Source organism: Hoplias malabaricus, chromosome 14, assembly GCF_029633855.1.
Source record: "Hoplias malabaricus isolate fHopMal1 chromosome 14, fHopMal1.hap1, whole genome shotgun sequence".
In the NCBI taxonomy this organism is placed as follows: domain Eukaryota; kingdom Metazoa; phylum Chordata; class Actinopteri; order Characiformes; family Erythrinidae; genus Hoplias; species Hoplias malabaricus.
Window position 1 is genome coordinate 2,100,902 of NC_089813.1, and position 72,089 is coordinate 2,172,990.

At 41.6% G+C, this 72,089-nt stretch overlaps 3 protein-coding genes, 1 non-coding gene and 1 pseudogene across 7 annotated transcripts in view; 4 read left to right on the forward strand and 1 right to left on the reverse strand.

The window, feature by feature from the left end:
* Positions 1 to 10,265: 10,265 nt before the first annotated feature.
* Positions 10,266 to 13,822, forward strand: LOC136665643 (H-2 class II histocompatibility antigen, A-Q alpha chain-like). The gene is made up of 4 exons (XM_066643287.1): positions 10,266 to 10,394; positions 12,386 to 12,640; positions 12,892 to 13,176; positions 13,395 to 13,822. The coding sequence occupies exons 1-4, from the start codon at positions 10,340 to 10,342 to the stop codon at positions 13,514 to 13,516; spliced, it is 717 nt and encodes a 238-aa protein (XP_066499384.1). The 5' UTR covers positions 10,266 to 10,339; the 3' UTR covers positions 13,517 to 13,822.
* A 3,145-nt stretch (positions 13,823 to 16,967) lies between these two features.
* On the forward strand, positions 16,968 to 27,660 carry LOC136665642 (H-2 class II histocompatibility antigen, E-S beta chain-like). Of its 3 annotated transcripts, none has more exons than XR_010795294.1 (6): positions 16,968 to 17,100; positions 17,402 to 17,668; positions 24,950 to 25,231; positions 26,946 to 27,075; positions 27,171 to 27,193; positions 27,311 to 27,660. XR_010795294.1 is itself a non-coding variant. In XM_066643284.1 (6 exons), the coding sequence occupies exons 1-5, from the start codon at positions 17,049 to 17,051 to the stop codon at positions 27,179 to 27,181; spliced, it is 726 nt and encodes a 241-aa protein (XP_066499381.1). In that variant the 5' UTR covers positions 16,968 to 17,048; the 3' UTR covers positions 27,182 to 27,193; positions 27,311 to 27,660. The 3 variants fall into 3 exon arrangements, 2 of the variants coding, with proteins under 2 accessions (XP_066499381.1, XP_066499382.1); XM_066643284.1 differs by having other exon boundaries at positions 26,962 to 27,075; XM_066643285.1 differs by having other exon boundaries at positions 25,043 to 25,231; positions 26,962 to 27,075.
* Positions 27,661 to 34,978: 7,318 nt separating this feature from the next.
* Positions 34,979 to 35,138, forward strand: LOC136666649 (U1 spliceosomal RNA). The gene has a single exon (XR_010795408.1). It is a non-coding gene; the product is annotated as a U1 spliceosomal RNA (small nuclear RNA).
* An 8,908-nt stretch (positions 35,139 to 44,046) lies between these two features.
* LOC136666214 (uncharacterized) lies at positions 44,047 to 48,708 on the reverse strand (annotated as a pseudogene).
* An 18,729-nt stretch (positions 48,709 to 67,437) lies between these two features.
* Positions 67,438 to 72,089, forward strand: part of LOC136665714 (H-2 class II histocompatibility antigen, A-U alpha chain-like) — a 14,532-nt gene continuing 9,880 nt past the window's right edge. Inside the window, exon 1 of one of the 2 annotated variants that reach the window (XM_066643398.1) lies at positions 67,438 to 67,558. In XM_066643398.1, coding sequence (XP_066499495.1) covers positions 67,504 to 67,558 — 55 coding nt within the window. In that variant the 5' untranslated portion in view covers positions 67,438 to 67,503. Of the gene's footprint in view, positions 67,559 to 68,456; positions 68,555 to 72,089 lie in introns of those variants that run through there. The other variant, XM_066643399.1, reaches the window with a different exon arrangement.

Sequence of the window (72,089 nt, forward strand, 5' to 3'; positions counted from 1 at the left end):
ATTACACCGGGCCTCTCAGGACTTACCCAAACTGGTTTTACCTGAGTGTGCTCAGTTTACCGACCACACCACACACACACACACACACATTTTTCAACTCAAGTTCCTCATTGTTTTCATTTCATTTGAATAGTTGTCAGAGCTGAAGTCTGTAAACAGAGCTGTGTAATAACTTCCAGCTGATCAGCTGCTGACTGATGAAATTTATGATATGCAGCACATGACCCACCAGTTTTCATTTTAGATAAAACAGAGCTACACACACAGAGGCCTGCATCTGTAACTGAGCTCCAGATTAACTTCACAAACCTCAGGAATGGTTCAGCCCTCATCTTTAGCTGCAGGTTGTAATGTTAACATCTGAATGTTCACTGAATGGGGGTCACTCTGCTGCGGGGGTGTCACTGCTGAACAGCTCTGGGGTCTCAGCGGGGACTTGGGTACAACCCTCTCCTCAGGTCACTGTGTGTGAAGAGGTTGTTGTGTGATGGTGTGATGCCCTGTGACGGACAGGCGACCAGTCTGGGGTGTGTATCTGCCTCAACGTTCCCGTGTCCAGTGTAAAGCCATCACAGACGAGTAGAGACTGTTACTGTTTATTGATAACCTTCATTTCAGACAATGTACTGGATGAGCAAGTGTCCATTATGTTTGACACAATACTGTAACTCAAACAGCTACACTTCATTTACACTGATACATTTATAGAGTTCTTCAAAATGAGTGAATAGATATATTCAGCGATAGAAATAAAAGTTTAACATCTGTACTGTTACAAATTAATAAAGCACTTTTCAGGTGTGTGTGTGTGTGTGTGTGTGTGTACATACTGTAACTTGTCTTTAATGCTGGATATTGTCAGGTGTTGTTCTGTATATATTTTAGTGACTGAATAAACAGAACAGTGTCTTTAAAACATCTGCAGAAGAAGAAAAAAGAGGAAATGTGCCTCTGAATCTTAGTTAAAGCTGTTTATTGATCCATTTATTCCTCACTCAGAGCTGAGGACTTCCATCAACTGAGGAGTTTTAAAAAATCCAAATTAAATCTTTTATTTTATTAAAGCAAATTCTTGCATTTTTTTTTTATTTAAACAAGTTTTATAAACATGAACATACTGGTTTATAGCAGTGCCAGAGTATTTATGACAGCAGCTGGGTGAACACATGGAGAACACACAGAACAGCACCCTCCCATCCAACACCTCTATGTGGGGTAAAAATAAGCCCAGAGGGGTATCAACATGTTTGTCCATGAGTTAAAAGTTGTCTCCACATATTAAAGCCCTCCAGGGTCAGTGATGTTAATGGGATGAGGATGGGATAAATGTACAGGGCCTATCTGTGAAGTACAACACATAATCACCTGACATAAGAAGCCCACCAGGGTGTCACTAACAGAGCTTGTACAAACCCACCCAGGGTCCATGCCTTCTCTGACCCCAGTGATCAACCCGTGTGGACTCACTATGAAGTGCTAACTGGGCAGAGAGTGACCCACATGAGGACTAACCCTCTACATTAAAGAGAACAAGTTCATAAAACACAGTCCTATTCACTGCATCTGTTTTCTGCCCCAGGAGCACAACCTTCCTCTGATTGGCTGTCAGTACCATGCTGAGGGAAACTGGGGGAAACTAATAGCACGGGGAAAACCTGGAGAATTAAAGAGGGAATGAGGAGAACCCCAATAACCCAGCGTCTCCCTCTGTCCTCTGTGGTGTTCCCTTCCTCATCTGCAGACTGTTAACTGAACTCTGTTACAATATCCATTCAGATCTCATCTCAGTGGAGAGTGGTTTCCCAGGCAGGGGTTTGACTCTCAGCTCGGGCAGGAGGACCATCCTACACCAGTAAGAATCACTTCAGGTCAAAGGTAAACCTCTAACATTATTACAATTATAAGTCTGTGAACCTCCATAAATATAAATGTATTATAAATGTAATGTAAATGTAATGAAAATGTAATTCCACTCCTCAGGGGTCAGGGTCTGGCTCCATTCACTGATCTCTGCTCAAACACACATCTAAACCAACAAGTAAATAAACACTGTTATTATGTACAAATGCACTATTTATTCTCAGTGTTAGGATTCACAGCCTTATCGAGTTTATAACTGTTATACAACACTGCCACCCAGTGTTCACACTGAACATTACACTGGCTCAACTTTGTTTTTTCTTTTCTAGTTTACGATCAAAGCTTTAGCAGCCCACATGCCTTAAATAAACAAATAAATAAATAAATTTGACTTTAATTAAAAGGCTTTAATTAACACAGAAAGACACGGAAAGATACGATTCACAAAACATTTACCACAAGAAGGTGACTTCAATAGAACAGAGCTCCATCTAAAAGACTGTTCCTCTAAACCTCTGCACTATAGAAAATACCATTTATCTTGAAATATTGACTTTATTTTTAAGAAAATATTAAAGACAATTTCCCCAAGACACCGTTGTAGCTGATACCAAAATATATAATTATTAATTGTATACTTATAAAGTGTGTTATTAAAACCATACACTCACTATGTTCAGGACTCTGCTGATAGTGCTTTTACTTGTTCTAAAACATCAGCTCATATCTCCCCTGTTGTTCTTCAGTTTCACTGGGGACCCGTCTCTCGCTCTGTGTTCAGTTTAAAGCTCCCCCTGCTCACATACACAGCTCTGTACGGTCGCACCAACTGACCTTTCTGACCTTTCAAATTAAAACCACAAAATCTGTAATTGATTGTAGATTGTCATGTGCTACACCCAACCTGGCCACCAGAGGTCCTCATCACCAGAGTATTAGAAGTTGCCCCTAGCCACTGCCTCACAATACACACCTGTTTTCCATTACCTCATCAGCTCCTCTACTGACTCTGCTCTTTTGGAGTTGTGTGTTAATGAAGACTGCATATGGACCCTACAAACACGTCTGCCTCAGCATTGTTACAGAGTGCTTCGTCTAACACGGATCCAGCGGGTTACAGCAGCTACAAACCTCTGTAGCGAATCAAGTCAGACTCCTCGGCTCCAGCAGTTGCGTGGATGAGCTGCTTGTTGCTCTGTGAAATCTTACTCCTGCAACCACACCGGCTTCTATCACGCCTTCTCCCCCTGTACCACCCTCACCAGCTCTTTTAGAGACAGTTTCAGTTTCATTACTGATTTACCAGTGTCACAAGGCAATTCCTCTCCCTAAGCTGTCCAGAAGATATTGTGACAGATCAAGGCCCAGTTCACCTCAAGAGTTTGGAAGGCATTCTGCTGCCTCCTGAACATCTCTGAGAGTCTGGATGTCACCCACAGTCTATTGGGCAAGTTGAGAGACTCGAGAGGTGGGTTGATTTTTACGTTCGTATTGTGGTGACTCCCAATACGACTGGAGCTGTTTTTTGCCTTGGGCTGAGTATACACAACATTCATTGACCAATGCCTCCACAGGACTCACCCCTTTAGACAACTGGATGTGACACAGTGAACAAACCTGGGAGTCTGCTCATGTACGCCTTCAAGGGCCTCTCCACAGATAGAAAGTTCAGGCTGATCGTCACTGGAGGGTTCATCCCACTGACCTCCCTGGGCAGGAGGTATCTGTCTGCCATGTAAGAAGCTCAGACCATGGTATAGGACCTTTTAAAGTAGACAAGTTAGAAAACTCAGTTTCCTGCACCCTCCAGCTACCGCCCTCCTGTCGTGTTTCTCCCACTTTCCATGTCTCCTTCCTGAAACCTTTATTTCTCCCAGGCCAGGTTCCCCAACCTCAGTTAGCGCAGCCGCCACCACCCTTTGTTGTTGATGGTAGCCTGGACTAAGCTGTCAGTTCCCTGCTAGACTCAGGGTGACGGCCAGCTTGTTGTTTTATCTATGGTCCTCTTGTTGCAGACTTTCATCATGCTTTTCCTGACCGGACTGCTCCCAGACCTCGGGGTCTACCCTGCTGTAGAGTTCCTTTGGCTTCTGGAGAAGCCTCTGGGAGTGATTCTGTCATGTGCAACACCTAACCTTCATTAACCTCATCAAATCCTCTACTTAAACTTCAACTCACACACACAGCGAAGCATTGCTTGAATATTATTTCGCTCCTTGGCCTTCACGAGATGTACCATGTTGACTTTAGCACAAGGAGTGTTTACGCTACCACCATTTTCAGACCCTCTCTCTTATCCCAGAGCATATGAGAGGAGTGTTGTTAGAATGGACATCTGCAAAGACCGTTTGAAGAGTTACGCAGCAGGACACAGTAAACCTGAGCCACGGGGTAAGACTAATATCACCTCATTACACAGTTAGTCTCAAAATAATTCAGCACAGTAGTTACTGTATAATTTTTTAGACAGTATCAGTAAAGATGAGGTTTTTAAACTAAAGTGGCCGAAGATACAAACCAGTTCTCCTTCATTAGAAATAATTTGATTCATGGGGGGTTTTCAGGTATTGTTCTGGTTCTAATGTGGGTAAAGGATCTCTTGGGGTAATTTCCAGGGTTTTTTACTGATCTCATCTGGGTAACTTCCTTAAGGTTAAACAGGTCCCATCTCAGTCATTTACAGTGTGTTTCACTGGGTCTCGTGTCTGGAGTTTGTTTAGTGACAATGTTATATAATTTAATTAATAAAGAAATCATTAACTAAAGAGCATTCATTAATTACATTTATTTAATTATTACTTTTTGAAAAAAAAAGCTTAAATAAATTTGTGATGTATGTGCATATTAAATATTTCATTAATTGTACTATTTTAGCTATTTAATTAATTAACTATTGGGGCGGAATGCAGCAGGTAGTGTCTCAGTCACAGCTCCAGGGTCCTGGAGGTTGTGGGTTTCTAGTCCCACTCCAGGTGACTGTCTGCGAGGAGTGTGGTGTGTTCTCCCTGTGTCTGCGTGGGTTTCCTCCGGGTGACTGTCTGCGAGGAGTGTGGTGTGTTCTCCCTGTGTCTGCGTGGGTTTCCTCCGGGTGACTGTCTGTGAGGAGTGTGGTGTGTTCTCCCTGTGTCTGCGTGGGTTTCCTCCGGGTGACTGTCTGCGAGGAGTGTGGTGTTTTCTCCGTGTGTCTGCGTGGGTTTCCTCCGGGTGACTGTCTGCGAGGAGTGTGGTGTGTTCTCTCTGTGTCTGCGTGGGTTTCCTCCGGGTGACTGTCTGCGAGCAGTGTGGTGTGTTCTCTCTGTGTCTGCGTGGGTTTCCCCCGGGTGACTGTCTGAGAGGAGTGTGGTGTGTTCTCCCTGTGTCTGCGTGGGTTTCCTCCGGGTGACTGTCTGCGAGCAGTGTGGTGTGTTCTCTCTGTGTCTGCGTGGGTTTCCTCTGGGTGACTGTCTGTGAGGAGTGTGGTGTGTTCTCTCTGTGTCTGCGTGGGTTTCCTCCGGGTGACTGTCTTCGAGGAGTGTGGTGTGTTCTCCCTGTGTCTCTGTGGGTTTCCTCTGGGTGACTGTCTGTGAGGAGTGTGGTGTGTTCTCCCTGTGTCTGCGTGGGTTTCCTCTGGGTGACTGTCTGTGAGGAGTGTGTTGTGTTCTCCCTGTGTCTGCGTGGGTTTCCTCCGGGTGACTGTCTGCGAGCAGTGTGGTGTGTTCTCTCTGTGTCTGCATGGGTTTCCTCCGGGTGACTGTCTTCGAGGAGTGTGGTGTGTTCTCCCTGTGTCTGCGTGGGTTTCCTCCGGGTGACTGTCTGTGAGGAGTGTGGTGTGTTCTCCCTGTGTCTGCATGGGTTTCCTCCGGGTGACTGTCTGTGAGGAGTGTGTTGTGTTCTCCCTGTGTCTGCGTGGGTTTCCTCCAGGTGACTGTCTGTGAGGAGTGTGTTGTGTTCTCCCTGTGTCTGCGTGGGTTTCCTCTGGGTGACTGTCTGTGAGGAGTGTGGTGTGTTCTTTCTGTTTCTGCATGGGTTTCCTCCAGGTGAATGTCTGTGAGGAGTGTGGTGTGTTCTTTCTGTGTCTGCATGGGTTTCCTCCAGGTGAATGTCTGTGAGGAGTGTGGTGTGTTCTCTATCATTCATCAATGGGCGGGGCTAGCTTATATCCAGTCAGATGATTTGCTAAATTGCGCAGTAAGGTAAGATAGATCAATCACATGGGTTTGATTCATATTTCCATCCACTAATGATTGTTTTAAGGGCAAACTGTTGTAAAGCTGACAGACCGCCTGTACAATGTAAGTTAGTTAGTGTTAGCTGACCGCAGGCTATTGGCACTTCACTCATGCAAACTGAGTTTATATGTGTATTAAATCATTCCATCTTGATAGCAGACCAAGCCAATCAATTTGACTGGATCAGAGTTAGCCCCGCCCACTGACAGATGATAGATGATCACAAGCAGGTTTAATTATTTCATAGTGCAAGGCACAATGTCACAAGCTTTTATTCATTGTCTGTAACCCTTAGCAAGTTCAGGGTCCCGGTGGGCCAGGAGCCTACCCAGAATCACTGGGCGCAAGGTGGGAACACACCCTGGAGGGGGCCAGTCCTCACTCACACACACACTCATAGCTACAGACACTTGAGTCACCAATCCTTTTGGAGTGTCGGAGGAAACCGGAGCGCCTGGAGGAAACACAGACAGTTGTTACGCTGTGTACGTGTATGTTTTCTCTATCTCTCTCCCTCTCTGTCTCTTTAAAAATTCTAGGTCCTGCCGTCTGTTCCAGTCCGTGTGCTTGTTCATTCGTCTAGAGTTCATTCCAGATTCCAGTTCATGTGTTTGTTCAGCGTTGTGTGTACGCCGTGTTTGTGTTTTGTGCTCGGTGATTGTGTTGTGTATATTGAATTGTGTGCTTGCCTGATTTTGACTTTGTGACATTCTTACTTCAACTATGAGTTTGTTTTTGCCCCTTTTGGTTACTGACATTAGATTTATATTTGTAAAGTATTGTAAACACTGTGTATATATTTCACCAGAGTAGGGTCGGCTGCCGTTTGGTTTGGGAGTGGGTTTTGTGTGTGTTTTTGTATATATCTAGGGAGTGAGGTAAGACATTGTCTTTTGTTTCTATTTGTTTTCACTTAGGTAAGTTAGAGCTGTCTGTGGGTCAGTTAGGAGGGGTGTTTGTTTGTTATTTTTGTCGGCATAAGGCCATCCTGAAGTTCACTGGTGCTTGTGTCATTGTAAATATCACATCTACAATATATATTCTATTCATTATCCATTCTGTGTTTCCGTTTGTGTCCTTTTCGTCCACATTTTTGTCCACATTCACATCTCTGTTACAGTTATTCCTTTCCCATACATTAATTAATAACAAACACCTCATTCTGTTACGGCTCAACCCTAGACTGGGTCGTAACACAGTAACTGGAGCTGTGTAACTGTGACTCTACCTGCTGCTACACTACGCACCAAAGCTTTTATTTAAAAATGTAATAATTAAATGAAACATTTAATATATTAATTATTCTTTAAATTAATGATTTCTTTAATCATTTAATTATGTAACATTGCCACAATATTTTATTTTTATTGGGTCTCATTTGGGTAATTTTCTGGGTATTACACTGGTGTTTGGGCATTTCCCAAGGTATTGTAATATATGTATAGTACAGGTATAGTACAGCTGTGCCACCTTTACCGATATGTTGCAGCATGTGCTTAAACTTTACTTTGTTCTACACTTCAAACTCTTTTTAGTTCTGTTATGAATATATTTATTTATTTATTTATTTATTTAAGTCCCAACAAATTCTTCTTACGATGTGGAACAAATCCCCAGTGATTTACACTTTTTAATGATGTTAAAGAGGCAATGTCATGGCTGCCTCATTCAGTTCTCCACAAGAGGTCACCCTCCTCAGAGGGCATTTGTGGAAGTTTTTATCTTTGTTCTACTTAATCCTGGTTGTTTTTTAGTCTGATCTGAAATATTGTCATATCTTTGCTGTATTTTCGATTGTTTGTAATTAACCTCACCCTTTTTTGCTTTATGGGTTCAGGCTCTGTTTTCTGATATCATCACCGCTGCCTCTGTGTTTGTGACTCCATGCCAAAACATTAGAAACAGCAGGAGGCTGCTTATGTGCTGCGAGTGTGCACACACCAGAAGAAAAATGAGCTATCATCAAAATCAGAAAAAAAACGTACACATTCTTACATACAGTACACACTAAACAAACAATCCAGATTAGCAGGAGGTAGGTGACATAAGTGAATTGCTGTAATTACAGATGATGTTGCTGGTTTAATTGCTGGTTTACAGCTGAAAACCAAAGTAAGCGTGATGTCTACATTTGCATGCAATCAGACAGAAACTGTTTTAGAGCTTGGCATCTTTTGCAGAACTTTGACTCATACATATATACACACAAGGACATATAGTACGACTATCTTTAGTATAGTATGACTATCTGTACATGTTCAGTTTCTATTTATCTTTATTTATGCCAGATGTTTTTGTTGATTTTGCTTGTTTAGATTTTTTTCATTTTTTTCCCCAATAAACTGTGATAAGACTTCTGCCTCTGGTCTCTTCTCTTTTCACAGCTGTGGGGGGATGACAGGTAATGGGCCATTACCTTGACAGTGGGAAGGGGACCTCTCACCTGAGTTTTCGCACCTATCTCTATTTCAATGTAGGAACCAGTGACTGAGAAAAACAGTGTCACCTCACATTTGTTATGCTCTAAGAATAAAACCACATACAGTTTATAAAAAACAGAATCAGCGGTGTGTTGGCAACACCCGCGTTCACAAAATTCTGACCTCAAAAGTCTTGGCGAGAAATGTTTAGAATGTGTTTTTTCACACTATATCAGCACTTCTGAAAATAGGTTTTTGGAAACTCTAAGTTTAGAGTAAATTTAATCTATATATAAATATATATATGACACTCTTACTGATTCAACATTGATGTTGCAGAGATTCTTCTGAAGAAAAGCATGTGTAACACTTTGAGATGGGTGTAATTTGTAAGAAAGTCAAGGCATGTCACACTACACCAGAGTGTCTGAAAACTCCATGGGGTTAAGCCAGTGATGACATGAGGATAAAAACTGTTTCCATGTCTGGTAGTATATAGGTACATGGCTCTGTAGCACCTGCCGCAGGGCAAGAGATAAATCAGATTGTATCCAGGGTGAGAGGGATCTAATGATTTTCTCTGTCTGTTTTCTGATTCTTGAGCAGTACTGGTTCTGGAAGGTGGGCAGGGGAACACAGGTGTTTGTTTTTCTGCTGTATTCTGCTGTTTACTGTTCGCTGCGCTGTGTTTCCTGGCTGTTCTGAACCACACCGTGATGGTTGTACATTTGATGGATTCAGTGACTGCTGTTAAACTGCACCAGCAGCTCCTGGGGCTTGGTCTTGGGATTGATGAGTCCCCAGTCCTTGAAGGACTCCACAGGGCTGTTGGACATTGTAAACAGAACCAGCGCTGAGGGTGTTCTCTTAAAGTCCACTGCCATCTACACAGTCTTGAGCGTTTACGACTCTAAGGTGTTCTGACTGCACCAGCCTTCCAGGCTCCTGTTGATACGCAGACTCATCCCCCTCTTGGACGAGTCAGAGTTGTCATCTCATCTGCGAACAGCTGGGTCTTTGGAAGTGCAGTCGCTGGTGTAGAGAGAGAGAGAGAGAAGAGCAGTAGGGAGACCACACACCTTTGGGGAGCGACTGTGCTTACTGTCAGTGTACTGGAAGTGACCTCCCCCAGCTGCTCAGGAAGCTGGCGATCACCCATTAGATGGTGGGAGAAACTGAGCTGGGAGAGTTTGGAGGAGATGGTTTCTGGGACGTTAGTGTTGAGTGCTGAGCAGAAATCCACAAACACAACCCTTGTGCATGTCTCAGGGCTGTAAGGGTGATGTAGTGCAGTCCCATCATCAACTGACCTGTAGACTTTATTGGGTCCAGCATGTGTCCTGTGGGTGGGTTGTTCAAATGATGACAATGATCATGAGAAAAACAAATTTAGACCTTGAGAAAACAACTTCTGTTTTTACTAGGGAACAGCATCTGTTATCTTGAATTCATGAGAATAATTATTAGCAATCCTAAGAAAACAAAAACACTTTATTCTAATTATGTCAATCAATTCCTCATGCAAAGTTCAATGTTAATAGCAGTAGACATCAAACAATGTATATAAATGAAAAGTGAAGTTTGTGGTAATACTTAAGAAAATACGGTGATGTAATACTAAAAAAGGAGAACGATAATGTGAGTAAACGTTCTGTGCAGCCGTCCTGCTGAGAGTAGGGGGTCAGAGAAGCTGATAACTAACTTCACCCGGAGACTGCAGAGTCAGAGTGAAAGTAAATCTCCTATTGGCTGATGATCCTGAGCTGTGTGAGTTAGAGAGAGAGACACAGAGAGACTGTGTTCAGTTTGGACTCTCTCCTGTGTGAGTGTGTGTCCTCTGTGCTGATCACAATGAAGCTGTGTTTAATCCTCGTCTGCGCAGCTCTGCTTCCTGCTGAAGCTAAAGGTGAGAACATGTGGATGTTACTGAAATTCTGGAATATTATTACAGTACTTCTGACTGATTTGGATGCCTGTATCTTTTACAATACATTTTTAAGTGATTTTTCTTGGCATTTAAAGCAATAAATGGTCTTGCTACTGTTAATCTTACATTATCTCTCTGTGTTCCAGAGTGCAGTCACAATTATAGATTCAGATATTAGATATATATAATTGAATCTATGGATTGATCTTCAGTACTGATTAATTAAGTTCTTATTAGGTACTTATTTTTAATTATTTAAAGGACATCCTGTCTGTAAAGCATTTTGAGCTGCTTAATGTTTGAAAAGTACTCTATAAATAATTATTTTAATTATTTTATTATTAAAATCATTAGGTTTAAGGGTGATAAATAATTAAAGCATGAATTACATGAACATTCAATGTTTTTCTCTCTGTTCTTTACTGTGTATTCGCTGACCATATTTAATATGTGATATTATACAGGGGTTGGACAATGAAAGTGAAACACCTGTCATTGTAGTGTGGGAGGTTTCATGGCTAAATTGGAGCAGACTGGTGGACGATCTTCATTAACTCCACATTGCACCAGTAAGACCATGTGCATCCAATGGTTCAAACACTGTGTCCTGAAGGCGGTGCCGTGTATCAGGACGACAATGCACCAATAAACACAGCAAGACTGGTGAAAGACTGGTTTGATGAACATGAAAGTGAAGTTGAACATCTCCCATGGCCTGCACAGTCACCAGATCTAAATATTATTGAGCCACTTTGGGGTGTTTTGGAGGAGCGAGTCAGGAAACGTTTTCCTCCACCAGCATCACGTAGAGACCTGGCCACTATCCTGCAAGAAGAATGGCTTCAAATCCCTCTGACCACTGTGCAGGACTTGTATATGTCATTCCCAAGACGAACTGACGCTGTATCGGCCGCAAAAGGAGGCCCTACACCGTACTAATAAATTACTGTGGTCTAAAACCAGGTGCTTCACTTTCATTGTCCAACCCCTGTACATATATACATATAAAAGAAAGATGTGTATAGACAGAAGAATGAACTCAGTTGTTGGAAAAGTTGGGACATTGTATAAATGTATTCAATGACTAAAGAAGAAAGAACGTTGTTGGTAAATATAAACACATTTAGAATTTATATAAAGTTGGGATGGATGCGAGTTCCCCACTGTGTTCAATCACCTTTCCTTTTACTGATATTCTGTTTGGAAACCGAGGAGATTTTTTTCCCATTTTCACTTGATACAAGACTTTAGCAGCTTGACAGTCTGTGGTCACCGCCGCCTGATTGTCCTCTTCATGATGACCGTAGACGGACAGATACGGGCTGCAGGTCTTGTTTCCTCGGTCGACTGTGTTCAGTGACGATGGGTTCTGAAGTCCTCCTGAACCTGTGTGGTTATATTTATCAGATTCTCCATTTTTATGCAGTGCACAAAGCTCATTCAGCCGTGGTGTCTGGCCTTGTCCGACACGGACTGAGATCCCTCTGGAGTTCCTGAATCTTCCGCAGTGTTGTGGACGGTAGACGGTGAAACACTTAAACTTTGTGAGATCTCTCACTGAGAAATGTTCTCTTAACGTGTCTCTTAAACTTCAGGCCAAAGACTTATTTCCTGTCTGGAATAAACATAGTCTAAAATAAAATAGAATATTCAGCTGTGTATGGCAGGTAAAAATTAATTATAGATGAAGAGTAGCTAAAACAAATAGCGTTGTGTAGTCCAGGAGAAAGTGCAGTGTCTCTCACCCACTGTCTGCTCTCTCTCTCTCTGTATCCTTCTCAGACACTCCCTCTCTTTCAAACACACACACACACAACAAAAACGTCAGTGTGGGTTAAAACCCTTTTGTGATATAAGTATAAATTGCAATATTGAAAGAGAAAACACTGACAGGTTTCTTGGTATTTCTTATCTGTCCAATAATTTTTTTTGTGTGTGAAACATATTGATCTCTTTCCTTTTCTCATTAGTTGTGCACAGGAACACCAAATTAACCCTATGCTCTGACACACCCCTGGTTAAAGAGGATATCTTTGGACTCGATGGAGAAGAAGTGTGGCACGCTGATTTCAGTTTGGGGAAAGGAGTGATGACTCTGCCGCAGTTCGCAGATCTGTTCTCCTATGAAAAAGGAACCTATGGGCAGGCTGTTAATGATATAGAAGTCTGCAGAGCCACCTTGGGTCATTGTGCAAAAGCTTATAATTACCCTGCAGAACCAAAAGGTAAAATCTCACTGTAATATGTTTAATGCCAAGTAAAAGAAACATTCATGTTATCATTGGGTCATGAGTCAGTTCAAAATGAAAAGCAAATTTACTTTAATGATTTATAGACTGTATATTAGTTGCTGTCTCTGGCTATTTTCATTATGTGCTTTTTAAAACCCATTTCTAAATTCTTCTGAAAGGAACTAATTAACTTTATGAAATTTCAGTAATTTATGATGACTTATGTACAAATGTGTTTTTCACAGATGCTCCTCAGAGCTCCATTTATTCCAAGGAGGATGTGGAGCTGGGCTCTAAAAACACCCTCATCTGTTACATCACTGGGTTCTACCCCTCACAAATTGAAGTGTCCTGGACCAGGAACAATGTGAATGTGACGGATGGAGTTAGTCTCAGTAGATATTACCCAAACCCTGAGGATGGAACGTTTAAACTGGTCTCTACCCTGAGCTTCACTCCAGAGGAGGGGGACATCTACTCCTGCAGTGTGCAGCACACAGCCCTGGACAGAGCACTGACCAAAACATGGGGTGAGAGTTACACCTGATTATTAACTGATTATTAAGTCTGTTAATGGATTTCAGTTAGGATTCTTCAAGTATAACAATGAATGCTGCTCATGGCTGTAAACAAACTATATACAAAAAGACTGTAAACACTGAACCGTTTTTAGTAGTAGATATATTTATTATATTGAACTGATGTGTCTGTGTGTGTGTGTGTGTGTGTGTGTGTGTGTGTGTCACAGAAGTTGATGTAGAGCTGCCCGGTGTTGGAGCGTCTGTGTTCTGTGGAGTGGGGTTGGCTGGAGGACTGCTGGGAGTCGCTGTGGGAGCTTTCTTCCTCATCAAAGGAAACCACTGTAACTGAGAATCAGACTCTAAACTTTACAGAAAACTCAAAAGATTGCTAGAGATTAAAGACTAAAGACTAAAGATTAAAGCTCATTTATGATTTTACTTTTATTATTCTTTTTGTCATAATCCAGGATTTTATTTGTTTGTCTTCACGTTCTCTCCTGCCTCATGAGGCCTGGTTTAATCCACAGTTATGAATTTCCAGAAATCTGCCTGATGAATATTTTTCAGATGATAATTTAAGAGAAGCCTTGTGTATTGAAATGAAAAACATTACCCATACATTTCCATTAAAAAGTTTCAATTCAATTGTCTTATAAATATTTAGTATTATATGAAATAATTTTCATTATGTAGATCTAAATATTAAGAATATATATTGAGTATGTTAATATCAGTCAAATTAAATATTAAGTCAGTTATTTAATGCCTTCTATACACTGTTACTACATATACATTTTTGTAAATCAATGTACAAACAGTAGAAATGCACACTCACAGGCACAAGAACCCTCCATTTCAGTAGCTTTATGTTATAATGCTTGCACTTTTCACGGTGACAGGTTGCTATATTTACCTTTTCAAAAAATAACTTGAATATTTAAATTAAATAATTATTTCTAAAAGCCTGGAACGAAGACATGGAATCAGTGCAACATGCTGTTAGATTCAGTATGTTGTGCGTAGTCTTTTCATTAAGAATTTTCAGTGTTCTACAGATTCATTTTGGAATTTTCTGCAGCTCATTTCCATCAATCAAACATTTCAATCCATTCATTGATTCATTGTCTGTAGCCCTTATCTAGTTCAGGGCGGCGGTGGGTCTGGAGTCTTCCCGGATTCACTGGGCGCAAGGTGGAAATCACTCACACCTACGAACACTTTTGAGTCTCCAATCCACCTACCAACGCATATTTTTGGAGCGTGGGAAGAAACCGGAGCACCCGGAGGAAACCCACGCAGACACAGGGAGAACACACCACACTCATTACAGACAGTCACCCGGAGGAAACACACACAGACACAGGGAGAACACACCACACTCCTCACAGACAGTCACCCGGAGCGGGACTCGAACCCACAACCTCCAGGACCCTGGAGCTGTGACAGAGACACTACCTGCTGCACCACTGTGCCGCCCCATTTATTATTCATTCATTCATTATCTGTAACCCTTATCCAATTCAGGGTCGCAGTGGGTCCAGAGCCTACTTGGAATCATTGGGCGGAAGGCGGGAATACACCCTGGAGGGGGCGCCAGTCCTTCACAGGGCAACACAGACACACACACACACACACATACATATATACACACACACTACGGACACTTTTTGATTCACCAATCCACCTACCAACGTGTGTTTTTGGACTGTGGGAAGAAAACGGAGCACCCGGAGGAAACCCACGCAGACACAGGGAGAACACACCACACTCCTCACAGACAGTCACCCGGAGGAAACCCACGCAGACACAGAGAGAACACACCACACTCCTCACAGTCACCCAGAGGAAACCCATGCAGACACAGGGAGAACACACCACACTCCTCACAGACAGTCACCTGGAGGAAACCCACGCGGACACAGAGAGAACACACCACACTCCTCACAGACAGTCACCCGGAGCGGGAATTGAACCCACAACCTCCAGGTCCCTGGAGCTGTGTGACTGCGACACACTACCTGCTGCGCATATAACACATCTACATTTTATTTACAGCTTCATAAAAAAATCATATAATTCACAAAATGCTATTATAATAAAGTGTATACTTTTTTTCTGCAACGAAGTGGTTCCAAACTTTTTAAGTGATTCCAAACTTCTGAAGTGTAGTTTGTTAGTGTTGTGTAGAATTTTCACAATAAAAAGGTTATGTTATGGCAGTGGAATTTTCAGGCTGAAAACTTGGTATGGGCTGTTGTTTACATCCCAGTGATGCAGAGATACTGGTCTGAGGTGTGCCATCTCTCAACTCACCTCAGTTGCTCGCTGGGTGTCCAGGTGGCTGCCTGCTGGTCCAGGTGTTTTGTGATCACTGCCCCTAATCACTAGTGTTTTCACTGCCATGGATGGGTTAAATGCTGTGCTCAAATAACAGCTGTGCAATGACAATAAAAACAGGATTCAGATTTATTGGTAAAAAGTCCACTGGAGCAGCCATAACAATCTTGAGCTGAACACAGCTAAAACAGTGGAGTTGATAGTGGACTTTAGGAGAAGCCCTTCATCCCTGCCAGCACTCACCATCTTTGACAGAACAGTGATGACTCTGGAGTCCTGCAAGTTCCTGAGAACAGTGATCACCAGGGACCTGAAGTGGGACAGCAACATCAGCTCCATTGTCAAGCGAGCTCAGCAGAGGATGTACTTCCTGTATCAGCTGGGGAAGTTCAACCTGCCCCAGGAGCTGATGGTGCAGCTCTACACAGTCATCATAGAGTGTGTCATCACCATGTCCATCACAGTGCGGGGCAGCGGAGCCACCAAACATGACATTCACAGAGTGCAGGGCATCATCAGGTCTGCGGAGAAGACCATTGGTGTTAAGCTGTCCACACTGCTGGATCTGCACAGCACCAGAACCAGGAAGTGTGCAGAGAAAATCATCACTGATCCCTCACACCATGAACACCAGGTGTTCCAGCACCTTCCCTCAGGCTGGTGCTTTAGCCAAATGAATATCAGGAAAATGAGGCTACAGAGAAGCGTCTTCCTACATGCCATCACACTCCTGAACGGTTGACATTACTGTTACACAAAACACTATATCTTTATTCATTCATTCATTATCTGTAACCGCTTATCCAATACAGGGTCGCGGACACTATATCTTCTGGTCTCTTATTTATTTTTTCTGCAGTTTAAAATGATTTATGTATAACACAATACAAACTATACACTCCATCCTCTGAACTTAAACTCTCCAAATACTGCATCTTCAGGATCTTTTCTCACTTGCCCTTGTCACTTTGCCACTACTGCAGATAAATGCTGCACCCAGTACTTTAATATAAAACATGTACAATGCAAAGTTTACAGGTATGACTGTTTGAGTGTATGTGTGTGTGTAAGTGATAGTATTTTTTTAGTATTTTTAGTTTTTGGTATTTTGGTTTTTGAGGTGTATTCTCGCCTTGCGCCCAATGATTCCAGGTAGGCTCTGGACCCACCGCGACCCTGAACTGGATAAGGGTTACAGATAATGAATGAATGAATGAATGAATAAATAAATGAAACAAATGAATGGTCATTATTGCACTGGCAAAATTCAAAACTCTTTTTATCAACAGGAACAAACACCAGAAAAGAGTTCAGAAAAGTGCAGCAGTGAGCCACAGGAGCAGGACATTAGTCTAGCAGGCTTTAAATAAATTATGTGTTCAAAGACTTAACATCTTTTAACTAGAGATGCATTTCTGCCTCTGCCTAGTAACAGGTGATGGAGGGGTTTATCAGTCTGTGATTGATTGGTGAACCGAACTGTGTGTATGAACTCTCTCAGTCACTGAAACTCTCTCAGTTGTCAGATACAGATTGAGACAGAAATGATCCTGAATGTGCAGCTGCTCCTTCTCCTGACTCTGACGGTCAGAACAGGTGTGTTTAGGTTTTCCAATGGATTTAAAAAGATTTTCTCTTGTCTTGGTTTCAGTCTGTAATTATACAGTAGAAGTTGGAGCACATATTATTTCACACACTAAGTATTAACCTCTTGTTACTTGACGTGTAAGTCAAAGATGACACACAAACTGCTCCAAAATTAATTTTAATGTTAAATTAAATTAATGTTAATACCAATTAAAGTTTGATGTTGAAGGCATTTCTAATGTATTTATTATTATATTTGACACTGTTAGACACTAAAAACTATGTTTTTTCTTTTTTTTTTAATGTCCAGACGGCTATGACATGTACAGAGTAGGAGAATGCATCTGGAGTTCATCGGATCTGACTGATGTGGAATCCATTGATACATTTTATTTCAATATGGGTTTATGGGTGCAGTTTAACAGCACTGTGGGGAAGTTTGTAGGCTTCACTGAGTATGGAGTGAGGATTGCGGAGAACTGGAACAGCCTCCACTTAGAGCAGGAGAGAGCTGGACTGGAGAGATACTGCAAAGGCAACATACCAATATTAACCTCTACTATTCTGGATAAAACAGGTACGTGACACAGCAGTCTGTTCAGATCAAAAGAAAATTTCTCTGTGGTTTTAAAAGTACAGATATAAAGTGTTTATACAATGCATTACCAACACTTTCTACAAATGTGAAATATAAGCTAATTCATCACAAACTTATATTTGCATCAGTATTAATAATGAAACCAATGTTCAGTAAGGAAGACAAAATTGGTGCATATATATAACAAAACAATCTGAAGAAAGCAAATTTATTCACTTTTAAAGGTTAACTGTAAACACTACTATTATTATTTACAGATCAGTGGTATATTTTATTCAGCTCTGATCGGTTCTGCTGAATGTTGTATTTTATACTTGGTTATAGGGTTAAAGTGCTGACAAAATAAAAGTATGTGGTACAAATTTGATTGGATTTTTAACCTGAATAAACTAATATGTTACTAATATATTAATATAATTTACTGATTTAATGAACAGGGAATACATGAAAATGTGAAACATGATTTTATTGTCATTGCACTGCAGTATAAGGAAAGTTCACGACCCATGGCAGTGAACACACAAACACACACACTAGGTCAACATAATTCATTACAATACAATGAACACAAAGAACACAAAGAAAGAGCTTATAAAGGGAACAAGTAAGGGGTTGCCTCACACTGAGGGCTCACAGGTGAGGGGGCATGGCTAAAGAGACAAAAGGAGCAGGAAACCTAATCAAATCACAAGAGAACAAGGAGAAAATGAGGCAAAAAAACAAGAGAACAGGGACATCCGTGTCCGGGTCCGGGTCGCGGGGGAAGCAGTTGGAGCAAAGAAACCCAGACCTCCCTCTCCCCAGCCACTGCTTCCAGCTCCTCCGGGGGGATACTGAGGCGTTCCCAGGCCAGTCGAGACATGTAGTCTCTCCAGCATGTTCTTAGTCTGCCCTGGGGCCTCCTCCCCGTTGGACATGCCCGGAACACCTCACCAGGAAGGCGTCCAGGAGGCATCCGAACCAGACCTCAACTGGCTCCTCTGGCTTCGAGTCTCTCCTGGATGTCCGAGCTCCTAACCCTGTCTCTAAGGGAGAGTCCAGACACCCTGCGGAGAAAACTCATTTCAGCCGCTTGTACCCATGATCTCGTTCTTTTAGTCACTACCCAAAGCTCGTGACCTTAGGTGAGGGTTTGGACGTAGATTGAATGGTAAATCGAGAACTTTGCTTTTCTGCTCAGCTCTCTCTTCAACACAACGGACCGGTACAGAGCCCGCATTACTGCTGATGCTGCACCGATCCCTCTTCATCTTTCCCTCACTCATGTACAAGACCCCGAGATACTTGAACTCCTCCACTTGAGGCAAGATCTCACTTCCAACCTGGAGAGAGCACTTCACCCTTTTCCGACTGAGTACCATGGACTCAGATGTGGAGGTTCTGATTCTCATCCCTACCGCTTCACACTCGGCTGCAAACTGGTCCAGCAAGAGCTGGAGGTCCCGGCTCGATGAAGCCAACAAGACCACATCATCTGCAAAAAGCAGACATGGGATCCTGAGACCACCAAACCGGACACCTTCCGCCACTTGGCTATGCCGAGAAATTTTGTCCATAAAAATTATGGACAGAACTGGTGACAACGGGCATCCCTGACAGAGTCCAACTCCAACTGGAAACCAGTCAGACTTACTGCCAACAATACGAACCAGACTCCTGCTCAGTTTATACAAGGACTGGATGGCTCGTAGCAAAGAGCCCAGTACCCTATACTCCCAGAGCACCCCCCACAGAATATCTCGAGGGACACGGTTGAATGCCTTCTCCAGATTCACAAAACACATGTAGACTGGCTGAGCAAACTCCTATGTACCCTGTAGTAATCCGGGTCTGGAGCAATGTGGATCGGGTGGCAGCCGAGGACGGGGACCCTGGCGTTCTGATCCTCGGTTACTAAAACTGGCTCTTGGAACATGGAATATAAGCTCTTTGGTGGGAAAAGAGCCTGAGCTGGTGAGTGAGGTTGAGAGGTACCAACTAGATATAGTTGGGCTCACCTCAACAGACAGTATGGGCTCTGGAACCAATCTCCTTGAGAGGGGCTGGATGCTTTTTCACTTCGGACTTGCCCAGGATGAGAGGCGTAAGGCAGGAGTGGGCTTACTCATAGCCCTCCTGTTTAGCTCCTGTACAATGGGGTTTACCTCAGTGGACAAGAGGGTAATCTCCATGCGCCTTCGGGCTGAGGAAAAGGCGCTGACTGTTGCTTTTGCTTATACACTGAACAGCAGTTCAGAGTACCAGGCCTTCTTGGGGACCCTAGATGGGGTGCTGCAGAGTAATCATTCTGGTGACTCCATTGTTCTGCTGGGGGACTTCAATGCTCACATGGGTAATGACAGTGAGACCTGGAGGGGCGTGATTGGGAGGAATAACCCCGCTGATCTGAACCCGAATGGTGTTCAGTTATTGGATTTCTGTGCCCGTCACAGTTTGTCCATTATGAACACCATGTTTGAGCATAAGGGTGTCCACCTGGCAACAGGATACTCTAGGCCGCATTTCGATGATTGACTTTATAGTCATATCATCGGACCTGCGGCCATATGTTCTGGAAGAGAGCTGCTGAGCTGTCAACTGATCACCACCTAGTGGTGAGTTGGATCAGATGGCGGGGGAGGATGCCAGACCGACCTGGCAGGCCTAAATGTGTGCTGAGGGTTTGCTGGGAACTTTTGGCAGAGGAACCTGTCAGAAAGATCTTCAACTCCTAAATCTGGCAGAGCTTCGACTGCATCCCAGGGGAGGCCTGTGACATTGAGTCCGAATGGGCCATGTTCTGGACCTCTATGGTTGAAGCGGCTAACTGGAGCTGTGCCTGCAAGGTTGTCGGTGCCTGTCGTGGTGGCAACCATCGCACTCTGTGATGGACACACCGGGTGAGGGAGGCTGTCAAGCTGAAGAAAGAGTCCTATTGAGCCTGGCTGGCTCAAGGGACTCCGGAGGCAGCTGACAGGTACCGAAGAGCCAAGCGGCTCGTGGCTTTGGCTGTCACTGATGCAAAAACTCGGGTGTGGGAGGAGTTCGGTGAGGACATGGAAAACGATTCTGACAAACCATCAGGCGACTCAGGAGGGCAAAAAGGTTTTCCACCAACACTGTATATGGTGGGGGTGGGGAGTTGTTGACCTCAACTGGGGACCTCATTAGGCGGTGAAAGGAATACTTCGAGGATCTTCTCAATCCCACCAGCATGTCTTCCACAGAGGAAGTAGAGTTTGGGGATCCTGGGGAGGGCTCATCTATCACCCGGGCCGAGGTGGCTGAGGTGGTCAGAAAACTCTTTGGAGGTAGGGCCCCGGGGGTGGATGATGTCCGCCCTGAGCTCCTCAAGGCTCTGGATGTTGTGGGGCTGTCCTGACTGACACGTCTCTACAACATCGCGTGGACATCAGGGGCAGTGCCTCTGGACTGGCAGACTGGGGTGGTGGTTCCCCTTTTTAAGAAGGGGGACCGGAGGGTGTGCTCCAACTATAGGGGGATCACACTCCTCAGCCTCCCCGGTAATGTCTATGCGGGGGGTACTGGAGAAGAGAGTCAGACTGATAGTTGAACATCAGATTCAGGAGGAACAATGCGGATTCCGCACCGGTCGTGGAACACAGGACCAGCTCTTTACCCTCGCTAGAATTTTTTTTACAAACCTTTATTTTGAAAATGCGCCACAGAGATTAACGCGTTTTGGCAGTGAGTCAGACAAGGTCGGTCTTCTTAGGTCCCTGTACATATAATTAGTTTGATTCTTAGACTGAATGTAGAATGAGAAAAACGAAAAAATGGCTTGTTTATTAATTTTCCATTTGAACACACGAAGACATTCGTTTCTGTCTCCAAAATGAATATATTATTCATTATTTTGATTTTGAAGTGTGGGCAGGCTTAAAGCACTACTTTCACTTCATTGGTCCGTCTGAACGATGACCTGTTCTTGAGCAGTTAAAATAAAAGTTGGTAGGTAGATTGGTGACTCAAAAAATGTGTCTGCAGGTGTGAGTGTGTGAGAGAATGTGTGTGTGTGTGTTGCCCTGTGAAGGACTGGCGCCCCCTCCAGGGTTTGTTCCCACCTTGCACCCTGTGATTCTGGGTAGACTCTGGACCCACCGCGACCCTGAACTGGATAAGGGTTACAGACAATAAATGAATTGGTTTTATTTTTGTCTTATCATTTTTCTTTCTTATCTACAATTTTATTGAAATATATGAGGTGTTTTTATTCTTGATTTTGTATATTTTGGATTTACATTACTGTCTGTTCTAATTATCCTTGTGAGTGCAGCATGGATGTTAGACTTAGTCATTCTTTCATTGTGTACACTGACCTTTCTTTCAGCCTTGGTTAAGGCGCGTGTTCAAATATAATTCTGCTCTAATCATCGGCTTCACTGTTTATAAAATTGGTTTTTACCAGCTCTTGGCTTGAGGTCAGTAAGGAGAGCACAACAGGAAGCGGCTTATTTAGAACTGTTAGGTTTTTTAAATTATTTATTACAATTTGTTTATTAATAATTTTGTATTCTACTTTTATATAAGTCAAGATTATTGATTGTTCTGAGGTGTGAAAATTTGCTGATCTAATGTTCTTCTAGCATTCGTTAGCAGTGGTGGACAGAGATGAAGTAAATTTAATTTGTTACTGTACTTAAGTACTTTTTTGTGTATCTGTACTTTACTGAAGTATTTCTATTTTGAGTGACTTTTTACTTTAACTCCGCTACATTTCAAATTAAAATATCTTACTTTTTAGTCCACTACATTATTAAAATCTTTGGTTTATGTGTGAATAAAACCGTAACGCACCTGAACAAATCTCCCTGCTCCACACAGCTCTCCGCGCGACACACAGCAGCTCCGTTGCTAGGAGATGAACAGTATCAAGTGTTGTGCGAATTTGACACAGTAAGTAATCACTTGCAGTTCTTAGAACCGTTATTAATTAACAAAATTATCTTTACGGATCTGTAGATGTCACAAATCATTCACAGAGGGCGAGAGTCAGCTGGAGGTTTATTAGGTCAAAACCAAAAGAAATATTCCAAAACCCCAAAATCAGTATAGTACATGTTCAAAAGACAAAAACAGTTATCAGGCAAAAAGTCAGAAAATCAGAACCGCAGCCTGCTTAAGAAACAGATGTCTCAGAATTGCAGAAATAGCACAAACTATACTTAGAAGTTGATGTCACTTAAATAAACTTGCATGTATATTTTATTACCATGTTTTTGGGGCGCTATGGTACAAGTGGGGCGTGGAAATTCCCCTTCGTCTGAGGTGGGGAATGATAGAAAACGTTTGAGAACCACTGCCGTAAAACATGGGGTGTGTACCAAAATCAAGTGAGCTGTCTAACTAGAGAGCAATTTACGTCACAGTGTGCGCGCTCCCGACACGTAGGCTGTCCCAATTCTTAGACACCTCTTTATGCTGTCTACTAAGACATCTGAATTTTTTACACATGCCCCCCACCACCAACACATACCACACACAGTATAGTCCAACTGCAAGGAAAGGTGTTTCTGTAAATTAAGAATGCCCATAACAGGAAAGCCCGCTTATCTTTCATTGGCAGATATGTCGGAAAATGGCTTCTCATTGGTGGAGAAAACTTAAAGGTGAAACTGTGTCAGACTAGTGACTACACAATGCAGACATTACTCATTCTAAACTAGCAATGTTTCCATATTTAATGTTACCCAATGATCATTTCACGTTGATTGTAAGTGCTGTATATGGTTATAACTCCAGGTGTGTGTGCTCACCGTCAGTGTTTAATTTGAGCCAGATCCTGCCTGAAACAAGATCCGGCACCTCTCAGATTTGTAGTGCATGTGTTCCAGAACCTATTCACCTGGATCCGGCACTGTTCCCAGGTGTATAATTGAGTTCAGCCGCTTATTAAAAGCAGGCTCTGATTAAAAGGAACCCACTGTCCCTTAAACTGTGTGAACTGGAGAGTCACACTCCTCAGCACAACCAATCAGAAACTTCTTTTCAGCTCGGGGCGGGGACAGTGGTTCTTCTCCCAGTGAGTTCAGGTTCAGTGAGAACGGATGCAGCTCATTAATCCGCTAAAAGCTCTTACTGAGAGGTATGGGTGTTCCACAGTGTGACAGTGTGGACTTTATCAAACGTCAGTCAGTGTTGTTTTTTGTTTTTGTTTTTTTTACTGCTACCACAATAAGGTCTGAACTAATTTTATTAAATAAATACTAAAAAAAAAAAAAAACAACAACTTTGAATTAACTTTCTGATTTTTTGCATTCTGGATCCTTTCACACTTCATGTGCACTCCCTGGTTCAGCCCAGTCTCCGTGTGCCCTTACCTCGTGATTTACAAATTAAGCACTGCTCACCGCCTCTAGTGCATTAATGTGTGTTCACTGCCATAGTTGAGTTACATGCAGAAGACATATTTTGCACAATAATAAATGAATTAAAGTAAAATTCTAATGTTTTTTTTAACTAATCCCCAGACATCTGTCTCTGTAAATAAAGCATTGAAAACCCCCGAACTTTCTTCGTATATTTAGCAACGTTACTGTCCCTTTAAAACCCAAGCCCACCAGCTACAGTCTCAATAATCTGCCTCATGAGGACAGACGACCGTTAAAGCGCTGTTTACATAAACAGCTGTCTATGGAGTCAGTGCCTACCTAGTCAGCTCACTAGGGTTTTTGACACACCCATAGTCTGCAGATTTCACCCACACAAGTACTCATCACTGCAGACCCAGAAAAAGTCCGACAACATCCAACTTCACCCACGTAGGAGGTTAGCGTTAGGTTGTGTCTCCCACTGGGAGGAGTCATTTTTAGTTTAATCCAATGAAAACATGATGATGGATCAGATCCTATGGATGTTTGGTTCTGCAGTGCAGGCCTTCTCGGTTTTCCTGCAAAACTTCAGATTTTAAAGAAATTATAGAGAAAAACTGTTTCATATTCAGTGACTTTATCTGTTTGTTCAATTATGTGTTGTTAAGAACATGAAAAACCTAATGTTTTGCCAATTGGTGCTTGCCCCCTCTAGTTTTTTTTGCCTGAGTGTATACACATAATAAGGGTCTTTGGTAAATTGAATCTTTCATCAGTATTAGTTGTGTGATGCAATGGGTTATTATTATTATTAATTATTATTATTATTATTATTATTATTATTATTATTATTATTATTATTGTTGTTGTTATTATTATTATTATTATTATTATTATTATTATTATTATTCATGAATGCAGTAATAAAATATTAAAATTCTCACTGTAGTGGAACCCAAGATCCGTCTCAGGTCAGAAAAGCAGTTCAGTGGTGGACACACGGCCATGTTGATGTGCAGTGCGTATGACTTCTACCCTGCAGCCATCGATGTGTACTGGCTGAGAGACGGGAAAAAAGTGACCTCTGAGGTGATCTCCACTGAGGAGCTGGCTGATGGAGACTGGTACTACCAGGTCCACTCTCACCTGGAGTACACCCCAAGATCTGGAGAGAAGATCTCCTGTGTGGTGGAGCACGCCAGCTTCTCAAAACCTATGACCTACAACTGGGGTGAGGATAAGGCACCAGATAATTCTGATAATTCAGATGCTATGTGAGTTACATATAGTTTAGCTCTGATGTATGAGAAATTACAGTCCTGGATCATCAGTAGTGTTTACTACGATTATGAGTTTAGGACTATTTTCAAGAGGCTACTCTTGACTTTAGGGATGCTACATTAATTAACCCATTTCTTAAATTACCTACACCCAAATACAGTACAATAATAGAAAAAATGACAATAAAAAACACACATTTGTATTACTGTTTAACAAAAATATCTCTAAATTTGTTCCCCATGTGTCATATAGTATCATTCATATGTTACTTTCAAAAATAAAACTTAAAAAAAAATGAAAAAATGGATACAGAGAATTATTTCTAATTAAAATTGTGCATAAACCCACAGCATACTCATAAACTCATATTGAAATGTAACATTTTCTGAATCAGGTGGTACTGTTTCCTCTACTATCTTAGTTCTAGTCTGGTTTCCATTTTACACATCTACCTTGTTAGAAATTGTAGCTAATTTTTCCCCATGCTAAATTTGTGTCAGTCATCCACTAACCCACAGATTCCCTATTCTGGTAATGAGCTGGTTGGACCAGGTGTGTGTTCAAAACAGGGAAAACAGTTAAAAGTGCAGGGCAGAGGGACCAGGGACGGGAACCACTGATATAAACCTTCATAAACTATCAGTGTTTTAAAAGTATCACTGCCATGCTGAGAACTGTCCATCAGCCAAATAATATTTGGTGTATAACAATGACAAGAGCGCCATTTCAGACAATTTTTTTTCAGATTGTTCTTGACTTTAGAAGTGCTACTGAAAGCCATGCTAGTGAAAAAAAATGCTTAATCAATAACTTATGATGCCAACCACAGTTAAGATGTAATTATACATTTCTGTGACAGTGGCTGCTGTCCTGTGTACAACTTCATTAATATCCAGCCGGCTGCAGGTTATAAGCAACCAAAAGGCTTTTATGTTCAGGGAATTTACAGAGCAAAAATTAGTAAACATTCCAAGGTCATAGCACAAGAAAAAAAGTAGCAAGTGTAAATCCTGAAGGCAAAGACAAAACGAGAAAATCCAGGTTCACGAGAAAACAAACATCAACATAGACCTCTCAGTAAGCATAACCAAAAAGCCTAAAACACATGGTAAATGTATTAGTAGTCCTGTGAAAAGAGATGTAAGTTATGTAATTAGGGTAATTAATGAGGCCAGAAGCACCCCTATCATCTGGTGACATCATGAAAATAGTTCCAAAACTCTTAAGCATAATGATCTTACTGACTGCTGATGACCCAGGACCGTCATTTTTCTACATCAGTGCAAAAATAAATGTACACAAAAAACACACATAGCATTCATAAAGATCCTTCATTATGCAAAGAATATTAATTAATTCTTCAAGTCAAAGTGTTAAATAAAAAGAATGAATTGACTGGATGTTGTTACTTAAAGTTTACCATTATTAATATCGATTTAATAATAGACGAGTTTGGTCATTAATGTATATGCTTCATTATTTCCTACTACTTCCAGATGTAATTTAGTTATGAATTCACTATGTAGAAGTCATTAATTATGTATTAATATATGCTTATTTGTGCACCAGTTTTATAGTGTTACCATTTTTTTTTTATAATAAAACCACATTTTTCATTGTAGGTTCTTAATATTACTAAAACAAAGCTTTTCTTTAAAAAAAAGTCCCTCTGTCTCTCAGATCCTTCTCTCCCTGAGTCTGAGAGGAGTAAGGTCATTATCGGAGCGTCAGGGCTGGTGCTGGGGATCATCCTCTCAGCTGCTGGATTCATCTACTACAAAAAGAAATCCTCAGGTGAGTGGAGATCACAGAGTTTAACTGATATTCATTAATCTGGAGGGTTCATGTGTTCATTTAATTTACCATATGATTATTGATTTTTTCCACAGGGGTCCTGTAAAACTAAGAGATGGTATGTTGCACAGTGGTATACTATTTCTTTTTGAATCCATGAGCTGGCTTCCTGTCGCATTAAATGTTGTGTTCCTTCTGTTAAATATGGTCTTATGCATTTTTTGAATACCTGCAGGTTCTCTGGCTGATGTGGAGGAATAAATTTACCTGAAGATGTGAAGTAGTGGAATCTATTACCGGTATCGGGTTTACAGAACTAATTTTGAAGATGTCTTATTTTTAAAAATCCTTCAAAATGTAAAAGAATGAGCTCAATATTTTTCTGTTTGTTTTTTATGTACGATTCTATGTACGACTGAGTGAACATGTTAGATTTGTGTCAGTATAATTCATATAGCTAGATATTTATGTAATAGCTGTGGTGGAAGACTTTCACTGAAGCCTCCTATATGCTTTGTAAAAGAGACCATGAATAATATACAATGTGATAAGTGTGATGACATCAAAGAAATACATTTAAATTAAAGTCAGAATTGGTTTAACATTACAGTTCTTCTCTTGGTCTTGATTTCTGAATAATTTTACCTTTTCCTTCTTAATGGGCCTAAAGATTTTTTGTTTGTTTGTTTTTGTTTTATTTTGGTTGTTTTATTGTTGTAACATTAATTAGTTATACATCAATATACTACTGCATTTCAGAAAATTTGAATATGGTGAAAATATTATGGTAACACTTTACAAAAATTAATTATTCATTATTTTCCTACACTTTACTGTTCATTGAGCATTAACTATTATTTAGTTATTAGTAAGTTAGGATAAATCAGTAATAAAATATATTAATTGATAGTTTAGAATTTCATTGGTTCATAGCTTATTTACTCACTAACTGTTAATTAACATATCTATTGGTACTTATTAAAATAATTAATGAGATTACTCACTAGTGCTTATATTCATTCCAAAAATGATCTGTTAATTAACTTGCCATTACCTCCAAATATTAAACTGCCACACTTTCTTCACAGTGGGCCATATTCATTAAAGTTGTTTGTTTAATAAATATTTTAGTTCACATCTGTATAAAAATGAGCACATGTACATTTTGCCATTTTTGTCATCACTTTCATTTTTGTCTGTACAATCAAACTAATGTCTGGTATGTCTGCATTTCAGCAATTAGTTTATTATATTGCATATTTATATGACTTTGTGTGATTATTTTTGTTTTTTTTTTGATAATGTCAGACTAATTTTTCCCCACTGAGCAAGCATGTCATTTTGTATTTTGAAGGTTACAAAGAAACTGGATGAAAAAAGCTGGAAATAATTTCATATTTTCCTCTTTTTTGTTTTATAAAAATTTGATTCCCCCAAATTCCTGTTTAGTTTATTTAGTAAAATCATTTCTAATAAACTTTACTTGAGGGGACACAACAACAAGTAAAAAGTCATTAAGATACACTGAAAAAATGAAATTTTGCTTTGTGAATAAAATGAAGATTATTATAGTAAATTCTGCAATAATATACTATTACAGTCTTGATACCAGGGGCGGTTCATTGATTAGGGCGAAGGGGAGACACACCACCACAAGAAAAAGAGAGGAAATTTTTAAACTCTTATTCTACCACAGTATTAACCAATGGCTCTGTATTAACCAAGCTCTGCCAGACGGTTTGTCCCTCCTCTGAGTATCACCATCCACTCAGTGTTAGGTTGTTCCATACAGTCCCGCCTCTTTTTGGGCGATTTTAAGATGGAGGAATATCGCCATGACTCCTCTTATAGATTCTCAGGTTAAGGCTCTTTTTTTCGAGCTGCAGAGCCTTCAGTACATTCTCAGTGGGTTCCAGGAGCTCACCCCAACGTACTTTAGTCATACACAATGTGAGGCATGTTCCAAATGGTCCCCTATTATATACCCTACATTGCTCACTATGTAGTGAATATGAAACTGATTAATTTCAGGCATGACCCGGCACGGAAATCCAGAGCCGAGAGCAGCTAGCGATCTGGTCAGTACGACTTCTGTAAACTTCACAATACTCTTTATTCTGGAACTCCTGCACCTAAAATAAAATATCTGAAGAGTGAAAAATGTATAGAATTTTGAGTATTGACAAAGTTGGTCAACATTTGTGAGTGCGACTAAATTTATTTGTTCATGATCACAGTTGTTTATTCAGTAACTGTAGAGGCAAAGTAACTTTATTAAAGAAGACCTTTTATAATGAACTTCTGGATATAGTTCTCTACAAACACTCTACAGTGTGTAGATAAAGAGAAGATTGTTTTAAGTTAGCAGTTTTCGGGCATGTGCACTGGCCGGAGGGGCTTATGTAAAGCAGTGGCAGATGCTGGTCTTTCAAGGAGGGGAAGCTTAATTTCGGCCTACATCATAAAATGTGTCAGTTTATTTATACGAAAATTCTACCCTCTGTTCCTTTTCAAGAAAATGATCTGTGACCCTGTCGTACTAACAAGGCGTCTTTTCCAGGGACTTGACTAGTGTCCTCTCAATGGCCAGCAGAGCTAGGCTGCTTAAACGGCCTTGGCCCATGGTGTTGCGGGTGTAAGACTTGAGCCGCTTTAAACAGGAGAAGCTCCTCTCTACACCTGCAGATGTAGCTCCAATCGTTGCCACTAATGCCAATAGTTTGTACACCTGAGGCATTGCACTGTCCAACTCCATGTCTTTCAGAAACAGCAAGAAATCACATAGCTTTCCCTTGTTGCCCTGCAAGTCCTGGTTTGAATATAGGACTTGAAGTTCAGACCTCAGTCTCCCTGAATCAAAGAACTGGCCAAAACTTTTCAGGACACTCTGAAATGCCTCCTCTGGAAACACTTGTCTCATCTCATCAAATTTCCCTGGATTGACCAATTCCAAGAAGCGCAGACTATCCAAATTTGCAAAACGCCGATGTAGCTGCTCTGTGAGATTGTCTAGGATGGCCATATGTGTCCGCCTGTGAGTGCTTTGTGACGGCGGAGGGGCTCAGCAGCACCCGCTGGACAGAAACTGCGATAGAAGTCAGTCTCCAAACACAAGCAGCAGTGTTAGAAAATAAAATAACTAAAGTGTAACTCTGCTCTGCAAGCATGCTGAGATAAGCACATTCCGTTCTTTAGTCACACACACACAGTCAAAAAACACTAATTTGAATACAAAGAAACCCTGTTAAAGAGGGGCATAATCAAGTTTGTATAAAAGATCACAGAACCCAGCACTCAAGGTCAGACTCTCCCTCCTCGCACTGAGGACCAGAGACTCTGAACGCCGCGGCTTGAGCCAGAAGGAAGACCTATTTTTATATTGTTACAGCCTGTCTAGGTAAGCTGCAACATAAATAATAATAATGAAAAAAAAAAAATCTCCCCCAACTCCTCCCACCAGACCAAGAGAACCACACAATGGCACAAGACTCCAGTCTCCAAATGTTTTATTGACTGCAAGGCTATAATGGAAGCAAAGCGTCAGGAGTGATCTAGGCCCAAAATAATCAAAACACCTTTCCACCCAACATACATAACGTACCTAACCAAAAATAATTAAGAAAGAAAATACAAAAACATAACCTAACTCCCTAACATAAACAGAAACAATTCAACCCCTTTAAGGAAAAGAAACAAGGCTACACCCCCTACACCATCCAATTTAGTAGGATAACTATTGAGTTAACACTACATTAGGTAGCTGAATCATACAGTAGCATGTCAACATACACACACAATCCTTAGTCCGGCAGGAAGAAGCAATGGTAAGGAGGAAGAGGAGGAGCTTCTTTCAGTCAACCAGCACTGCTTTATATCTGTTCCGCCTTAATCCTGTCAGCCAACCAGAGCACAGTTCCAGCAGCAAATCAGCAGCAGCACCTGAGGCGTTTACTCAGAGAGTAGAGAAACACAAAACACACAAATAAGTGACTAGACGTAACATATATACATTTAATCTTTGAGTAATGAAACAACGTATTGGGTGTTTAATCAATCTCTATAAAAGATCTGTCATTCAATACTTGGTAGCAGAGGATGGTTAGAGATTGATCAATTGTTGGTTATTGATTTACTTCAGAATTCCATTTGGACCAAAGGAACTGGTAACCACGTGAATAAACGACCATCTGCACTCGCTGGGCCCACTGAAAAGGTAAGGACACTTAGTCCTTATATTTAGTTGCACATATTAGTTAGGGCAAGTGTGGTTGGTAAGATATTCACTGTGGACAGATTTTGAAATATTTAAAATATTACATCATAAAACAGTATTGTGATAATATTGTGGTCTTCCTATATGCTCTAAAATGTATACTGGGTTATTCTGAATCTCACTTAGAAAGTTGGCCAACGACAGAGTGTATAAAAGAATTTGAGATATTGGTTGAGATAAGGACACACTCTGACCGCCGGCGAGCGGTGAGGAGGGCGGTATCCCTGCCTCTAGGTAGAATAGGGTTTTGTGAAAATTTGGTCCAATAAGGATTATAAGGGAGGCCAGAAGTTCTCCTATGTATGTATGTGAAAATCCTTATTGATGAATTATATATATATATATAGGGAAGAATTGACATAACTATGATATTTGTCACGGAGACTAGAACTCTGAGTAGTCGGTTCTGAATGTAATTCCAACTAGTACATGTAAGACGAACGTTGTCTAATGTAAGGCACTGGACAACTGATCATTGTATCGCTAAGTCCATAATTAGTCAAACAAAGGGCGTTGGAAAATCTGCAATTGACTAGTAAAGTCAGAGACACTAGGTTAATCCTTTTGAAAGTGACAAATACCTGTTAGGGGACGGGTGTTCTACAGAACAACGTTGCCTGTGATTGTGGTGTCCTTACCACGATAAGTTGCAAAATTCAAAAATTATTAGAATAGCAGTGAGATTCGAGGTGTTGGGTTTTCTGTCATTTCTGTGTCATTTTGTGCACATTGTGAACCATAATTGCTCAGAAAAAAAATTCCTCAGAATGAGCAAACTCACTGCAGGTAAGGTAAAGGAGACTGCCGCTCTGAATATGAAAAGAAGAAAAAAAGATATGATGACGCAAATATACTAAAACCTGCTCTCACCAAAGCAGATAACTCTTTATCACTGATTAAAGTCATGGTGCAGCACATGAACAATGTTTGCAGAACTGAGAGATCTAATACATCCGAGAAAGATGAGCATACAGAGCTAAAGCAGGAAGTGCAACAGCCACTGCCATACAATCTTCCGATCTAACAGGGAAGGGCCGGGGAGACACACACTCATTTCATCGCAGTCCCCACCGCTCCCGTTGTGTCAGCCACACTCACTCTACCTGATTTGATAGCTTCACACACTCACACACAGACTGAGAGTAACAACATTCTGGTTTTGGGTATTGATAATTCTGAGCTCAAATGTAAATATAAACATACAAGGTCTTCCATTCTTGACTTTTCCAAACCAGTCACTGTTAGTCACATGTTGTCTTTTCTGGGCCTAACAGGCTAATTCCAGAAATTACATTCCAAACTATTCCGGCTTGACCTATCCTGGAGAGGACGTTCATTGAGCTTAAACAATCCCTTGCCAATGCATCTAACCTTGAGTCTTCAGACTTTTCCTTGCCTTTCTACTTAGATGTTTCTGAAAAGGATGGCATTGTAAATGCAGTCCTGTTTCAGAAAAGGGGGACTGGCAGACAAAGGGCTGTTTTACTTTTTCACAGCACAAAATTGGATTCTGTAGTCTGTGGACAGCCTGGGTGCACTAGAAATATTTGCTGCACTAGCGATAGCTCTGACCAAAACAGCTCACCTAGTGATATGCCATCCATTAATCGTGAACACTATGCATGGAGTGATTGCCTATCTGACCTTGACAGCTTTCACCTTGTCTAGAGCTAGGAAAGACAAAATTAACAGCACACTAACACAACCACACATTACCTACGTGACCTCTCACAAAGTTGTTAACATGACAAAGGTTTTGACCCAACCAGAATACACTGAACCTCATTGCTGTGACCAACTCACTCAGAGACTGATAAAATGTAGAGAGGACCTACAAGATGACCCAACTGACAATCCTGACCTGACGGGTGTTGTTAAAAATCAGATTCGGTGACGCCTGTAGAAAAGAGTTTTGTGACAGTAGATTCAGGATTACTACCACAGCCAGCATCTGCACAGCTTGCAGAAATTGTAGCCCTGACAATAGCTTTAGAATTAACAAAAGGACAAGTGGTTAACATCTACACTGATTCAGCCTATGCACTGATAAAACATAGCACACAAATACATCAGCTAATAGAGGCCATCAAGCTACTAGCAGTAGTGAAGTGTAAGGGACATTTCAGAAGGACAGATTCTGTGGTAGCGGGAAATGATGCTGCTGATGAAGCAGCTAAATTAGCTGAGGGTATTCAGTGAATCAAAAAACAGTTTTATAATTCAGTATTCAGTGAATCAAATAACAGTTTTATAATTCAGTATTCAGTGAATCAAATAACAGTTTTAGGATCAGGACAACTACCACAACTAACGAAAGATCACGTCAAAGAGATTTAGGACAAGGCAGGAACTTATGAAAAGAATGTATGGTTGGCTAGAGGAGCTAAGGAGACAGATGGTGTGTGGAGAAATTCAGAGGGCCTTGTAGTAGCACCCAATAATTTATTGACATTGTTAATGAAAGAAGCACATGGACCAACTCATGTTGGAGTTCCTGTAATACTTAGCAGCCTGGAACTCAATTGGTGGCACCTGTACATGAACAGCATGGTCAAATAGTATGTTAATGAATGCAACATTTGCCAAGCACACAACACAATACCAGGTTACAAGACTGACGTGGGTCAATCTCCAGTACCTGAGGGACTCTTTAAAGAAATTTGCATCGATTTCACAGATATGGGAGTCGAGCATCGTGTGAATGGATTCAGATATTTGCTGGTGATGGTGGATAGGTTTACCAGGTGGGTAGAGGCCATACCAACAAAAAGAGAAAATGCCAAGACAATGATCAAATGGCTAAAAACAGAACTGATCCTTAGATATGGGGTCCCAACAGATCTGACAATGAGGTGCATTTTAACAATGTAAAACAATGAAGAGAAGTGGAGGACGTTTTGGGGATCACACACAAATTTGGATCAGTCTACCACCCTGAGTCACAAGGGCTGGTGGAAAGAGCAAATCAGACAATCAAGACTAAACTAGACAAAACATGCCAAGGCACCAAAATGACTTGGGTTGAAGCACTGCCTCTGGTATTAATGTCCATGAGGGCCTCACCACGGGGAGACACACATTATTCCCCATACCAATTGTTAACTGGGAGACTGATGCTGGGTCCTCCCAGAGATAGGGTAGTGGGAAAAGCCCTAGACTTGTGGGATGAAGAATTAGACAACTATATGAGTCCTTTAACAAATCTTATCTCCAGCATTACTCAACAGGTTAGGTTGACAGAGGGGGAAAGGTTGAAGAAGGAACCAGCGAAGGCAACAGTTGGTGATTGAGTAAGAACCAAGCTCCACAAGAGGAAGTGGGATAAACCAAGGTGGAGACTAGTGATCAATGATTAAAGGGGAAATTGTGAAGGGAATTTTTAAATGCATGCTTTAACCTATATGAGTGCTCATTGAATCACTAGTATTTGATGGTAATCACTAAACGATTAGTAGCAATTACTGATAATTAGTAGAAGTGTTTGTTTTATATAAGGATGAGCAGTTTTATGAAATGTATGTTGCACTATTCTGTTTTTCTAAGTGTTACACTTTTGTAGAAAAGGAATGTGATAGGAGGATATGGGAGTGAAACTTGAAAGAGTTACACTTCTGCATACAGAATACAGATATACTTACCTGGCAGGGGCGACATCATGATCACAAAGGTGGTTCACCCAAGGCGAGGCTCAGCCATTGCACTCCGGTTGTGCTGACCCTTGCGAATTCCCCAAATGTGGGAATCTCGACTAATTTCTGGTAGTGGGGGACTGCGTTCGCGCTCTCCCCTGACAATATTTTTTTCTTGAATTTCCCCTGGGGATCAATAAAGTATCTATCTATCTATCTAGAAGATCAATGACATTTTTCATTCTAATGAGCATGGGATGTAGATGATTTTTAGAATTCAGTTTCTGCACAAAAAATGCTATCTCTTTCTTCCCTTATAGGTGGCTCAGTTACAAAATAACCCCTTATAAGGCAATGAAGTGCTTATGTGTGTGTGCAGGTATAAAAAGAGTTTTTCCTTTTGTCAGAGCAGAGCAGAATAGAGTAGAGGGTTAGTGCATGCTTTTAGCTGCTCTAAATAAAGGTTACTCAAAGACCACTTTCAGTCTAATTTATTATTAGTTGATAATTTTCATGAGGAACTTGGCGTCACAAACAGGATGACTACAGCCCTCGGATGCTGAAAGGACCGAGCCACTGGGAGGACGCTCTTCAGGAAAAACCCTGAATCAGGAGGGAACACCCCTCGAGCAGGAAAGTACCACTGATCAGTGGGCTCTTTTCCTGATGCACCCGAGGATCCGTCCTCCGACCTAAAACAGTGAGTAGAAAATTTTTCTCCCCCCCGCAGTTTTCAAAGTATCTCAGCGGAATTATAGTGTGGGCTGTGTGGGCATAACAGCAACTGTCTAGTGGACAGTTTGGTATACGACAATATATCTGAGTGGGGCAGACAACCTGTTAACAACGGTAGTATTAGACGTATGTTAGAATAACACAAAGGCCTCTAGGTTCCGGCGAGAACAAAGTGTGTGTAATGAAAACTGTGTGAGGTGCTTATGCACTAGGGGAACTAAATTACACTGAAGTAAATAGTCTTTGAGAGAACTGATTATGGGATCCCCAAGTAGTGTTTAGATATGCAAAAGCATTATGGTATATGGAAATATGAGTCAATTGTTATGGGTTTCCTGAGTTGGGAACATTAACTGTAAAAAGGTTGTATGCCTTTAAAAAGAAATTAACAGAGACCCCTAACTGTAAGAAAACCAGGAAGTTGTGGGAAAAGTGTAAAAATGAAATGTTGGCGGCAGTGGAGATGTGGTTAATTGAAGCCCACTCCAGTGAAGAAAAACAAAAACAGACAGAAGCAAAGAAGGGGGGCCCTGTTACTATAGAACAATATTCCATACCTGTACAGTGTAATATAGCAGACAAACAGATCACTCACTCCTTTCTAATGTCCGATGTGTGCCCTATAAACTTACTAGCACGAGATTTAATGTGCAAACTGGGATGTGTATTGACTAGCACCCCAGAAGGAGTTCGAATGGAAACAAGTTATCTTCAATTAGTACAGTGTAATGCCTACACCCCATTGTATGCTTATCAATGGCAGCTGATAAAGGGAACATCTGACCCAGCTGGACACCTGCTTCAGCAGGCCCAGGTTGTGACCGACTTCCAGATTACATGTGTTCTGACCACCTTCACTGTACTTTGTATGTGCATGAAGGGCCTAACCAGGAATATGAAAAAGAGTTCCTGGAATGAAACTCTCCTGGCGAAACCCTCCAAAGCACTCACCTCTATTGGAGTGAGGAGTGGGTGGCTGCCAGTGTCTTGCTAAATTCTAAACAAAATGCATTTTTTAATATGGATGAGTCAGTACCCCACATTTTATTGGGAAAGGCATCCAACTCAGCTCAATGGAAGGATGTGGGGCCATGAATGCTCAGAGTCACTTGGAGTCCCCAATGGGAACCCATGACTACACCGGGGGTTGAATATTGTGCCCGTTATAAGGCATGGAGAAAACATCTGCGTTATAATATGCTCATGCACTGTGCAGTCCAGCTGGTATCAGAACACAAATGGGACTTTCAGACACCTCAGCTGAAACACCCCTCTGAGGAGGAGCTAGCTGGGGTCCCTGAAACACTGTGGGCTAAAACTAAGGATGATATGGGGTTAATTAAATGGTGTGCACCCATTACAATCACTCCAAAGAGCTCTTATAGGCCTAAACAACATCAATACCCTTTGAAGCCTGAAGCCATAGAGGGTATAAAAATGGTTTTCAAATTTCTACTAAAAGCAGGGGTAATTATTCCTTGTCCAGACTCCCCGGTTAGAACAACTTTATTCCCTGTAAAAAAGCGTCGCTGCGATGAGTGGAGGTTTATTCAGGATTTACAGGCAGTAAATGCAGCAGTGTAGGCTAGAGTGCCAGAAGTACCAAACCCTCACACTATTTTGGCCCAAATTCCACCCAATACAACTCATTATTCAGTGGTCGATCTAGCCAACGCATTTTTTCAGCGTACCAGTGCACTCGGAAAGTCAATTCTGGTTTGCATTTTCATTTAAAGGTAAGACATACACATTCACATGACTCTGCCAAGACTATTGAGTCTGCCACCATTTATAATGCTGCGCTACTGGACAGCCTTGAGTCACTAACCATGCCCAAGGGCATGGCGTTATTAGGTAAACATATAAAACACCACAGACTGATTGCTTCTTTGCTCGATGCAATGATTCTACCAAAACATTTAGCCATCTGTAAATATAGAAACACACACCCACTAACAAACCCTGTTTACCAGAAACTTATATGAAAGGCCTAATAAAGATTACTCATGGGTGTAGCCACAAGAGCAAAGGGGAATAGTGGACAGTTTACAGCAGTACTGGTATGGGAAAAGACTCTCAACACTCACTCTCAAGTTTTGTACCTCCTGTCTGGTATGTGCACAAAATACCAGCAAAGGGGGAACCACTAAAACACCCCCACTAGCTGGACACCCTCCAGCAACAGAACCATTTCAATATTGGCATGTAGATTTTGTAGAACTAATTTCAGCAGAGGGAAAAAGATTTTTATTGGTGTGTGTGTGCATGTTTTCTAAATGACAGAGGCATTTGCAATGAGCAAACAAGATGTGCAAGCTATAACCATATCTCTTTTTACAGAAATTATTCCCCAATACAGGAATAGGACCTCTCTTGCCAGCAGAAACCACGTATCTAAACAGGTTAAAGGTTAAAGCAGCAAGTCCTGGTAAAGGAACTTCAGAGAAACAAGTGGAACAATTGTAGATTTTATAATCTAACTACTTCAAGAGCAGACCTACTTTGGTTGTGTGGAGATATGAAAATTAGGAAGAGACTGTCCGGTGAGTGGAGAGGACAGTGTGCTCTGGTGCACCTGATTATACCTTTCAGAATGTATCGCCAAGACGGAGTAGAGGATCCAGCTGACGTGATGAGACACCATGGACAGACCAGATCCGTAAAACCAGGTGGCACATTCAATAAAACTGTGTGGATAGATGAAATTGGGGTTCCAAGAGGTGTCCCAGATGAATTCAAAGCGAGAGATCAGATCGCTGCAGAGTTTGAGAGCATATATTTAGGTGGTCAACTATAAGCAAAAATGTAGATTGGATTCATTATTTGTATTATAATCAACAGCATTTTGTGAACTTCACTGTACAAGCAGTAGAAGGCCTTAGAGATCAACTGGATAAAACCTTGTTAATGACAATTCAAAATAGAATGGCATGTGACATGTTGTTGACAGATAAAGGAGGTGTCTGTTACATGATAGATTCTACCTGCTGCACCTTTATACCTAACACTACTGCTCCAGATGGTACTGTTTCCAGAGCCTTGGAGGGCCTGAAGGCTCTCTCCAAGGAATGGAAAGAGAACTAAGGAATTGAAAACTCTTTCACTAAATGGATGGAATTTTTCTGTGCAATGGCAATATGTGTAAGATTGGCTATTTTGGTAGTCTGTGGATGTTGTTGTGTGCCATGTATTAAGGCCCTTATGGTCAAGTTTATTAATACCGTGATTCAAAAGGGGGCAGCAGCAGGAGACACCCAGAAACTGTGCTCCTGATAATGGCTGAAGGGCCTAACCCTGAAGCTGAGTTAGATGTGAGAGATGAGGAGGATCAGGAGTACTGGGCCTAATCTGTGTTAAGTGTTTGTTTGTCCTGTCTGTCAAAACTATTCTGCCCAGGTTTCCAGGGATTGGAGCAACCAAAAGGGGGACCCTGAGAAGCAAGAATAGAAGTGTTTACATTCTTATGCCTTTCCTATCTAGCTGCAATACAACAGCACATACACATACATTAGTCTAGTTTAAGGTACTGTTAAATGCATCACACATAGGCACATACATGACACAATCACTTTGCAAAAAAAAAAGAGAGAAACAAAATAAATAGGAGTTCTGAGGTTCAAAAGCAAGGAGGCTGATGGATGGAAAGCTGGATGGAGATGTCGGGCTTGAAGGTGCTGTGAGTTGGTCCTGGTCCAGCCGGCTGTGCGGCATGGTCTGTGCTCTATCATTTAGTGGAAAGTCTGGAAGCCAAAAGGCTGGAGAGCCTCAGACTCAAAGTTAAAAGTTAACAACGCTGATTATTTTTCATTATGAAAAAAAAGATTTCTCGTTGATTTCTTTTGGGGCGGCACGGTGGCGCAGCAGGTAGTCTGGGTGACTGTCTGTGAGGAGTTGATGTGTTCTCCCCGTGTCCGCGTGGGTTTCCTCCAGGTGCTCCGGTTTCCTCCCACAGTCCAAAAACACACATTGGTAGGTAGATTGGCGACTCAAAAGTGTCCATAGGTGTGAGTGTGTGAGTGAATGTGTGTGTGTCTGTGTTGCCCTGTGAAGGACTGCTGCCCCCTCCAGGGTGTATTCCCGCCTTGCGCCCAATGATTCCAGGTAGGCTCTGGACCCACCGCGACCCTGAATTGGATAAGGGTTACAGACAATGAATGAATGATTTCTTTTGCACTAAACCTTTTGTATTATTCACATATGTCACATATAGGTTTTCTAAATGACTTTTGACCCATAAAGGGTAACTTGATTCAATTATATGATTATATTCAATTATATAATTCATTTTCAGATCTCTGATTTTCAGGGTGGGCACAATAGATTGAGCCCAAAAGGGGGAATTGTTAGAAAATAAAATAACTAAAGTGTAACTCTGCTCTGCAAGCATGCTGTACATTCCGTTCTTTAGTCACACACACACATAGTCAAAAAACACTAATTTGAATACAAAGAAACTGTTAAAGAGGGGCGTAATCAAGTTTTTATAAAAGATCACAGAACCCAGCACTCAAGGTCAGACTCTCCCTCCTCGCACTAAGGAACAGAGACTCTGAACTCCACGGCTCGAGCCAGAAGGAAGACCTATTTTTTTATAAACAATAAATCTTTGATTAATGAAACAACTTATTGGGTCTTGAATCAATCTCTATAAAAGATCTGTCAATCAACACTAGTTATGTGAAATTAATGTTATGTATTTGTGTTAATGGTAGCAACATGTTTCCGCACAGCGACTCATAGATCTACTGACTACATAGAAGTGCCATAAGCTAGGAGTTTGAATGCTGTGAGCTAATCCAATTACAGTGTAGTTTTTGTATGGGGGAAGAAAACAAACATGGTTCTAACAGCAGTTAGTAACAGCAGCAAAACTCTCAGCTCTGGCTCTTATAGGTTTCAGTGGGTCAAAGAGACGCGGTGCGTTTAGTCTTCAAATACACAACATTTTAAACTAATGTTACTTTTAAAATGTGCTGTTGATATCAATTTGCTAGTATGGGCCATGCCCTATAGTTTGGAATGGGGGGGGGGTAAACTCAGAGGAATTTGGGATGGAGTTCGGAGCAGTTTTGAGCATGTGTAGAACCGAGCCCCCCCGTTAGAAGTTTAAATTTAGAAGAGGGAGGAGATGGGGAGGAAGTGGGAGCGACTTGATTGTCACAGAGATTACGTGAGGTTAAAGGGTATAAATAGGCCTGGGGGGAGGAGCGTGGGCGTGGCCCAACTTCCAAATTTCTGTTATAGTATAACTCCAATTTGCTAGTATGGGCCACGCCCCACTATAGTTTGGAATGGGGGGGCGAACTCAGAGAAATTTGGGATGGAGTTTGGAGCGGTTTTGAGCATGTGTAGAACCGGGCCCCCAAAAGTTACAGGGAAGCGATACGTTGGTGAGCTTTGAAAAGATCACGGATATGGGTGCGTATGTATAAATGATGTGCTTGGGAGTTTCCATTGGCCGAGTGTCTGAATGGTATGATCTGAAAGGCCTTGATGGTAAGCTGTAGAGGCAGCACCGAGTAACCAGAAAAATGTGATGGGTTAAGATTACTAAGTGAAAGGATGCGTCATAAGTGGGATTGAAACCAGTGGCGAGTGGCGACCGAACCTGATTCAGTTGTAAACAACGGATCAGATTGGGAGTGTAGTGGAGTATGGACCGAATATGAAGAGATCAAAATGAAGAAATGAAAAGTTTTGAATTAAAACTTTTCCATTCTGAAGAGGACCTTCCGTCTGCGACCAAGTCACATTCCACAAGCCGCAGGGGTGCAAGACCTAAGTTATCAGCTTACAGGATCGACAAATGGTGACCTCGGTTTGAACCCCCGTTGACTCATCCATGCCGAACCACAGCATGGACCAACAGCGACCCCAAATGGACACTGGCGAAACTACGCCTCGCTCGGGGTCGTCTAAACAATAGCGGGAACGAAGTCAAATTCTTATTAAATGTGTATAAACAAATGTATTAATGTCACTTTCTGTGCCCTCAGATGAATGCCCACCTTCTAATGAAATGGTGTATATTGCCGATTGTTTCTATCATGAAAATAAGTTCTGTCTCCTGATAGGGAAAACAGATTAATGTTCTTTTCCAGCGTATCATCATGAATTGGACGTAAATAACGTAACCAAGATGAAATCTTATATGTTTGATAAATAATCCAGGACACTCATTGTGGTATGTTACTAATATGGATAAGAAATTTCGATACGGGAAATGTCTATCTTATTACTTATTGTTTAAATCTCTAATCCAGCCTTCCCCCTTTCCTGTCTCAAGCAGTCAGTCACGTGAGCCTGACACCGCGTCCAATCAGAAAAGAACGCCTCCCATTAGGGCGTGATCGCACTGACTTTGAAAAACAGAGCTACAGAGTTACACAGAGTTACTAACAGAGTTACAAGAGCTCGACAGAAGTAATGGTCCACGAAAGAAAGCGGAGAAGAGAGTCGAGCAGAACAGCAGGAGAGAGAACAACACGATTCAACGGTTCAGCTCAGAAGATCGGAAGCTCAACTCATCGTCTCTCTCTGACTCTCAATTTTGCTTCCGCTTTGAACGCCTGCACGCGTTCTTTTTGTTCTCCTTCAAGTCCAAACCTCTCCACGCATTTCTCTTCTCCACGCCGACGAAAAACAAAGAAAAACCGTAAGGACTTCATAAAAAGCTCACAAGAGACGTCTTGAATTAGCTAAAGTATGAAGTTTTACTAATACGTCGAGCGATTTGAATATCTTCTTTTCTTTTAATTGTGTTTTGTTTTATTGCCCATCGAAGTGTGATCTCACGAGTGATCAAAGTAGGCGAAACTTATTCGTGGCCAGAATAAGATATTAACCTTTTTGATAGCAGATATATTAACGTTATAAGCTGACTTCTGAAGGCATTACTCCTGGAAAACCGAACAACGAGACGAGCTAATACTCTGAAAAAGCCACTCCACTCCGGTGAGAAAACCAGCCATGCCTGCGACTCTCCAAAGAGGGGAAATCTCGATCGTCGCCGCTCCGCCTGAAGCCGAGAGCTTCTAACTCAACCAAAAGGGAATCTTCTTCACAAGCGGACCTGTCTTTCACTACGTGGAAACGATGAGAAACAACCCCAGAACGCGGAGGTTAAACAGCAGGACGCGACGGCTCGGTGAAACGGCAAACGAGTAAGCTAGCAAATCTCACACTTTTCCAGGAGCTGATGTCTAATTAGGTCCCTCTATAATTTACCATTAATTAAACCTTAGTTAGTAATACTTTAGTCACAAGCCAGTAGTGCCTAGCTCACCTTTAAGCTCGAATCGGTCTACCCTGTGGTGACGCCGTGAGATTACAAGGCTATGCTATGTTAATTAAATATCTTTCATTTTGTTAATAAAGCTTTCATTATTTGAAATTACAGTGTGTGCAGTTTGTTCATTAATTTTCCTGAAAATCCTGAAGAACTCACTTAGCGTGATTATTATCCATTCTCAAACTAATTATTAATGTTTTAATTGCTTAAGCCAATTATAAACTTCAATTAATATCATTAAGTCAAATATCAGAAATTATAAGAGTTTGGATAAGGTCAACGCTATAAACACAAATTATAAATATATATATTAAATATATATTCACAAAGGTATCATGGCGTATGATTAAAAACCCAACATACGCTACAGGAGGCACCTTGAGATAATCTAAGCTGGAGGTAGCGTGTAAGAGGTTCATAGGGGCTTATAGGGGAAGGGAGTTTAAAGAGAAATATTTGAGAAGAATTGTGAAATTGATCTGTTTTTCTTGTGTTTAATAGTAAAGACGAGTGTGTTTAGATCAAGTATGAGTAGGTCAGATAAACAAGGGTGGAGAGAACTATGGTGAACAGAAGACAGGGTTGTGAATTCAGAGCAACGGAGGAAGCCAAAAAATGCTAAAAGGAACATGGCTTCGAGGGTGGCATTGGTAGTTGGTGATAACCGGATCGCAGAGTAATTATGCAGCTGTAAAGAATGTGAGAAGAGATAGGCATGCGTTGAGGTAGATGATGAGGTTCAGTCCTTCTTATTCCTTTAAGGAACAGAGCGACTTGGTGATGATTAGTAAACGGATGGGGAGAGCCGTAAATCATTTTGTAAAAGAAATTAATAGTGGCTGCATCGCTTTTTAATGTGGATGAACAGATAGAATATTGAGAGCTAGTGAATGAGAGGAATGCTGTGAAAGAGTGTAGATCAGAAGAAGGGACCAGTATAGAGTGTATGTGATGGAAGCGCCGAAAGCATTGCCATCCCGTCCAGTAGGTAGACAAGGTGTTTGGTGCCAGAGATTTTAGGATTAAATCCTGGGATCTTAGAGTCAGATTGCTGAGTGTGTGGGAAGATGGAAGATGAGGTCCGAAAATGGTGGAACCGGAGTAGCATGCAGGTCGGACTGTGGAGCCAATAGCTTGAACTTCTGAAATTGGAAACGAGACAGAGAGTCAGCAATAGGGTTAATGTGACCAGGAATGTAAACTGCTTTTAATAGAAATTGATGGATGACAAGTGAGGCGGTGAACAAATGGCATGAGACTGTGTGAACTGGAGCGTCCTTTATTAATAATATGAACGCCTTATTCGTTATCTGAATGGAGAAGGATGACTCGGCCAGTCCATTCATGTCCCCAAAGAACTGCAGCAGAGTTCGCGGAGCGCAATGGAGTCACCGGAGTCTAGCGCTAGATGGGTGAATTGATCAGGCCAGGAAGATGTGAACCAGTGTCCCTTGTAAAAACCTCCACACCCCACGGACAGGGCTGCGTCGATGAACAAATTAACGTCCTCTGGGTTAGCTAGTGCATCATTGTAAAAGAAAGAGATACCATTCCATCTGCGGAGGAGGAGCAACCAGAATTTTAGCTCTGAAGCGCAGGCTTGGTCCAGGGAGATTAGCTGAGAGAGAGAAGAGCCAGAAGAGGAGAGGTGCAGCAAATGAGAGATGAAGGAACGACCTTGTGGGACAACACTTATGGCGAAATTAAGATGCCCCAAGAGGGAGAGGAGTTGACGTTTGGTGACACATTGAAGAGTAAGAAATTCAGAGAGGAATTCAGTAATGCGGGCCAGTTTGTCGTGCGGGAGTGAAGCACGAAAAGAAACTGAATCCAGAAAGATGCCCAAGAACTCAAGTGAGGTAACGGGACCGATAGTTTTCTCTGAGGACAAGGGAATGCCCAGGCGATGGAAAGCAGCAGTGAGAGAAGTGATGCAGCTGGCTGGAGGGGAGGATGGCGAGTCAAGGACCAAGAAATCATCCAGGAGGTGTACCACATACGGGACATGATAGACGTTAAGGAGGATCCATAAAAGAGCCTCGGCGAGTGTGTCGAAAATCCTGGGGCTGCTCTTACAGCTGAAGGTCAGTCGAACTGCGAAGTAGAACTGTCTACGCCATTTCACCTTAAACAGGTGCCAGAAGTCAGGATGGGGGGAATAATTTTGAAGGCGGAGACCACATCCGCTTTAGCCAGCCAAGTGCTCCGGCCAAGGAGCTTAATTAGTGATATGGCATCGTCGACCCGAGCATAGCAGAGGGAAAATTCTGAGCTGGGCACTAGACTGTTTATTGAGGGCACGGAAGAACCACGCGGGGCTGACAAGTCGATGATGAGCCGCTTCTTACCAGAATATTTTCGAGTGGCAATGCCAATGGGATTAATGCGGAATATAGAAAATGGGCGGGGAAGAATAGGGGCCCATCATGAAACCCTCTGAGACTTCTTTGGGTAGAAGACAAGAAACGATATCAGGCTCTGATTCAGCAGAGAGAATGCGGGGTCAGGGTGGCGCGAGAGGCAGCTTGCGAGCTCAGGAACGTTGACGGGGGTGGAGAGAAAATGGATCAGTCAGCTGTTACCGAACTTAGGCGGCCGCTTGGGCCAGCTTGGTCGAGCTTGCGCTTGAGTGCAGTAGGTGCATACGTGAAGGAACCTGCAGGAAGACACAAAGCAGCCAGCGGAATTGAAATTTTTGCAGATCATGGAGCCATTAAGAAAGAACAGGCGGGCATCACGGGAGCTAGAAGAGGTGATACGGTGAGTGGGGGCCTGGTCAGGGATGAAAGAAAAATTAGGGCCCGGAGTGAGCGCCGGGGTGACCTGGGAGCATGCAGAAGTGGGATGAGAAGGATTGCCACACAGCCCGCAGGAAAGTGCAGTTCGGCCAAGTCGAGTGCACCCCAGTAGGATGGAATATTCCACTGTTGCAAGTGGGCGGCAGCCCGTGCGGAGAAGAGCCAATGGTAGTCGTAAAATCCGAGCTGGAGCAGTGGTGAAGAGAGAGAATGTGGCCCGGGGCGCCGGGGCGAGAAGTTGACTTGCAAAACCTGCAGAGAGAGAATAATTATGATAAAAAATGGGGTACCTGTGAAGGGTAGGGGTTGGGATGATAAAGGGAGGGGGTGGGATGATAAGGGGAGGGGTTGGGATAAAAAGGGTAGGGGTTGGGATGATAAGGGTAGGGGTTGGGAAGATAAAAGGAGGGGGTGAGATGATAAGGGTAGGGGTTGGGATGATAAGGGTAGGGGTTGGGATGATAAGGAAAAAACAGGGTAGGTGGAAGAAGTAGTAGCAGAGATAGAGCAGGAAGATCAGAAGCATGTAAAAGTGGAGACAAACGAGAAAAAACGGAAGTCGGGGCAGGGTCGGGCCCAGTAGTGCAGACAGGAACCAGATCTGTGGCACCAGCAGGGGCCATAGGTTGAGCGGGAAAGACCCCACCCTCCGGGGTAGAAGCAGTAAACAGGGAAAAAAGGGTCCTCTTGTTGGCTGAACGAGCGAAGGGTATACTTCGGTCTCTGAGTACTTTCTGGAGGCCCGCCACAGTCCAGTCGGAGATGAACGGAGAAGCGGGAGAAGCAGGTGAGGCCAGATCGGGCCGTACTTGTCCGATGGAGAAGGAGGGCTGCCGAGCGCGCTGGTAGTGGCGATGAGATCGCTGGGAAGGAGGAGGAGAAATAGGAGAGGAGCGGCGTCCACCCTCAGAACCCACGAGTGTGGAGCGGGAATGACGAGAGCGTGCGGAGGAGCTTGGAGCAGCTGAAGTGGCAGGTGAGGCAGGCACGACGACTGTCGAACGCAGTCTCTTAGTGCTGAGGACAGGGGTGGCGTTGGGCGACCGAGTAGGGGAAGGAGAGAAGAGCTCGTGGTCAGAAGTGAGCAGGTCGAGATCCATGGTAGCAGCAGGCAACTCAGTGATGCAAGCAGGAAGTGCGAGAATAGTGACTTGATTGTCACAGAGATTACGTGAGGTTGAAGGGTATAAATAGGCCTGGGGGGAGGAGCGTGGGCGTGGCCCAACTCCAAAAATTCTGTTATAGTATAACTCCAATAACTGAACTGAACTTAACTGAAGCACTTAATTTCAGGTGGCGATATTAACATAAGCAAGTGGGTTATTTACATGCTAATTGAACTAGCGACTTAGATATAGTTGTGACGATGCTTCACTGCGGGCGGCACGGTGGCGCAGCAGGTAGTGTCGCAGTCACACAGCTCCAGGGACCTGGAGCTCGATTCCTACTCTGGGTGACTGTCTGTGAGGAGTTGGTGTGTTCTCCCCGTGTCCGCATGGGTTTCCTCCGGGTGCTCCTGTTTCCTCCCACAGTCCAAAAACACACATTGAAAGGTGGATTGGCGACTCAAAATTGTCCGTGAATGTGTGTGTCTGTGTTGCCCTATGAAGGACTGGCGCCCCCTCCAGGGTTTATTCCTGCCTTGCGCCCAATGATTCCAGGTAGGCTCTGGACCCACCGCGACCCTGAACTGGATAAGGGGTTACAGATAATGAATGAATGAATGCTTCACTGCACTCTGAATTTTTTGGAGAGACAGGGTGGTTATGATGGAGTAACAAAAAGGCGATAGGAACAGTGTAGATAACTCCAGCAGTTATATTTCAGGCTTCATCTTATAGGCTTAGCCCTGCCCTCTTACCTGGGCACAACCACTTCACCAGACAGAGGTGTGCCTATCATACAAAAGTGGAAAGGTTAAAAGATAAGCACACTCATTTTAAAAACAGTCATTCAGGCCTGATATCTATTTACCGGTAAGTATAATAAATGCAGTGTGCACAATTACTCACTTTCACTTACAGACTAACATGATTAACTACATCCCCCTCCTGAGGTAGACGTGGGCCCGTCTGCACACTCAAGAGAGAGTCTAACCTGCTCTGCTTCCTTTGGACATAGGACATGGACAACAGGTAAGGTGAATCTCAGGTGAATACAACAGATAAGTATAACAGCACATGTACATAATTGTGATGGGCAATTATCATTGTCACTACTCATTGTGACAAGACTGGAAGGCTGCTGTAGTGTTCTGCACACCCTTCCGGTAATGTAACCAAAATTGAAAGGGCTGCAGTGACACATACCATCTCATTATTTTTGCATTAGTGTCTTATTAGTCATCCACTGTAAAGACCTGTGATCTGTCTCTAAAATAAAGTCTGCTCCTAGGAGAGTCTAATGCCCACTTTACGGCTAATGCCTCTTTCACAACAGGGGGGTAATTCAACTCGGAAACAACTTCCTGCTGATATACAGGACAGGCTTTAAATCTCCTCATAGTCCTGCAAAAAACTACCCCAAGCCCATAACCTGATGCATCCATTTGTACCACAAATGGTTTGGTGAAGCCTGGGCTGTGCAAAACTGGTTCTGTACACAAATAGTTTTTGAGGTACTGAAATGCTGTCTCACACTCGTCAGTCCAATTTCCTTTTTTTGGCATGTCCTTTTTCACCAAGTCTGTTAAGACTGCTGCTCTTTTAGAAAACTTGGGGATAAAATGACTGTACCACCTAACTAGTCCTAAAAAAATCGTACCCTACGTTTCGTGTTGGGTTCTGGACTCATCTTCTCTGTGTCCACCTTCTCGACCCGTGGGCGAATAACTCTACCTCCTAGCATGTACACCAAATTGGGGACAGATCCCTTTGCCTTGCTGATTCTCTGAAGCACCTCGTCCATATGCCCCAGATGCTCTTCATGACTAGCTATTGATGACCATGTCATCTATGTAAGCTGCTGCAAATGTTTCTGTACCTGTTAATACATTGTCCATTAGTCGTTGAAATGAGGCAGCCACGCCGTGAAGGCCAAATGGCATTGTAGTAAAATGGTATAGGCCTGAATGTAGGTGGCAAGCTGTAAGCTCTTTAACTTGTAGATTCAAAGGAACTTGCCAATAACCCTTGTGAAGGTCCAGTGTTTAAATGTATTTAGCTTTTTCCCAGCCTCTTGATTAGCTTGTCCGCCCTGGGCATCGAAAGATGAAGCAATTTGACTTCAATTTAGAAAATTGTTCACTTGTTGGAGGTGCAGTTATCCCAATTTTAAGCATACTCTCCACTCAGCTCTGGTATTAGACGCACTGGAATGCTACAGTTAGTCTGGCAGTGTGGCTCACTATTCAGCAGCCTGATGTTATGCTGGATCAGCTCTGTACTGCCAAGCTCTGCTCTGAAGAGTCCTGCTGGAATGATTGTCCTCAGTCCCTCCTGCTCGTTGATGGCACACACCCACAGCTGCTCTGTCAGACTGTAATCTGCTTCCTTCCAAGCTTTAAGCATGTTAATATGGTGTAAGAAATTACAGCATGGACCCAAATGTGACTGGCTTAACTTGCTGCAATCAACAGTATTAATATCATAACAAATGTTCCAAACCAGTGTGTCTTCCTAGAGATAGTTTGACCATTTGACATATTTAGTATATAAACAGGTAAAGCAGGAAGAGCCACAACAGCTCTCATTGTGGGACCAGAAGACCTAATCAATATCAAAGGAAGTTTATTACTGAGTAATCAACAACCACCACAGACAAAGTGAACTAGTTTAGACATGAAGGTGATAGAACTCAATACACACAGTTCTTCACAGATGACAGGGTTCCATGTGTATTGTGTTCCTTAGGAGGAGCTGAGATGGAAGGCGGTATTGTCAAACTATATAAGCTGTGTTTTTCTATTACTCAATGTTCAATCTAGCTCCGCTGAACCCATGGTACATCTTTGTATCTTGCAACTGCTTGCTGTAATAAAGATTTTTCCATTTTTCATCAATTTTTGAGAGATGTCCCATTTTTTCCTACAATGGAAAGTCTGTGTCTTTGTGTTCTCCCTGTGTCTGCATGGATTTCCTCTGGGTGACTGTCTGTGAGTCTTTCATATCTGTCTTCATGTTGTCATTCAATAATTTATTAGTTAATTCATTCATTCCTCTTCCGTAATCTCATCCTGATCTGGGCTGCAAGGTCGCACAGGACATCACACACTCACCCAGTCACATTTCTCTCCTCTCTCTTTCTCTCTCTCTCTCTCTCTCTCTCTTTCTCTCTCTCTCACACACACACACACACACACACACAAACCTGTAGACAGTTTCATACACTCACACAATCACTCACACATTCACACCTGTGGAAAATCTCACACAGCCAATTGACCTACCAACTTGTGTTAGGACTGTGGGAGGAAGCCCACACAGACACAGGAAGAACACACCACATGCCTCACAGACAGTGAACCGAGAAGAGGATCCCACCCAAGACCTTGAGCCCCTGAAGCCCCAACCTCCTGCAGCACCAGTCTGTTGCTCTGTATTCAGATATTGCTCTTTGAAAGTTTGATGTCCAGAAACAATTTACACCAATCTCAGTTCCAATAATGTGCAGAAACAAACTCAAAAATTCAGGTTCAGAACTGGATGAGACAATGGCTTCAGTACCTGATTCATCATTAAGCTTAGTTCAAATGAAAAGTGATGGACCAAGTAGAAAAAAAACAGTCCTAACTTTTGTGAACCGTGCTGGAGGCTTCACATTACAAAGAGTGTTTATTTAGGACACTTAGTGTCAATGATGCAAAGCACTGACTATAGTGCCCCTTGTGGAAACGTGTGTGAGTGAGAGAGATCATTAGTGTGTGAATATGAGTGAGTGTATATGAATGATTGTTTGTGAATGAGAGAATATGTTACAAGCAAGTTCCGAAAGACATTAAGAAATGTGTTTTTCTACTTTTTCAATTCAATATAGGCCCGAATGATTAGAAATCACTGGTATAGTTATTTATTTATTCAAAAACAACTTTTTGTATTTGTTTTATTTGAACATTTATATTGATCAGATTCAGTTGTTGCTGCGTATTTGCATATTATGTGGATAAACAGCATGATGCCTCTTAAAACCTCTGCATAGGAACAAGAAAAGAGGAACTGTGCCATAAACTGTGTCATAAAAAAGTAATGAAATGTTCATAGATGTGTTCTCTGTCTTTAGCTTTTAAAAAAGGGTTGTGCTGATCATAAAGGAAAGCCTCAAAAGTGAACAGCATATTATACTGATTTACACTGCGCTATTTGCTTTTGAAGTTTTTAATTTTAGAACATTTACTAATGTTGGAACTGATGTAAAAATGTACGCTCTGGGTTCCTCCCATATCCAGATGTGGTGTGGATTATGCAGATGTGATTTTATGTGCAGGTTGTTTTTGGACATTAAACATTTATAATAAATGATGAAAATCTATGAAGTAACATCTGGACAGAGTCACACATTCGTTTAGCCACACTGAGTTTAATACTGCTTATGGTAAATCTATTAACAGACATTTGTAGCATGTAAGACATTTAGATAGCATATGTTGTTTCTTTAATTTTAACCTGAAGTGTAAAATGTAACCACCTCATTGTCACATCCTGGCCCTGTCCTGTCTGTTTTCCCCACCATGTAGCACATGGCTCTGTTGGGTGTTGTTCCTGTCTCTGCCCTAGTCCCGCCTTAGTCCTGCCTCTGTCCAATTGTCTCCAGGTGTTCCTCGTTTGTCTTGTCCTTATATACCCATGTGGTTTGCGTGCTCCTTTGTCTGGTGTTGTGTCTGGAGTTCATGGCTCTTCCCTGCCTGTCTTTGTTTAGTTCATAGTTTAGTCATGTGTAGTTTCCCTGTATCTACCCGTGTTTATTTTGATTCTGTCTTTTGTTGTAAATAAAATTCCTTGCATGTACATCCGCCTCCCTCGTCCTCCCTGCTCAGCCGTGACGCTCATGAATTATGGTGAATTCATGAGTTGGTCACATTTTACACTCCTGGTTAAAATTAAAGAAACAGATAAAAGATCTCAGAGGTCATGCTCTGTGTGAAGGAAAGGAAACGTGCCACCTAGGGGCAGGTGAATATATTACATATGAAAGATCCACAAGGTTGTTTGGTGGTGTTTATTATTAAAATGACCTTATATTTATTAGTTTTACATAAACTCTATATGGTCATCATTCTGTAAAAATTAATTAAAATTGTTAATTTTTTATTGATGTGGATTTGAGGCAGGTGTGTGCTGGGGCTTTACCTGGCAGTGTCCAGGTCCTTTATCAGAAACAGTCCCAACCTGGCTCTAAAGGATGGGAATGTCCAGGAGTTACAGACTGTTTATAAAGTGTTTAAAATCTGATTAATTATAGCTGGTTTTTCTTTTACTGAGCAGTGAAATGAAAGTGATGATAAAACAGGCCTGTGTTCATTCAGTAAGATGTTCATATTCAGCACATGGTTTAATTAAAGATGGGATTAAAGGCATTAATGTGTGTACACTTCTTAGACACTGTTCAATAAGTGTTTAATTTACTGCCTGGTGTTTGAGATTATAACGAGTTTTTGGCACCTGTCTGGAGAAGGGTGTATTATTGTCATTAAATAATTCCTGTTAATGTCTTATCTTTGATCTCTTGATATTACCTTTCCCCCAGAGGCTGATGATGTAACAATAATCCTGCTCCGTCATTGGTTCGTGGAGACAGTGTTGTGGACGCAGTGGGGACTTTTCCAGAGGGGTTTGATTGACTCAGGTTGTGTTTTTTTTTTTTTTTTTGGTTTGTTAAATATTTTCCAAACTGCAGCCAACACGAGTCGTTTTCTGTTTGTGAACCGCAGCCGTCTCACGCAGCACTTCTGAAAGTTTGACGCTTCCCTTTTTCGCTGAGAAGCTGAAATATTATCACAGATCATATTTAAATAAATCATTGACCATGCACAGCATGGTGTAAGTCTAACAGAACTGTAATAGGGTAGTCTGTAAAGCATAGAAAGCTTTTATCAATATACCATTAGGTTCATACCATTAACAGTACAATCTCTAATGCATTTAAAACAGTTACGTAACAGGAAAACACTACATGGTTTTTGCAGACACCTGCTCATGCAACATTTCTTGTGAAATGAAGTGTATTATTAGGAGTGTGTGTCTCTATGGTGCAGTTACAGCATCTACTCTTCTCAGATATCTGCACAATAAATACAGGGAACATGGCTGTGGAGATTTGATTACACTGGATACAGCTACATCACTTCAGAGAGTGTTATTACAGTCCTCCAAACCCTAAATGTTACAAGGTCAAATTTCAGGGGGATGATAATGATGCTCCATAATCATTGGGGCGCTGTATGTATCTGTAAATAAAGGTCAGTTGATCATCCACAATTAATTTCAGGGCAGCGATGGGTCCGGAGCCTACATGGAATCACTGGGTGCAAGGCGGGAACACACCCTGGAGGGGGTGCCAGTCCTTCACAGGGCGACAGACACTCACACATTCACTCACACACTCACACCTAGGCACAATTTTGAGTCTTCAATCCACCTACCAACGTGTGTTTTTGTAGCATGGGAGGAAACCGGAGCACCCGGAGGAAACCCACACAGACACAGGGAGAACACACTACACTCCTCACAGACAGTCACCCGGAGGAAACCCACACAGACACAGGGAGAACACACCACACTCCTCACAGACAGTCACCCGGAGGAAACCCACGCAGACACAGGGAGAACACACCACACTCCTCACAGACAGTCACCCGGAGGAAACCCACGCAGACACAGGGAGAACACACCACACTCCTCACAGACAGTCACCCGGAGGAAACCCACGCAGACACAGGGAGAACACACCACACTCCTCACAGACAGTCACCCGGAGCAGGACTCGAACCCACAACCTCCAGGACCCTGGAGCTGTGACAGAGACACTACCTGCTGCACCACCGTGACGCCCCCCATCCATGATCCTCTGAAAATAAATGATGTGATTATTGTGTTTTTTCAGAAGCAGAGCTTTAGGGAACTTTAAATAAAGTCTGATGAGGAGCACATCATTGTTTCCTGGTTCCTCTGGTTCCCCTGGGCTCTGGTTTGAAAGCTTGTTCATAGTCGTGTTGTTTTGACACTGGGCATCTCAGGACTTTTCTGAACTTGTTTTACCTGAGCATACTCAGTTTACCGACAACACCACACAGACACACATCCTCATTGTTTTCATTTTATTTGAATAGTTGTCAGAGCTGGAGTCTGTAAACAGCACTGTGTAAAAACTCTCTGATCAGCAGATGACTGAATAAATTCATGATACGCAGCATGTGACCCACCAGTTTTCATTTTAGATAAAGCAGAGCTACACACACAGAGGCCTGAGTCTGTAACTGAGCTACAGATTAACTTCACAAACCTCAGAAATAGTTCAGCCCTCATCTTTAGCTGCAGGTTGTAATGTTAACATCTGAATGTGCACTAAATGGGGGTCACTCTGCTGGGGGGGTGTCACTGCTGTACACCTCTGGGGTCTCAGCGGGGTTTTGGGTACAACCCTCTCCTCAGGTCACTGTGTGTGAAGAGGTTGTTGTGTGACTGTGTGAGTGTGTGAAGGACTGGTGCCCGGTCTGGGGTGTGTATCTGCCTTAATGTCCACTGATTTCAGACAGGCTCCGGACCCACAGTGGCCCTGATGAGGATGAAGCAAATTCAGATGAGCTCCTGCTGGTGGTAGATCAGTCCGTGGTATGGGCCCAAGCTCTGGAAGTGTTTACCACAATGTCTTCACCTCTGCTCCTCATCTTCTTTTAAATATCAGTTAAAGACCTACCTCTTCTCTCAGGACTTCTGCACATATTTTAAATAAAAATATTAACTGCTCCTATAGCTTTCGAGCTAAAACCACAAAATTTGGAATTGATTGTATACTGTCATGTGCAACACCCAACCTGGCCACCAGAGCCAGAGCCAGAGCCACCAGAACCAGAGCAGAGTATTCTCATGCTACACACCTGTTTTCAATAACCCAATCTGTGCAATGAAACACACATTTTACACACACTAGTGAACACTAGGGGGCAGTGAGCAGTGCTCGGAGCAGTGGGCAGCCCTAGCCACGGCGCCTGGGGAGCAGTTGGGGGTTAGGTGCCTTGCTCAAGGGCCCTTCAGTCATGACCTGCTGACTCTGGGGATCAAAGCTTGTAACATTCTGGTCACACGCCGAGGCCACGGCTGTCCCTTATAGTTGTGGTGGAAGACTTTGATTTGCCTGCCTCCGAGGTGGGGGGGGGGGGGTGCAATGTGTGTCAGTGAGTGATTAAAAGTGCACTTGATGGCATTTTACCACCAGAGGTCGTTCTAGAGCACCATAAAATTCACAACAAATTAATAATAACTACAACTCATGAACACAGACTTGCAGCATCATAATAACAAAAATACGTGCATGTAAAATCCAGATCCACAAATAAACTGAAATGTGCAAATATGGAACAAACATAAAATAATAATAATTCTAATTCACAAATGTGTAAGAAACATTAAATATATAGATTTTATTTTGAGGTTCAGTTGTGACGGTACAAATCTGCACACACAGCTCCACTTCTGTTTGTGTGAACTTCTTTTTGCAACCGCAGATTTTTGACCCTGTTTTGACTCTTGACCTGACCAGCCAATCAGCACACTACTTACTCACTAACCATCAGAACACCATCCAAGTTCTGCCAATCAGAAAGCTTCCCATAAGTAAGCCCCGGTGGCATATGTCTGGAAGCTCTAGTAAAGATCTGTCTTACTTTCCTTAACATTACGAAGCTGGTCAGTTTCTAGTTCCCAGCTTTTGTTCTAATTTTCCTGTTCCACCTTAAATGGTGCAGGTGGAAAAATGTAACTGTGTCACCATTTAAGGTGGAACTGAAAGATTCCAGTAAGAAGCTGATCACGTTTCCTCATCTTTCTTCATTTAATTACAATAAGAGAGACCTTTCCAATTGTTAAGTAATTGTTTCCCAACTTTTTGTTCAAACTTCCTCATTCCACCTTAAATGGGGCCACATTCATTTGGGAGCCTGAACCATTTTAAGGTGGAATGGGAAAATTATAACAATTCTGGGAAATAATAAAACTAAGCAGTTTTGTAATATTAAGGAGAGAGTAAAGCAGATCTTTACAGGTGCTTCCCAAGATAATGCAGTGGGACTTAACAAGGGAAAGTTCTCCTGAACCCAAAAGCTTAAATCTCTAATCTGTTACCTTGTTCACTATGCCCTTTTGAGAGTGCAATAAAAAGACTGAGCACAATGGCGTTTGCATTCACTCACAAAAAATATAATATGAGTAAGATTTTTTCACATGGGGTGTGCAGAGCTATCAGAACTTGTTGGGGGTGCTAGTGTAGAGACCTGATGTCATGAGACATTGTTTTTTATGCCCTTTCTGTCAGAGCGTGACATCAAGAAACACTGAAGACAGAGGCTGTCTTCTAAACTATATACTCCCACAATAAACAGTATGTAAAGGAGGAGACGCTCCTACATTGATTGTCATAAACTCACCTGTTATCAGTTCACCAACTCTAATTCTAAACTGCAATTTGCATATCGTCTCTGTCAAATGAAAAACATGTATCTCTCAGATTAGTGACTTCACAGAAAGAGGAAAAAACCTTCTTAACTTTAAATGGAAGTCAGTGTAAATAGATTATATTCACAGTAATTTTGAAGCATTTCTATTGGTCCATTCATCATAACGTATTCACACAGTGTGAAGGACCGCTGCTGTGTTCGACAGTGGAGGACAGTAAAGAAGTAATAACAATGTAATTCCTTATTGTAATTAAGTAGTTTTTCTTGTATCTGTACTTTACTGAACTATGTTCATTTTCGGCGACTTTTTACTTCAACTCCACTTCCACTTCATTTCAAAGTCAAATATCTTTACTTTTACTTTTTTACTTTTGGCTCATGTGTGCATTAAAGCGTAACATCTGAAGAAAAGTCCCTGCTCTACACAGTTCTCCGCACTTCGTCTCTGAGACACAGCGGTACCGCTGCTAGGAGACAGACGGACACAGTTGGAGCCCTAAGACTCTCCACCTAAACCCAAATAATACCAGACAACCATGTTATTTTATCAACAGTTGTGTGTGTGCATGAGGCTGGAACAATCACATTTCAGTCTTTGGAAACATTATGAATTAACAACATGATCCATGAAGGACTGGCGCCCACTCCAGGGTGTATTCCTGCCTTGCGCCCAATGATTCCAGGTAGGCACTGGACCCACTGCGACCCTGAATTGGATAAGGGTTACAGATAATGAATGAATGAACATGATCCATACAGTGTTGGTATTCCATTGTATCAGAGTCAGCACTAACTCAGAGCTGAAATATACTGTAAATATTACACAGTTTACAGATCTGTACATCGTCTCTGTCTAATGAAAAGCATGTATCTCTAAAACAGTAACTTTACAGAAGAAGAATAAACCATTCTAATCTTTCAATGGTAGTCAGTGTAAAGAGATTTTATTCAGAGTAAATTTGGGGCATTTCTATTGGTTCATTCATCATGACATTTTCACACAGTGTGTGTGTGTGTGTGTGTGTGTGTTTCATAGGACAGTCATGACGACATAGAACATAATTTATTTTATTTAAAGTTTGTCTATATCTGCTGTTTCATTATTTCACATGGCCATGTTTTTATTTTCTCTCAACAGTTATTGCCACTTATGAAGCAGAGAATATAGCATCAAACTTTATGAACGCTTGCCTGTGTAGTGTTGTAGCCTGTTGTGTTACATGTTTGTAATGTGTGTTATATATTGAGAATGCTAGTAAGTAGTTTACTAATTGTATGATGATAATTTGTTTCATTACAGATACCACACATGAAAACCCCATTATGTTGTGGGACAATGCAATGTTTCTTCATCTTATAAATGACTCTGTTTGCCTATTGTCTGCATTCTCTTTTGGAATAAATTATAATTTAAAGGAGACTCAAAGCTTTGGATTGATGCAGTCTTTCTGACAGAATTAGTCCAGACACCAGCATCTTACAACACAAATTATTTAACAACAAAGAAAGAAAAGCTTGTTTTAAAACAAGCAAACAAGTGCGTGCACCAATCAGGATACAGCACTCACTCATTGGTGGAAAGTTGAAATCTAAACTCGTTTGTGCAAACAAGTTTAGAATGAGCAAAGTAATTGCATGGTTCTAACTAATGGAAATTGTGGGGGGAAGTTGAGGGTTTGTGTTATTAGCCTCAAGCCTCGGGGCAGAAGAGCTGAGGCTAATAGTGGTAATATATCATGAGGAACCTTGATCAAAGAACCTCTGGGATTTTCTCAGGTGTGCACCCATTGGACCTTCCAATCCCTCAACAACTCCAGCACCTGCTCCTCAAGCAGCCACAGCACCTGCCATTCGAACAGCTGTGCCCCTGTTTCAGAGGACATCAGACAGGATTGATGCCTGTCCCTGCTCCAGTGACCTCAGTGCCTGTCACTTCTGTTCCTGTGTCTGTAGTTATCACCATTTCTGTTTCTGTGTCTGTGGTTCCCACCACTTCTGTCCCTGTGTCTAGGGTTCCCACCGCTTCTGCTCCTGTGTCTGTGCTTCTCATCACTTCTGCTCCTGTGTCTGTGCTTCTCATCACTTCTGCTCCTGTGTCTGTGCTTCCCACCACTTCTGCTCCTGTCTCTGTGCTTCCCATCACTTCTGCTCCTGTGTCTGTGCTTCCCACCACTTCTGTTTCTGTGTCTGTGGTTCCTACTGCTTCTGTTCCTGTGTCTGTGGTTCCCACTGCTTCTGTTCCTGTGTCTGTAGTTCCCATTGCTTCTGTTCCTGTGGCTCCTGCTGCTCCTACGCCAGTGACTGTGGCTCCTGTGATTTCTTGTATTCCTGTGTTCACCCCAAGGTCATCTTCCAGAGCTGTGTCCAGGCTGGTTTCACAGTCTATGACTCCTACCAGTCTTGGGCCCTTGTCTGTGTTTGTTTTTATACCTGTGTCCATGTCTTTACTTCCTGTTTCTGTCTGTATCACTCTGCCTGTTTCCACCTTTGTCTCTGTCTCTGTGATTCTCCTTGTTCCTTTGCCCAGTCCAGTCCCATCTTTCTACCAGTCATCTGTCTATTGTCAGAGCCCCCGTTTCATCTCTTGTTTCTGTTCCCATCTTTCCAGAGTCCCGTCTCCTGTCTCTGCTCCAGTCTTGTTTCTGCTCTGGTCTTATCTCTTATCTCCTGCTCAGTCTCTCGTCCAGTGTTTTGTCTCCTGTTAAAGGTCTTGTGTGTAGATGTGTGCTTTTGTAGATGTCTGTTCCCGCCCAAGTTCTCTTCAGTTTTTTTGATTTGTTTTGTTTCAGTGACCTGCCTGTGTTTATTTTCAGATTGTGCTTTTGTCTTTCCCTGTGTGAACATTCACCTCCTTGTCCTTCTCATCGTGACATTAACGTTCCCCCAGACACTGATGATGTAACATGACTCTGGCTCCGTCACTGGTTTTCTTGGTGAAAGTGGTTTAGAGGGGGTTTTTCAGGGATTTTACAGATGAGTTTGTTGTGTAGTGGAAATAGTATGCACACGTAGCTAATAATAATTAGCTGGAATTAATTATTATTAATGAATTATGCTCATTGACCCGCTGTGGGTTCTTGACTCTGAAATGGAATCTGAACTAGAAGTTATAATTCCATACAAGAAAGGTGCACACACACACAAATATCCAAGGATTGGTTTTATCACACAACTGGTTTATTAATTATAAAATAGAATAATGGATATTGATTAGACATTCATATAATAAAATGGATTACAGCGATAGATGAGGGAACAGGGAAATTAATATATGAGGGAATTTCTCTATGATAATTTAATTCGCTAGAATTAAACTATAGCTTTTCTTAATCTGTAGTTTCTATCTGGACCACGCTTTAAGGGCCCAAGACTGTTTAAGAAAGCCATGAGTCTGACGTCTGCAGAGCCATTTCAAAAAACCCTTGGTCATTTCACACTTTTAGCCTTGAAAAAGGCTAAAAGAGGAAATGCCCCAAGTGTCTGGAGTCTTGAGGTGAAGAGTCCAACAGCGGAGAAAAAGGGGAAGAAGCCTGTGTCATTTGGCGCCACAGGTTTTTAACCAGAGTTTAGAAAACCCACCCCGAATACCTGATTCGTCCTCAATGAGAGCGAATTGGAGCATTTCTTGCTCCTGATTGGCTGTTTCCTGTACCTTGGTAGTGGCATCACATAGAATTTATGACACTTGACCATCCCTGGATTCTGAATCATAATTTGCAATATAAAAGATTAGATGTTAACACAAAGTAATATCATTAAGAAAAAGACAACCATGTTCTATATAATTATTAACCCAATAACACACAGTATGTGTTTACCTTGGTTCTACATACATTCATATAAACAAAAATGACTTTAAACACATGTAAATTAGTTCCACCCATTTTGATTGTCTAAATGGAATTAATTTCAAACAGTTGTGCCCATATACAACTTTTTTTCCATGTAAGAACTTTGGGATGTTTGAGTCTTTTAGAGTTAACAGTCTTTAAAAAGGTGTAAGAGGGCATTGTGAGTTTCAATCAAGATTGAGTCTCTGGGTCTCTCTGCATTCTTTTCTTGACCCTGGGGGTGCTTAAGTAATAAAAAAGGGTCTTTGGAGGGGGTTTTACCAGCCTACTCTGGAGGTTTATCTCACCTTACATCTGCTAGTGTGGAGATGTCTCTGAAATGAGCTAAAGTTTGGGTACTTAAAATTAAAACTCTCAGAAAGTCAGAATTTCTTATTAGGAATCAATACACATTCATCATATCATACTACAGTTGTTTCCCTTGGTTTGTGCTGACTCTTCAGTACCTAAACAGTGTTGTATTTAGTTTGTTTGCCACAATTTACAATCACAGCAGCTCTGAAATTTGAACTTCTAGTTTTTACAGAGTGACAGTAGTATAACATCACAGAAAAAAGAGAAGTTAATTAATTTCATGTTATGAACCTTGCGTCCTGTAAATTGGATCTTTAAGCATGAGGTGGAAGGATATAAGCTTTGGCTGTGGAGCAGCATAACCGTGCTCTCTTTAGTGCTGGGGTTAGTTGGGGGTGGTGGTGTTTTTCAGAACTCAGATTTAACCTCAGTTATGAAAATAAGAGTTCATAAGCAGGCTGAAGAAAGCTATAATTTTTCAATACGGTCCAAATAAACAGAAGAGATGTTTAAAACACCTGCAGGGGAAAAAAAAGGGGAAATGCATATTTTCACTTCTGAAGAAGAAAGATGAGACTTTCAGATATTTATATCATCCATTTTATGAATCTAAATTTGTTTTTATGAAAAATTTGTTTATATTTACAGAATACATAACACATGTAACTGTTTGTGTGAAAGAGAGACTTCGGTTAATTTCCGAATTGGTTTAATCTCAATTGTGCAAGATTACCACATATATTTTCTCTGAGGTTCCTCATTGCTTTCATTTCCTCAAACCCTTTCCTGCTGTTGATGACACATCTGTACAAAAGTATTCCAACTCTAATGTGGTAAGAGGGTCTGCCTTCATCAAAAACAGTCTGTTAATATGAAACGTCTGAATAAACATCATTCACTGCTGATATAAAAGACTAATTACACTCATTGTGTGATATGTTTTGTTTACGTGCTGCTATAATGCTGATAAACTGTTTACAAACACACTGCCCTTCAAAAGGTATTGATTTTACACAAGACTGTGAGGTCAGAGAGCTTCACACACTCACCCTTAGAGGCAATGAAGAAAGAAACAAACAAAAATGTATTAAGTTGAAAACTGACTTTAGTGACGTTACTTTTCATAGAAGTTTCCAGCGTAATATATTCTGAGCTCAGGACTGTGGCTTCTTAGGGACAGTCCTTAACCCCGCCCTCATGAGAAGTAACTGATGTTCTGGTTGGACCTTGGTCCTCTGTGGTTGGCCAGAGTCCATAGGCTGTGTCTCATCCTTAAAATGGGAATCTCAACATCAAGAAACCATCAATTTATCCATTTTGTCTTCTGATGATAATTGTGAAGAAAACCTATTTCATATGTTGGTGGCTATATATATGGCACGGTGATGCAGCAGGTAGTGAAAGACACACACACACGCTGCCTTCCACTACTCTTTCTCTCACCTGGAAAACAAAGACTCCTCTGCCACTTGCTTTTGGACTTCCTGACTGGCAGGCCCCAGTCTGTCAGGGTTGGCAACAGGACTTCAGCCAGTATCACCACCTACACCAGGACTCCACAGGAATGTGTCCTCAGCCCCATCCTCTATGCCCTCTTCACCCATGACTGTGTTGCCTACCACAAAGTAAAATCATCCTGAAGTTCACAGACGACACCACAGTGATAGGACGCATCACTGGCAAAGATGAAGCAGCCTACGTGAGGGAGGTGACCAGGCTGGTGTCATGGTGTGAGGACAACAACCTCACCCTCAACACAGACAAGATGAAGGAGCTGATATTGGACGTGAGGAAAGAAAGGAGACCTCATCAGCCACTGTTCATTTGGGAGCTTGAAGAAGCTCTACCTCTTCGGGAAGTGAAGAGGGCGAGCAGCTTTAAATACCTGGGCATCCACATCAGTGAGGACTTCACATGGACACTTAACACCACACAGCTGCACTTCCTGAGGAGGCTGGGAAAGTTTGAGATGTCTCCCAAAGTCCTCAGCAATGGTGGCAAAGCAGCACGACTCTGATGGACCGAAAATGCTTGCAGAGAGTGGTGAAGACTGCTGAGAAGATCACCAGGACCCCACTGCCCTCTCTGTAGAGCATCTACCACCACAGAGTCCACAGGAGAGCTGCCTCCATCTTTAAAGACCCCACCCCTAGAATGGACTGTTCACACTTCTGCCTTCAGGCCGGGGGTACAAAGGTCAAATGCAAGACCACCATGTTCTTCTTCACTGCTATCAGCACATATTCATTTGTATAAATATATATATATATATATATTGTATATGTATATATATTGTTCATATATATTTGGCATTCTTGGGGACAAGCAAAAAAAGTATTTAATTGTACACAAAAACCTGATTCCTCACTGGGCAAATGATAATAAACTCTTTGGACTATTGTAATCCTACAGGATATTTTGACCAGGGAAGACTGGTTGCCTGAGGGTTCTACTCACCTGTTTTACTCACCAATGGAGACCTGTTTTCTGCCTCCATTCTCAGCATCTGCCACACTCCATACCTGCATTTTCATATCTGTGGGATATGTCTTTCTGATGCAGCTGCACTAGGAAGCACCAGGTTAGCAGCTCCGCCTCCAACATGAAGTCTGCAAGTTTAGCTGGAACCATTCACATTGTTATAAAGGCCCTTGAAATTAGAAAAGCCCTTTGGCAGGCACAAAGCCACCTCTGCATTGGTCAGCATATATGCCAACGGCAGCCTATCAGGAGCCTTGGCTGCAAGCAGCAGCGCCATTTTTCAACAGTATGCATTTTCTTCATTTGAGTCTGTGGCTATTATGTTCATTCTTTGAGAATAGCTTAGTTCTAATTGTAGGCTAGGTCTGTAGAAATGTAGCTTCAGTATCGATTTGTATTTCCTTTAATATTCATAGGTTTGGTAATATTTCTAATATATTTTAACATTGAGCTGTTCCACGTTAGTATTGATAGTGTAACTTGGTGGAAATCTGTGTTTTTAGTCGTTTTCATTGGTGTATAATCAGTTACTGCTCAGAGACTGTTGCTACTCTTTTTTTGTCCACATGGGAGCGCTAAAATCCCATGGTTTAAGCTGCGTAACCGTTAATGTGATGATATAGCTTGTGCTCTGGTATGATATTAATGGGTGTTGCGTGTATTAGCCTTGTTTATCCCACCATTTATGTGTATATGTATGTGTATATATACTTTTACCTACTACTAGTTAATACTGTACCCGTCTGTTGTTCATTTCAGACTCAATTACTCTTCATCATTCTTCTGTACCTTTGTCCTCCAAGTCTACTGCTTAATATTCTCTGATTCAACTACAATGTCAAACCAATCCACTTAATACAACAACATCCAGAATATCATCTTATGTCTCTGTGTCTTTGATGTCTTGACCGACACACAGGGGTGTTTGCTGCTAAAATCTCAGCGCATTCAGGAATAAAGCTTCATTACACACATGATGTTTAGAGAGGCTTACAAAGTTCAAGCTCTAGTTCTTGAACTGGTTCCTTTTAAGATTCTTGGAACTTTGAGTCTCCCCAGTGAGCTGCCCCCTGCATTTGCACCAGTTTTAATGGCAATCAAAGATACATCACCAGGCCTTGTAGGGATTCTCAGCTCCAGGGTCACTGTGGTTAAATTCACTGACAGAGCTTCACACCTGTTCATTCTGGTTCTGTTTTAATGGCTGTAAAGCTGTTTTGTGACACCATCCGGTTGTAAAAGGCACTACACGTGACTTGACTTTTGTTTTTGCACAGATTTGTCTTCCCTACGAATGATTGTGAGCAAAAACAGTAAAGTATCCAGGAGGAGATTGGACGGGAGGCTGGATGTGACTAAATCCTTTAGTGAAACAGGAGAATCTGCTGTTTGTTACAGTTTATATCATCTGTACTGGCAAATGACACAAACTAAACATCTTTCATGGGATATATTCTTTAAAGCCTTCTCTTTTTGGTATGTTTATACAGAGTTATGAATTACTTCAATCAAATAAATTTTGAATAACATTTTGTTGGACATTCTAGCAGTTGTCCACTAGAGGTCATGAGAAAGCAATTAAAACGAGTAACGCATTAAATATGAACACACACTGGGCTTCACTGGGCTCAGGTTCTGGATCCTGTTCCTGCTTCTTCTGGATAAAAGTAAACCTGGAACTGTCACAGACAAGCAATCAATATAATAGAACTTCCTTAATTTCTAAATATGTAGGATTTTATTTTAATAGATTATATTATTATTTAAATTCAGTTGTAGTAGTAATAATATTGTGCTTCATTACTTCAGAGAAACCTGATTCAGACTGTGTTTGTGCTTGTTCTGCAGCTACTGTGAAAGTATCTGTGTAATGGAAATACTATGGGATTAAATCCTGTAGATCAGGGGTTCTTAAAGTGATTCTGATGAAGTGAATAAGTGACATGTTTTATGCAAATTTTGACCTCTGCATTTTATCCATCCATGACAGTGAACACACACACACACACACTAGTGATTAGGGTCAGTGAACACACACACACACAGCCACACTATTGATTGGGGTCAGTGAACACACACACACTAGTTATTAGCGTCAGTGAACACACACACACACACACACAAACACACACACACAAACACACACACACATTAGTGATTAGGGTCAGTGAACACACACACACACAGCCACACTATTGATTGGGGTCAGTGAACACACACACACTAGTTATTAGCGTCAGTGAATACAAACACACACACACACACACACTAGTGATTAGGGTCAGTGAACACACACACACAAAGCCACACTATTGATTGGGGTCAGTGAACACACACACACTAGTTATTAAGCGTCAGTGAACCCACACACACACACACACACACACTAGTGATTAGGGTCAGTGAACACAAACACACACACTAGTGATTAGGGTCAGTGAACACACACACACTAGTGATTAGAGTCAATGAACACACACACACTCAAACTAGTGATTAGGGTCAGTGAACACACACACACTCAAACTAGTGATTAGGGTCAGTGAACACACACACACTCAAACTAGTGATTAGGGTCAATGAACACACACACACACACTTTAGTGATTAGGGTCAATGAACACACACACACACACACACACTAATGATTATGGTCAGTGAACACACACACACACAATAGAGATTAGGGTCAGTGAACACACACACACTAGTGATTAGGGTCAGTGAACACACACACACATACATACTAGTGATTAGGGTCAATGAACACACACACACACACACACACACACACACTAATGATTATGGTCAGTGAACACACACACACACACAATAGAGATTAGGGTCAGTGAACACACACACACTAGTGATTAGGGTCAGTGAACACACACACACATACATACTACTGATTAGGGTCAGTGAACACACACACACACACTAGTGATTAGGGTCAATGAACACACACACACACACACACACACTAGTGATTAGGGTGCTTCCACCTCTGTACTTCGCTGTGTGTGTTCTTAAGATTACACAGAAATAACATGTAACTGCTTAAATTAATTGGTATCCAACACTGTTCATTCCATTGTTAATAAAAATATTTTATTTTTATTAAAAGAATATTTAAATAATAATGATGTGACTTTTAGGGGGAATCACCAGTCTCACTATGTTTTCCTTGTTTTGTGTTTATTATTCGCACTGTCCTTCTGTTAAGTCTGTTTTACAAACCCAAACCCTATCCCTCCATCCACAGATCCATCCATTCATCAAACTGACCTCATAAAACACTGGTTGCACTAATAAATGTCACACAATGGAGTTGATTAAGAGCTGAGGGATTAACTGTAACTTAAACCATATTTTAAAGTTCATTAGTAGAGTATTTATGGTCTGATTTAATGACAAGCTTTCTTAATATTACACAGACTACACCTGCACAGAAGATAAAATATACCAAACTACTATAGTCACATATTCAAAGAGTCACTGCAGAAACACATTGCTTCTCTAAACCCACAGAAAATACAGTAGCACTTGGAATGAGCAACAAAATAGATTTTATTAAACACCTTTGGACCATTTATATGCATCTATCCATCAGAAAGTGAGCCCAGATTAATTGTTCATTCATTCATTCATTCATTATCTGTAACCGCTTATCCAACTCATCGTCGCGGTGGGTCCAGAGCCTACCTGGAATCATTGGGCGCAAGACGGGAATACACCCTGGAGGGGGCGCCAGTCCTTCACAGGGCAACACACACACACACACATTCACTCACACACACACACCTACGGACACTTTTTGAGTCGCCAATCCACCTACCAACGTGTGTTTTTGGACTGTGGGAGGAAACCGGAGCACCCAGAGGAAACCCACGCAGACACAGGGAGAACACACCACACTCCTCACAGACAGTCACCTGGAGGAAACCCACGTGGACTCAGGGAGAACACACCACACTCCTCACAGACACTCACCCGGAGGAAACCCACGCAGACACAGGGAGAACACACCACACTTCTCACAGACAGTCACCTGGAGGAAACCCATGCAGACACAGGGAGAACACACCACACTCCTCACAGACAGTCTCCCGGAGTGGGAATCGAACCCACAACCTCTAGGTCCCTGGAGCTGTGTGACTGTGACACTAACTGCTGCGCCACCGTGCCGCCCCTAGATTAATTTTGTAAAAAATAAATAAATAAATAAAGCATTTAAACACTTTATTACTGTGACACTGGAGGAATTGTAGTGCTCAAGGTATAGAAATATAAACATGATCATGTGAGTTCGAGTTGAGGCTGAAAACTAACATCACCCAGATACTGCAGAGTCAGAGTCAAAGTAAATTTCCTATTGGCTGAAGATCCTGAGCTGTGTGAGTTAGAGAGAGAGAGACTGTGTTCAGTTTGGACTCTCTCCTGTGTGAGTGTGTGTCCTCTGCGCTGATCACAATGAAGCTGTGTTTAATCCTCGCCTGCGCAGCTCTGCTCTACACTGTGTCTGCAGGTGAGAACATTAATATTTCACTCTTCAGTAATGAACAGTTTATTACAGTGTAATTACTGTGTTATTACTGTAGTTGAGTGTAATTAGAAGGAGCTGGATTTGGTTCATTATTTATAATTATTATAGAGTGTAGTGTTTATTACTCTGTATTTTACTGTACATCACCATCACATTAAGACTGACACTTATAAAACTGCACTCAAACATTAAAACAGAGAAAAAAAGAATAAAATAAAAGTGAAGCAGGAAAACATTAACATGCATCTAATATAAATAAATAGATAGACATTATTTTCAGTAAAAGATGGAGCCTGGATTAAAGTATAAACATTAACATGTAAATACTGTGCTGAATAGAATATTACTTACATAAAAACATAACATTGTGCCATGTTCTGTATTCAGCGAGAAAGTGCAGTCTCTCTCTCTGTCTCTCTCTCTCTCTCTCTCTCTCTCTCTCTCTCAGTCTCTCTCGCTCTCCCACATACCCTCTCTATCATTCAAACAGTAACAGTGTGAACTATCTTCCTTTTGAAGATCACTGCACAGAGGGAGAGTACAAACCCCTTTTCCAGAAAAGGACATTTTTATAAAAAACTGCAAATTCATGACTCTGTGATGTGTTCATTCTCTTAAAGCTTTATTTAACTGATACAGCACAAAGAACATATTTCCAATGTTTTCACCAAACACCTTGATTTCAGAAAGTAACTTATTATTTACTCTTTAAATCATTTAAAATTTGAAGCCTGAAACACACTCCAGAAAGTTGAGACTGAGGTGAGTTTACCACTGTGTCACATCACCTTTCCTTTTTATTACACTGTTTAATCATTTGGGAATTGAGGATTCCTATTTTAAAGTTTCTCATTCTGAAGTCTCCTTTTGGCTCATTCTCACTTGATACAAGACGTCAGCTGCTCAACAGTCAGTGGCTGTGTTTCCTGATTCTTGTTTTCATGATGACCACAGGAGACAGATCTAAATCACAGACAGGTCAGTCCTGCACAACATTCTGTGTTTACACAGACAAGTTTCTGTAGCGAAGCCTGGCTTTTTCCTGCTGAAATAACCCTGGACTTACCAGGATAAGACATTGTCTAGATAGCAGCATACGTCTCCTAAACACTAATGTTTGCCTCCACATCAGTGGAAAACTCTCACTTATCAGTCACCCATGCCATGGTCACTGATCCCCCTCCCCCACTGTGAGAGATGCTGCACCTCTAAGGTCTGGATGGTCCTTTTCATCATTAACATGAAAACAAGCTGAAACCTTAAATTTTATACATTTCATATTCACCTGCTTATAGTATAACGCTTCAAAACAGTTGACATAGTTTCTATAAACTTCTCTCTCTAATGTTGTCCCTAAATTTAGTGTGATTAGTTGATTAGTGTGTGCTGCAGGCTTCATCTTCTAAATATATTTTATTTACAACACAGTGAAGTTGCTCGAATTCGGCAGACCAAATTCAGACGCCAAAATACGAGTTACAAAAAATTCAGATACAAAGGATGAGTAATCGATTCATTTGGATTCTCTCTTTCACCTTAAATGCTGCAGTAGTTGCATTCTGTTGCCGCTAGATGGCGAAATACGAACACAACTTCCATACCGTGGAAAAACTACGTTTAGCTTCATTCCGCGGATATTATCTCTTTATTTTCAAAGTGTCTCAAAAATCTTAAAGAGTGACTTACTTACTGCAGAGAGAATAATCTTTGTCGCACATAAATAAGACCAACCAACACTCGCTCAAACTACAGTGCAGATTACAAAGAGAAACACAGACAGATAGTCAGTGGCGTTAAAAAGAAGCAGCTATTTTGGCTACATAACTAAGACAATGAACTTTTACACACACACACACAAATCCCATATACACAAAAAGATAAACTAATGATGAATGATATAATTACCCGTCTAGTAGAAAAACTCTGCATAACTTGTGATGCCCTCTACTGTTGGAAAGCTGTCAGTCTGTCACTCACTTTTGTTTCTTTAGTTGTTTATCAGCGCATTACCGAGCCCTGGAGGGGACGTGGGTAAAAAAAAAAAATAAATAAGTGAAGGAATTGCAATTCGTGCGCACTTTAGTTAATTCAAGTGAACGAATTTGTAATTCGCTTTAGTTCATTTGAGTGAACCAATCAGTAATTCGTGTGCACAAATAACAAATTAATTCACTGGGGGCTGCATTGAAGCCAGCTGCCATTTGCCAAAACTCTTATAATGTTCAGCCCTGGTAATGACTGCAGTCACTGCACATTAAGTAAAATGACCATTATTAGTCTATAAAGACCAAAGATATGAGTTCAGTGTTGATCACACTGTGTACATATGGATTATTAAGCGAGTGTAAAGAAGTGTTGAAGTAAACTGCGTGCATCGTCTTTTCGGCTGAGCACTAAACTCATAGCTGTTGTTTAAACACAACGACACCAAAATAGAATAATTATTTGCACTGGATCGAATTCCAGAGCCCTTCATTCCACACAGTTGTCCTGTATATAACTTAGGAGCCATAGATATTTTACATAATTCCTGTGAAGGTTGGTTAGGCTCCTATCTGTGAGTCAGCCTCCCTGGGCAGGGACATGTATTTGGGATGATTGGAGTTCAAACGGATTGTCTTCCATGGCCATCAGGTGGAGTTCATTATTTTATTTTAAAACTCAGCTTTTAACGCTGTCGGTTTGGCTTTGAAACGGTGTAAATTATGGCGTCCTGGTGGTTCAAAACGGCGTTTTTGCGGTGTTTTGAAGCTTGGTATTTTAATGGCGTAAAAAATGGCGGTATTTATACTTTTACAACATAATTAACAGGGCCACGTCGGGAGAAACACCATATTTTTCGGCGTGTTATAAAGTAAACGTGTCTTTTAGATGCCGTTTTTTGACAGTCTTGGCGTTCCATTAAATCACCCGTGCAACTAACTGGACAGCGCTGCACGACCTGAGTGTTTGGCTTCCCATAGTCTCAGTCCCTCCTGCAGGGGCTTGTTGTGCGGCAAAGCTGAAACTCTGGGTGTCACGCCCTCGTCTCGTCGTGTATGTTTTCTCCGATCATGTGCTCTTTCTCAGCACATGGCTATGTTTGTTTACGTTCTAGTCCCGCCTTTGTTCCGCCTCCTCGTCTGTTTTACCCTGCCCCCTTGTTAACTGGAGTCAAGCTATCCGCACTTTGGAAACTGACGGTCAAGCCATCCGCGCTTCAAATCCGATTGCACGTATAGGCGCGTCATTACGGTTTTTCATTGCAGAGAACACCACATCCGCTTTGGGACAGATAGAGAGTCTGAAACCCTCGTTTGAGCAGCGATGTCTCTGTTACTAAATAAATGCACGCAGTGCTAAAATGGACTAAATGGGCTAAAATTAACAAGACATTAGGAATATATTTCGTTTTAAATCACTTTAAAGAGGCAAAACACGCTTTGATTATTTCCTACATTTACGTATTTATTTTACTTTTCTATAAACACTTAACTGGCTTTGAATAGTAATCCTGGTGGACATGGAGAAATACAGATTACCTTTTACTGTCATTAAACAGAGGTAGCTCACTGTATAATATTCTCATGGATTTATACTGAATACCTACCAATATGGATTTCTCAAAAATTACCCATAATGCCTAAACCATTCCACTGTCATTAAACAGAGGGACCTCGAGGCTATCAGCTGTATGATTTTGGTAGAATTTCACTGTGTACTTTTCTCATAAACTCATACTGAATATTACCAATATGGATTTCTCAAAAACTACCCATAATGCCTAAACCATTCCACTGTCATTAAACAGAGGGACCTCTTGGTTATTAACTGTATGATTTTGGCAAAATTTCACTGTGTACTTTTCTCATAAAATCATACTGAATACATTACAATGTGGATTTCTCAAAAATTACCCATAATGCCTAAACCATTCCACTGTCATTAAACAGAAGGACCTCTTGGTTATTACCTGTATGGTTTTGGTAGAATTTCACTGTGTACTTTTCTCATAAACACATATTACATACGTACTGATATGGATTTTTCAAAAATTACCCATATTGCCTAAACCATTGTACTGTCATTAAACAGAGGGACCTCTTGGTTATTACCTGTATGGTTTTGGTAGAATTTCACTGTGTACTTTTCTCATAAACTCATACTGAACATTTACCGATATAGATTTCTTAAAAATTACCCATAATGCATAAACCTGACATTAAACAGAGGGGCCTCTTGGCTATTAACTGTATGATTTTGGTAGAATTTCACTGTGTATTTTCCTCATAAAGTCATATTACTTACATACTGATATGGATTTCTCAGAAATTACCCATAATGCCTAAACCATTTTACTGTCATTAAACAGAGGGACCTCTAGGCTATCAACTGTATGATTTTGGTAGAATTTCACTGTGTACATTTCTGATAAACTCATACTGAACATTTACTGATATAGATTTCTCAAAAATTACCCATAATGCATAAACCTGTCATTAAACAGAGGGGCCTCTTGGCTATTAACTGTATG

What these genes read in the sequence shown, in the direction of transcription:
- LOC136665643 (XM_066643287.1), top strand. Translation starts at nt 10,340, where the DNA reads ATGAAGCTGTGTTTAATCCTCGTCTGCGCAGCTCTGCTTCCTGCTGAA. An exon ending in GCTTCCTGCTGAAGCTAAAG is followed by an intron (nt 10,395 to 12,385) that starts GTGAGAACATGT and finishes TTTTCTCATTAG; the next exon opens with TTGTGCACAGGAACACCAAA. An exon ending in TTACCCTGCAGAACCAAAAG is followed by an intron (nt 12,641 to 12,891) that starts GTAAAATCTCAC and finishes TGTTTTTCACAG; the next exon opens with ATGCTCCTCAGAGCTCCATT.
- LOC136665642 (XM_066643284.1), top strand. Translation starts at nt 17,049, where the DNA reads ATGATCCTGAATGTGCAGCTGCTCCTTCTCCTGACTCTGACGGTCAGA. An exon ending in GACTCTGACGGTCAGAACAG is followed by an intron (nt 17,101 to 17,401) that starts GTGTGTTTAGGT and finishes TTTAATGTCCAG; the next exon opens with ACGGCTATGACATGTACAGA. An exon ending in TACTATTCTGGATAAAACAG is followed by an intron (nt 17,669 to 24,949) that starts GTACGTGACACA and finishes TTCTCACTGTAG; the next exon opens with TGGAACCCAAGATCCGTCTC.